This window comes from Tenrec ecaudatus, chromosome 5, assembly GCF_050624435.1.
Source record: "Tenrec ecaudatus isolate mTenEca1 chromosome 5, mTenEca1.hap1, whole genome shotgun sequence".
Lineage (NCBI taxonomy): Eukaryota > Metazoa > Chordata > Mammalia > Afrosoricida > Tenrecidae > Tenrec > Tenrec ecaudatus.
This window is the reverse complement of record NC_134534.1, coordinates 170,686,525-170,758,613: the sequence shown is the minus strand read 5'-3', so window position 1 is coordinate 170,758,613 and position 72,089 is coordinate 170,686,525. Positions and strand designations below refer to the sequence as shown.

Here is a 72,089-nt window from a genome sequence, read left to right as displayed (position 1 = left end):
TAGCTGAATTTCCCAGAAACCAAGTTTACATAAAGTAAAAATGTATAACTTTCCTCCACTTAAAAAAAAAAGACTCACACAAGCGAACGAGTATTCTTTTTTATTTTGTAAGAAAAATAACACCACATCCAACTGCCAGGAAAATTAATTAGCTATTTCATGAGTATATGCTTCCTACAACATATTATTATATTATAATATTAATAATATTATTACTTAAATGTTACTATTTTTTGTATTTAAGTCTTGATAATGGCACAACTAAGGGTCTTGCCATTCTTAATTCACACCAGATCTTGTGCTTGTTTTATGAACCAAATGTGGTTAAGGAACAGTTTTGCTGCTACTCTGGAAAGGGATGAACGAAGAATTCAAATAATTTCACACCAGACACATGGATGAATATGCAAGGAATTCAAATAGCTTCACACCAGAGACAAAATTATTTGAAGCATTCAACAAAAAAAGAAAGATTTTTGTTTACTTGTTTGGGGGTTTTTTGTTGTTGTTGGGGGGGGGGAGGGGAGGGTGGTGAGATGAGATGAGGAGGAAGGCTCCACATATTGTCATTTAGGTTTCAGTAGTTTACGATTCTAACATCTCTAACTGCCAGACCTGGAATCAGACTAATGTTTTTCACTAATTTTTCAACAGAGTCAGTCATTCTTAGATATTCACAGTGGAATTCATGAAATAATTGCAATTTTTTAAACTCTAAAAGACACTTAAACATCATAAAATTCATCATTGGCTATTCGCCTACATGGAACAAGGCAATACCATACTTTAGAACAAAAGAGCCAGCAGTGTTTTCTCTGCAGCTGAGAGTCCATTTATTTTTATTACTACCTGTATTACTGAAAGAATCGCTGATTTGCCTGTCTGGGGATCCGATATATGCAAAGGCACTACCTAGTGATTTATAAAACCATCATCTTTTTTTCTTAATCATTTTGTTGGGGGCTTGTACAACTTTTTTTTAAACCTTCATATATATTTAAATCATTTTATTGGGGGTTCATACAACTCTTATCACAATCCATACATACATCCATCGTGTCAAGCACATTTGTACATTTGTTACCATCATCATTCTCAACACATTTGATTTCTACTTGAGCCCTTGGTATCAGCACCTCATTTTCCCTCCTCCCTCCTCACCCTCTTTCTCCCATGAACCCTTGATAATTTATAAATTATTATTATTTTTTCATGTCTTACACTGTTCGACATCACCTTTCACCCACTTTTCTGTTGTCTGTCCCCCAGAGAGGAGGTCATATGTAGATCACTGTGATCGGTTCCCCTTTCTTCTCCACCTTCCCCTCACCCTCCTGGGATCACTATTCTCGTAATTTGTCCTGAAGGGCTTATCTATCCTGGATTCCCTGTGTTTCCAGTTCTTATCTGTACCAGTGTGCATCCTCTGGTCTAGCCAGATTTGTGAAGTAGAATTAGTATCATGATAAGTGGGGGTTGGGGGAGCATTCAAGAACTAGAGGACAGTTGTGTGTTTCATTGTTGCTATATGCACCCTGACTGTCTCATCTCCTCCCTGTGACACTTCTGTAAGGGAATGTCCATTATCCAATATATATCATTAAAAAATTACAACATTCCCTACATTGGCATTTAGGATAGGATTATGTTTTCAAAGACATCATTACAACTCTTCATGAGAAATGAATTCCTGGTGATGACCCAAAGAACACGGCCCCAAAAGAGTCCCCATGTGAAAAAGTCGACCAGAAAAATTAGGCCCTTAGCTGAGTACCTGGTGCCTAGGGCTGCCCAGCTGTGCGGTGATGCTCTAGAAACCCTATCAGAGAAAGCTTTTCTTCCTCTCGTCTGTAGTCATGGCTTAGGAGCTGATGTTCAAGTTGAGAGCATGAGAGAGAAAGTGCCCTCAAGTTGCTGAGAGAGAAATGAGCAAGGCACACAATGAGTGAGGTTTATACCTATTACACTAGAGCTTAAGTTCAGAGCATTAGAGTTTTGGAGGCTGTGGTTTAAAGTGAGAGCCCTAGTTAGCAGTCACAGAATACTTTGACCTTTGACCAGCAATGTGAAAAGCTTGGCCCTCAGGCAGAGGGATTGAAAGTGGATTACTACCCCTCCCCTAGCCAGGGGCTGCCTGCCCCTCAGGGATGGCTTGGGTGTGCCCTTAATGGAATTTGCTGTACTAGGGTCTGCAGCCATGAGTCATGCATTGATTGTCTTGGTCAAAGGACCCTGTATCAATCTTGGAGATTTTTCTCATCGGGAATAGTGGGCATGTTCCATTGATGGTCCTTATCACACTATTGTTGTCCTACCTGCAACTACAAGGAACGGAACCAGCTGTGATTTGGTTAGTTTCCTTTTGTTTGCTCAAAACCAAATCAAACTCACTACCATCGAATTGATTCTGACTCGTGGCAACCCCATAGGACAGGGGAGAAGTGCTCCTGTGGGTTTCTGAGACTATAAATCTGCATTCTATTCAAGTGTCTCGGTTGCTGTGAATCTTTGCATACCAGGATGACCTCCCGTTGATGTTCTGCTGTACGTGGGTGACTTGTCATTTTCTTTCTCTTGTCTTTGTTATGTGTAAATGTAATAAATGTGTCCCCATAAATTACTTTTGAATTCAGAGACTGTTGTTTGTTTGCTTAAAGCGTTGCTCAGCTATTTATTGATTTAGGGAGTATACACATATTTACCTACATATACTAACATACAACTGGAGACAAACAAAGAAATAGGAGTCACTGAAGACTGTAACTTGAGACTGTAACCTGCCACAAATGTCCAAGGACATCCCCGGCCTTGAACATATCAGGATGTGGACAGCAGATTTGCTTTTATAATGGATAGATTTTTGCAGTTTTGAACCTTAGCAGTAGCATGGGATTGTGTGATGTGAAGTAGGGACTTTCAACCTTTTTATTCCAGCACTCTTAAAGGATATTAAAATGTCTGGTTATAATCACTACAATCTGCATAAAATCTTTTTGGCTGCTTACTGCACCCATGATTAAGTCACAGGCCATCAGCAGTACCTCTTACATGTACTAACTCCAGATTGAACTTTCTTATGTGTGGGTATGTTAAAATATCAAAAACAGTAAAACCCATGAAAACAACTTTTGTGGAATACTTGCAATGTTCCAGACTCTGCCTTATGTAAGTATTTGATACACATCACCTCACTTAATTGTCACAATAGACATATGAATTCAGCTTAAGTTTTTAAATCAATTTCACTGGAGGAGGCCTGAGAGAGTAATGGACTGGCTGCATATTGAGCTACTAACCAAAAGGTCAGTGGTTCAAACACATGAGCTGTTCCTCTGAAAGAAGAGGCTTTCTACACCTGTAATGTCGCAGAAACCAACCAGGGTAATTCTACTCTGTCCTACAGGATCACTTGAGTCAAAATCAACATATATATATGGTTCAGAAGTTACAAAATGAACTCTGGAAAGAGGAATTGCTAATTCATTAGTAGAATTCCTACCTTCCATAAGGAAGACAGACAATTGTTTTATTCCCTCATAAAGAATTTAAGTGCACCTCATGGGTAGCTACTAGCCTGTCTCTCAGCTGAGCCTTGCATTTCACTTTTTCTGATGGTAAAGTTTCCGGGTTCTGTAGACTTTAGAAATAAGACCTGTGTCTGATATGTCATTATTAAATATCTTTTCCCAGCCTGTGGGCTCTCTCATTACTCTCTTGATGAATTCTTTCAATGCACACAAGTGTTTTATCTTTAGTATTTCCCACATGTCTATGTTTTCAAGCATTGAGTTGCAATAGTGAATGATTCAATGGACAAAATATTGAGCCATGCAGGAAGCATAAAAAGAAGATGGAAAGAACACACACAATTACTCTACATACAACCATTTCAAGAGGTAGCATATGGTCACCGACCATTGGTGCTAAAGGAAGAAGTTTAAGCTGCACGTACAGCAATAGTCAAAACATGGCTCTGGGAATTGTTGGAACACTAATTGAAATGTTTCAACAAGCTGATGAAGCACTGGAAGCATCACTTGTCAATGCCAGGAAATTTGGAAGACAGCTGCTTGTCTGGTTCACTATAAAGGACCCATATTTGTACCCATTCCAAAGAAAGAAGACCCGACAGGATGCAGAAATTATTGAGCAATATCATTCGTTTCACATGCAAGTAAAATTTTGCTGAAGATTATTCAACAGCCATACATTGACAGGCAGCTAGAGAAATTCAGAGAGAGTTCTTAAGAGGATATTGAATGTGTAATATTTTGGTGATGTGAAATACATCTTGGCTGACAGCAGAGAATACCAGAAAGATATTTCCTTGTGTTTTATTGACTATGCAAATGCATTTGAATATGGATAGGGTTGAGAAAAATTGAAATCTCAGAATCATTCATTGGTCTTATGCAGAGCCTGAACACCGGCTGTACATGAATCAAGAGGCAGTCACATGAAGAGAACAAGGGAATAATGCATGGTTTAAAATCAAGGAAGCTGCGGTTGTATCCCCTCACCATAAATACTCAATTTGTATCTTGAGAACAAACTGATATGCAGATAAGACAACCTTTCTTGCTCAAAGGGGTAGGACTTCAAGTACTTGCTGATGAAGATCAAGGATTACAGCCTTCAGTGTGGACTACAACTCAATGTAAAGAAAACAAAACTCCTCACAATTGGGCCACTAGGTAAACAGAGAAAAGATTGACATAGTCAAGACTTTTGTCTTACTTGGATCCATCATTGATTCACAAGGAAGCAACAGTCAAGAGATGAATCTGTGCATAAGACCAGTTTACAGTACTGAAAACAAGAATAACACCTGGGCAACCGAGGCGCGTCTCAAGCAGCCCATGGTATTTTCAAGAGCCTTCCCGTCGTGCGAAGGTTGGACACTAAATAAGGAAGGTCAAAGAAGAATGGATGCATTTGGACCGTGCTCCTAGCAAACACGAATGTCAGTGTGAAAAGAACAAACAGATAGGTCTTGGAAGCGGTAGAAGGTGGTCGGTTTGAGTGGGAACTGACCGGGTGGTGTCTGGCAACAAGAACATCTCCCAATGTCACAGCCACACAAAGCTACCACAGCCAAACAAGCTCATGAAGAAGTGTGGAGAAAAGCATTCCCAAATCCACAGAGTCGAATGTTTCTACGAATGCAGTTTGTTTGTTTTTTTCTCATTTATGGTCAATGCCCCTACTGGCTGGCTGCCCTAAGCAGTTTCTTCACTAGAATTAGTTTTGCCTATGTTAAAACTTCATAAAATGAAAGTATGAGTATATTTCATTTGTATTTGCTTTCTTTTACACTGAATGGTGATTCAATTTCAGGGATTTTCTAATAGGTTTTGCTTCATTACAGGTTGTATTTGGGTAATTTTCCCCCAAGATACTTGTTTCCTCACAGTGGAAACTGAAAAATTTAATAAAGTCAAAGTCTACTCATGACTTAAGAAAACAAAAATATTTAACAACTGGAGAGTGAAAAAAATAATACTTTCAATTTAAATTGCTAAAATTTAGCAATTTTTAAAATCAGCAATCATTATACAAATAGGAAAATATTAGAAATGTGCATATAACACTTTAAGCCAGAAATTTTAGCCATATAATATTAACTAGAAAGCATAACTTTCAGATCATAGATTACTTGGTGTTCCTTGCATAAAGTTAAAAGAAAAATTTAAATGTATATTTAAATATATATTTTATTAATTATATTTATATAACATAACAAATATAGTTATAGATTATATACAAATTTGTAATAAATATATTTAAACACATAATTAAATGTATTTAAATTTTGGAAACATACTTTAGAAATATATATGCATGGTATTAAATAATATCAAAATCAAAGCAAGGAAATCATGAACTGAGGATTTAGCATAATTCTCATCTCTGGTGAAAAAGGTAGGAGATCAGGAATGCTTTCATTCCCATTTTACAGTTGGGAAAATAGAGTCACAGTAAGTAAAAGTAATTCGCTGATCAGAATTGGCAAAGCAAGACCACCAAATAAACATCAACTGAAACAGATAAATCCCTACTTTGAAATAAATATAGATATATTAATGGACTATAGGAAGGCTGCACTACGTGAAGCGAAAAGTAATTTTTAAGGAAATCTGGGCTATTCCTTGTTATAGTGTGTTGTTGGGTCTTTTCCAACTCAAACTAATCCTCTAGAGTAGAATTCCCTGTAGAGTTGCGTGGTTTAATCTTCACAGGAAGGAGCCTGGTGGCATAATGATTCAACTGTTGACTGCTAACCAAAAAGTAAGTGGTTCGAACCCACCGGTTGCTCTTTGGTAGAAGAGGTGGCCATCTGCTCCCATCAAGATTGCCGCCTTTAGAACTCTACGGGGAACAGCACAGCGTCATGGACAACAGTAAGGAAGAGGACGAAAACGTGGAGACTTTAGCTCTGTCGCTCATTGACTTCGGATTCCTTATAAGAGACCGCTTCATTGTTGCTGCTGCTGCTGCTGCTGTTAGGTGTCATTGGGTTGGTCGTGACTCCTGGTGACGTGAGGAGAACAGAATGAAACGTGACGCAGTTCTGCACTGTCCTTGTCCCCTTGCTGTGTTTGAGCCCATTGTTGTGGCCACTCCGGCAGTCCATCTTTTTGAGGATCTTCCTTCTTGTGGGAAGAGTCTTCTCATTTTTCTACAGCGACTGGCCCAAAGTATACGAGAGGAAGGCTTGAGTAGATGTCACCTATAAGGCCAGGAGCTTAACACATGTTGAAGCCATACGACTCAAAATTACTTTTATCCGGTTCATTACTTTTCCCTTTGTGCTAATAGAACCGTCTCAGTGGCAAAGTCAGTCGTTAATTATCCGACTACAAGGATAAACCATTTTGTTAAATATAGATAGTTGTGATGAATAATACTACTTGGTGCATTGTCAACCAAGCTATAAGTTCAACAGATACCCAATAATTAATAACAAATAAAAAGGATCCAGACAGCCTTCCTGGTGAACACTAAGCAGCAGATTTGCAAATTTTATATGATTCAAAGCTTCAGTCTCTGCTTTCAAGTCTGATTAAAAGTCATTCTCGAAACTTTCCATCCAGCCTTCACATATTAAAAACTGCATCCAATAGGATCAGGTCTGTCTAGTCCCTGTTAGTCTCTATGGAATACATTTCAAAGTGTGAATAAATGTTTTAAGGGAGAATGTTTAGCTGTAGAATGCACTTACCCTGAAGATAAGTGTGCTTAAAAGCCCTCCCACTACAAAAAGAATCTCGGCACTAACGTAGAAAAGTTAGTTAGGGAGCAATGGCTGAGACAGGGATATGTGCTTTGCTCTAGAAGTGCCCCTCCTAGGCGTTGTTTTTGGAATAAGCAGGGGCGTGTTCCTGAGATCATGTAAGTGTGATTCAAAAAGATGGATGGCCCTTCCCTTAACCAACTGACATTTCCATTTAGGAAAACACATCCTTTTACGTAGTGGTAGAAACATCTACATTGTTTACAAAAGGAGTCTTCACATTTCAGTGGAAGCAGCTATGTCTTATGTCCCTAGACCTTGAGACCACGAACACATGAAGATGACAAGTACGTTCTGTGAGTGGTTAGTCGCAAGTTCTCAGATGGAGGAGGTTAGAATAACACGGCTGGCTTTGTCCTCCTCCCTGTCTTGGGAACAAGCACTCCTGAATGGGGCAGTGGGTAAACACTTGGTTGCTATCACCAAAGGGTTGGTGCTTCAAGCCCACCCGTGGCTCTTCAGGAGAAAGGAATGGCAATCTACGTCCATCAAGTTTTGACAACATGGCAAGACTCTGGGGAAGTTCTACTGTGCACTAGAGGGTCACTGTTCTCAGAATAGACTTTAGCACAATGCCTTCCTTGTTTTGTTTTGTTTTTCCTAGGGTCTTGAGATGGGAGGAGTATCCAGAGTGGAAACTGATTTTAACCAGCTTAAGTAATCTATTAGTTGCAGATCTCACCGGGGGCCGGAACTTTGTCTAATACAAAGATAAAGGAATATTTTGCGTATTAGTCAGAAGTCGTTAAACTGTGTTTTTCCTCTGGCTTACGTTAGCCCTGTTTTTCTGTTTTGTTTTTGTGTGCGTGCGTGCTTCCTTGAGAACGGCCCTCTTCAAAGAGACCTGGACATTTTCTTCTGAAAGAAAACACCAGTGGGAACCACAATGTACTAGTAAAATCAAGACTGGCAAAATGCCTCTTTCTCTAGGGTCAGATAGGACTATTCAGCCGCCTCATATTTCATGTCACCTTTAAAGTCAAGTCTAGAACTAGAAAGGTAAGTGCATTCCCAGAAATAAAACACTCTTATGCCTATGATGATGTAGTGCTGATAGATCTTACTTCAATTTCATATGCTAATGTAAACATGAATCTAGGATTCTCATGAAAGGATTCTCTGGGGCTGATCTTTGGAAAGACCCATTACTTTTGCTGCCAGAATCATCCTCCGCAAAAGTAAAAAAGCATAACTTTCAATTGCCCTTACTTGTAATTAGCAGACGTTGACTCCCACCGTAGCCTCGCTGGGAAATCACACATTTACTAGGTAGGCAGATCTGAGTGAACAGATCCCACTAGTGATAATAGCATGTGCTTATCTGAATTCTGGTATGCAGCTCCAACTTAATGCCTGCTCACATCTAGCATTTGGCAAAGATTTAAGTCAATGCATGCAAACAATTCAGCTGAGTTGAACCGAGGGTAGCTTAAAAATCAAAAGAGAAAGGCCAACAGTGTGGGATATCGGACTAATCATTTAACATTTGTTAAATGATTTAACATTTGGAAAATATCTGCTTCGTGTACAACCCTGCGGTGGCGTGAGACTCGGTAAGATGATGTACATTTGAGTTCTTTGCAATCAATCATTCATGAGACCAATGTCTTATTGTTTAAAGAGAATCTAAGTATTGTACACCATTATGTCTAAGCCACACAAACATAACTACTTCATGTAGAAAGTGTATTATAAAATATCAATTGCAGCAGTTTAAAAAAATTTTTTTAAATGGCATCAAATCATTTGACCCCTCGTGCATTGCAAGGTCAAACTATGTCCTTTTCCTTTGATTCTGGATGAGGGCATGACGACTTCAACCAATAGATTCTGGCGAATGTGATGCTGGCTAGAATAGGTTATGCAGCTCCTCGGTGATTTACGTGAGATGCTGGCTCTAAGGGAAGCTCAACTAAACTCCCTGCCGTCGAGGCCATGCCAACGCATTGCGACCCTGGAGGACAGGGCAGAACTGGCCCTGTGGGTTTCCAAGACTGTAACTCCTAATAGGAGTAGACAGCCTCATCTTTCTCCCAAGGAGCAGCTGATGGTTTCGAATTGCTCCCTTTGCAGTCAGCAGCCTGATGGGCAACCACGACACTATCGAGGCTTCTTGAGGGAAGCTAGCTGGACATAAACAACCCAGCCACTCTGGAGCAGCATTGTGGGGAGATCACATGCAGGTGCTCCAACCTATACTCTAGCGGAGCTCTCAGTCAAGAGGCAGTACCCACTGCCAGCCCAGGGGAGCCTTCAGCACACTGCAACCCAACCCCACCCCACCCCCGCAACATAGCTGGCATAATGCCAGTCCTTGCTTGAGAGATCCTCAGGGGAAACTGAAGGCTTAGGTCTCTCCCCAAATCTTGACCTGCAGAAGCATAAGCAGCAGTTTCTATCATGACACGTCATGAGTAATGGCAGCCGTCACCTTTCAGCCACTTTCCAGAAGAGAATATGAGGGCACAACACGGGCATTTAGTTCTCTTAGATGCTTCCAGATGCCAGGAGGGTGCGTAGGGGTGAGGGTTCGAGTAACATCAACTTCCCATGATCTCTTTGACAGAAAGGTAAAGTTTGAGGGATGGGAGAGTCGAGGTGACAGATGAGGTGCTGTTCCTAGATAGCATCACTGTAAGTCTGGTTTGAATTCTACATCCACATCACGTGTACTATCCGTGTCAATGTGATTTGTTGCAGGGCCGGGTTTTCCTTTTGATCCGTCTAGTACAGTTCGGGGCCACATTCTTTGGAAAGTGTAATAACACTAAGTCATTCAAATCATCTAGTGTGTTAACTGGCAGATGCGCTTGTAACTTTCACAGATGTGAGTTTTTCACCATGTGAAGTGAAGTTGGGTGATTTTTTTTAATTACAGATTCTTTGGACATGCTCCCCCCCCCCCCGTGCATTTGCAGAATAAAGTAAAGGCTTCCATTCATCTATTATGCATGGGATGATTTAATAGCTCCAGAAAATTCTTTATTAAAAATTACCATAGTACATCTTTGTATGCATAAAAATCCTACACAGAAAATGACATCAAGAAATACTCCATAGCTTTAACTTCTACTGTTGAAGTATGGCAGAATTGTCTCACGTTTAGGTGTTACAAAATCAATACTCTGATATTGCTAAGATGCTTACATAAATCTGGGCCCAGGACCAAACTTACTCCTCAGAAAAGGTGATAATGTTTGATACTCAGGGACCAACCAATAGATTCTGATGTGGCATTGAAAGTAGGAAAGACTATTTGCTTCACAAGACATATTTTAAATATTAAAAGGCAAATATGCCACTTTGATAACTAAAGTGTGCTTGCCAGATTCCAGCCCTGGTATTTTTAATCACTTTGTATGGGTGTGAATGCTGGACAATGAATAAGAAAAACCAAAGAATAATCGACGTCTTTGAATGATGGTATTAGTGAAGAATATTTATATCCGTGGACTATCAGAAGAATAAACTAATGTGTCTTGGAAGAACGACTTCCGGGTGCTCTCGAGAGCATTTTGCATGTCCAGTGCTTTGGACAAGTAACCAGGAGAGACCTGGCTCTAGTGAAGGAAATCCTGCTTGGTAAAGAAGAAGAGGGTTCATGAAAAAGAGAAAGAGCCTCAACCAGATGCATTAATGCAGTGACAGCAACAGGGAGGTCACACGTACCCACACTTGTGAGGAAGGCAAGGGAGGGCTTCCTTCAGTCGTTCGTGGGGTTGCTTTCAACCACAACTGGTTCAATGGCAGCTAACAAGAACACTTTCCATTTCAGTAAATTAACTATATGTGCAGTAAATAGGCAAAAGGAAATACACAGGGTAAAGGGAAATTTAGAAGATTACATTCATGCTCTAAAATGCTAAAAATTATCAGAGCTTCCACCAACCTACACACTACCTTTATCTATTACAGAAGACTTCACCCCTTTCGTGTTGCTGTAATTACACAAGATTCCCACCTTCACTGGTCCTCCTGGGCCAGAGAACTCTTATTAATGAACAAGCTCTGGTAACACTCTGTTTTGTGGCAGTGCCTTTTGCTTATCTGTATTTTCTAAATTTTATACATTAAACCTACATTAATATATGCATATTTTAATTAGGTCCTGTCATTTCTTGTGTTCCTAAAACCTTCCATCGCTACATCTATCCAATTCCCTCCTTTCCATACTCTCTAGAATTCATATGAGGTTTGGTCTAGAGGAAAGTTGGCAAGATGCTCTTAAGTGATCAGTGTTTTGTTACTAATGTAGGATATGTCTTATACCTAGTTCATATCTCCTAAGATTTTCTTATCAGTAAAGAATCAGGAACTGGGTGAAAACTAGCAAAAGGTGCCTTGAAAGGTTAAGAAAAATGAATGATAAGCCCCCAATAAAATGATTAAAGAATAATATAATAATAATTGATAATCTATCAAGGAGGCATGGGGGGGAAGGGGGAAATGAGGAGCTGATACCAAGGGCTCAATAGAAAGTAAATGTCTGCACATGAATGAAGGCAACATGTGTACAAACATGCCTGGTGCCATCAATGTATGGATTGTAATAAGAGATGAAAGCATCCCAATAAAATGATAATTTAAAAAATAACAGCAACAAGAATTAAAAATATTTTCAAACAAACAAATAAATAAAATGAATTATAGATTGACCAGCACATTTTTTCTTTCCTCTTGACCAAGTACCTTTTGATTGAACTCTGCCTTTCTTTGAATTCTGTCTTCACTTACATGGATCATACTGTCATGTGTATGCATCTATGACTAAAGATGTGCCTCTAAATTAGGTTTTTGTTTTCAACAACATCAAAAAACATAGCATGTATGAAAATTACTCCAGTGTAATAAAAAAGGTATAAAGGCATGCTTACATTGGACACAGAAGAGAAGTCACAAGAAAAGATCTGGTTTGGTACAATAGTGGACCAGTAGAAATAAGAGAAATCCTCCAGGAATTGACACACTAGGCTCAGCAAGAGACTCACGTAGAAGATGGTGTAGGCCTACGCCATGTTGTCTTTTATGGTCATCCGAAGCTCATCCTCATGCTGTGTCCATTCTACACACAGCAAAGCGTAAAAATTGGAAGCATACTTATAATGTAATACAGAGAGAAGGAGAATAAAGAGCAATGACAATAGCATGTAAAGCTCTGTTTCTCCAAAGAATGATAGCATAAATCAACATAAGCAATAGAAGATAAATTAATTTGCTTATCCTTCTGTGGCAGTTACATAATCTGGTGTCAACTTGTGAAGGGGTGGAGTCTAGCCTGTCAATCAGGTCATCGCGTGATGATCTCATTTGGAGGCGCCACGGAGATAAAGAACATACTGGAGGCCCGATACACACAGACTCTGCTTCATCTTCCTGCTGACAAGACTCATGGAGTTACGCTAGAGTCCTGGAGCTGGAGGAGCCACGTGGAGACCTCTGCCAGTGCTGAGATGCTTCCACTGCCACTGGATCTGCAAGACTTTCTACCCTCTGGCCTGTGATCTTCCTGCATTCGGTGTCATTGCATGTGTTGCATGCTAAAGAGGACTTTATAGATTGATATCAGACATATACTAATATTGGACTTGATCTGGACTGAGCTGGTATGTTTTCTCATATACAATTGCTCTTCTATATAAAACTCTTTCACCTTAGTGTCTGTGAATTTGTTTTTCTAGGCAACCCAGACAACATACCTTCTAAATATCCAAAAATTTAAGAAATGATTATTGAAAATTCCTAAGATAGCTGCCTACTAACTCTGTCCTTTAATAGCATGCAATGACTTACATCTTAGGAACACCAGAAATGCAGGCTAGGCATCAATTTAATTACAGTGGATTGACTGCATTGCTCATCAAATAACCAAACTTAAGGACTGCCCAAGAGACCTACATAACTATCCCAATGTTTGTAGCTCGAAACAACAATTTTTTATTATTTCACAGTTTTTGTGGTTCAAGAATCCAGAACAATATATGTCTGGATCTTTCACAGGTTGCACACAATAAATTGGCCATGTCCCCATCATATGAAGTTTTGAAAGAGATTGGAAAATCCCCTGCTAAACTGGCTCACTCATCTGGCTCTTGGAAAGAAATGTCCTTTTTCACTGGCCTTGCAACCGGAGCCTCTCCCGAGGGCTGCTTGAATATTCTCGCAACCTGCCAGCTAGTTTCCCCCAGAGCAAGTGATTCCCGCAAACCAAAGGAGAGACAGGCAGAGGCCTTTTGCAACCTGGCTTGAGAAGTCACTCATAATCACCCTTGGCACGTTGCGTCATTAAAAGTGAATTACTAAATCATGTCCACACCAAGAGGAAGGAAATTAGGCTTTACTTCCTAAGGGGAGAATGATCAAAGAATTTATGGACATGGTCTAAACCACAACAGAATATTACCCAAACTACAACTCTGTTGCTATTAGTAGGTGCAATGAAGTAAATCTACGGCGCATGCGGACTCTCTGCGGCACAGAATGAACCACTGACTGCTCTTGTGCGATCCTCACAACCATGGCTAGACATGAGCCTACTGCTGCAGGCCCTGGGGCAGTCCATCTTATTGATGATGACTCGTTCTTGACCATGAATTATGTCCTTTACCAGCAATTGGTTTCTCCAGATGACCTCCAAAGTGAGACAAAATCTCCCTATCGCCACTTGAAAAGAGCATTTGGCTGGTCTGGCTCTACAGCAGATTTGTTCATATTTTTGGCAGTGCATGATATATTAATTATTATTTCAGAACGCCACATTATGGCTTGTGTGCGGTACACCTCAATCATCAAAGCAATGTATTGTTTTTAAAAAATTTTAAGAGATCGTTTGCTATAGATTTTCTCAATGTATACTCTGCTTCCTGATTGTTGCTTCCCTAAGTATAGGTGATTGAACTATATAAGATGAGATCCTTGGCAAATTAAATCTCCCCAATGTTTTCTATGGTTTGTATCATGGGGAATGGGGCAAGTCTTAACGCGAGGAGTTTTCTTTTCATGTTCCAGTTAAAAAAGAAAAAGGCAACTCTTTCCCTCCTATTTCTGACTCAGAAGGATGCCTGGTGGACTGTTTCCAAAATCCTCAGCCATTGGAAACCTTGTGGAACATAGTTTTACTTTGACACCCATGATGTGTTGAGGAGCTGGAATTTTCTAGACGGTATCAGGGCTAAACTTCTGACTTCAGAATTGTGTCAGAGCATATTTTTCTTCCAATTAACTCAATGGACAACAGATCTTTCCCTGAGACCTGAACTTTAAGTGTGTTAACTTGAAACTGTTTGAGCCCCAGATATTTTTAAGGGAGTACATGAATTTTAATCTAAACCAGAAACTACGAAACCCAAGAAAATTGGATTGCATAGCCAAGCCTTGATCACAACTGAGTATAATCTTCTCCCGGTAGATTATCTCTGACAAGCTAATGTGGCTGTCCTGGACATTCCAGAGATGCTAAGAAACAGCCCAGAGGAGAATTGAAACCATTTTAGAAAGTTGGATTTATGAGTAAAAGAGTGTAGCCATCGTCAAAAGGAAAAGATCATTCATATTCTCAGTATTATTTTCACTATCCCTTTTCATTATTCTAGAGAGCTAAAAGCACATTGAAAATGAAAAACAAACAAACAGATGAATGGATTATGTGACACCAACCAACTGGCATGTAGAATCCTGTACCAGTAGGAATCGGTTCCTAAGTACATGTAAAGCTTATGTTTTGCTTTGTGGTTGGTTCTTGATGTTTTCTCAACACAGTTTATTCTCTTTGGGCCACCCACCCACATTCAGCATTATTTCCAGTGTGGTTACCTGTGAATTATAAAAGGTAGCAGGAGTTAGATGGGATGGTTTGTTAGTTAGATGTCTTTTAGAGGCCTTGGTTTGGTTCCCCATGATGTCTGGATTGTCCTGTGGTGGATTGTGTGTTTTTGTCAGACGGGAAGCCCTGCCGAGGGGGCGCATATGCTCATCAGGGTCACCCATGATGGGCACGTTTCTGCAGAGCTTGCAGACTGTCTGACCTAGGAAGAAAGGCCTGCTGGTCTACTTCTGAAAATTAGTCAATGAAATCTTATGAATCAAAACAGACTCTGGTCTGAGCCATTGGCTTTGGACACACCCTCAAGAAGTGTCCTGTGCTGGTAGAAGACATCATGCTTGGTGAAGTACAAGTCCAGCAAGAGTGGTGGGACCCTGGGTGTGATGGATGGGCGCAGTACTTGAACAGCGTGCGTATGAGGATGGTGCATGGTCTGAGGATCAGTTGTTGCACATGCAGTTGCCATGGGTGTAGTCAACTGGACAGCAGCTATTTATCCATCTGTTTCGATAGAAGCACTGATCCAAGAAGGATAGAGAGCAGATAATGAAAAGAAAACCAGCTCGGCGCCTCATGAGTGATTCCATAATTGCTCTGGAAGCCATCTAAAATTCTGAATATAATGACTTTATGCAGTGCTCTGCATAATGTGGGTGTGAGAAGAACCGAGGAGGCCAAATAACAAGCAAATACATCATAATTTCTCTGTAAAGGCTGTCCTGGTGAATTTGTTTTTGAGTAATTCAACAAAAGTGATCCCCTTTTATACATAAAAAGGTCTTGCCTTTGGGGTTTTAAGTAGTAGTAAAAATGCTTGCTCTTACATATGTACAATTGTGCTTGACACAGTGAAGATATATATATATGTGTGTGTGTATATATATATATGATAAAACAATTTTAAATGCTTGCTATTTCCTCTATAACTCTCAGACTTGTGGAGGAAATGCCTTTTAATTAATTTCCAGAACCATTTATTACCATGTGCAGCATCGTGGTGACTAAGAATTTGAAGAAGGGTATGCCGTTGAACGGAATCTCAATCGTGTCAGAATCTCAGGAGGGTCTTCTCACATCACATGTACCTTGCAGCTTCTGTTCATTCCTCCTACCCATTCCATATGATCTTGTTGGAAACTGATTGCAATAATGAGAAGTGTTACCAATGGAAATATGAGATGTTGTTGACAAACTGGATGAATAAAATGGCTTGAAATATATCGATCTGAAAATGGTATTTAAAACTCAAGGCAATCCTTTATACAAATGCCACCCAACCGCCACAAAAGAAGTACCTTCTTTAGAACATAGCCCAACTAAAGCTTTGTGTCCTTTGTGACTTTTTTTACTCAATTATTACATCACTGTATTAAACTCAGTTTCTTTCTAAAAGGGGAACTAAATGCAACAATGAATTAACTACACCATGAATTATAATACGAAACACATGTAAATACGTCTGTGTTTATTGCCTTTTATAAAAAAAAATCTAAGCCTGTTATTTACATCTTGAAATTGTTCCAGAAATGCTTGGATTTTTCTTTTTCCCTGTCCCAGAGTTTCAACAACCTTTACTTATGTAAAAATCCTAAGGGCATTTTACAGAGCAGTAGGTCTGATTTTTTTTCCCTCTTCTTCAACTAGAAAAAAAATTGGTAGATTTATACTCCATTTTGCTATCAATGTTATACCCAAGTGAATCTTGTTTTCAACGTACACAAATTCACTCAAAACCAAAATTTACTGCCATTGATCTAATTCTGACTCACAGCGAGTGATTGTAGGAAGACAAAATAGAATTGCCCTCTTGAGAATCTGAGACCGTAAGTCTTCATTGGAACAGAAAGCCTCATATTTCTCCTATGGATTGGTTAGTGGGTTTGAACCACTGACCTTGTGGTTAGCGGTTCAATATATATCCAAACTAAAAACCTACAATTCCTAGAATTTAAAAAATTTTCTTCATTAAAAGGAAAAATATATTTATATAGCTATGTAGATATTTAAATATATATACACACAGCAAGGAAGCAGATGGACTTTAGGTCTCACTTAAGTCTTACCTCAGTATAAGAATGATCTGTTCTAACAATGTGGCATTGTAGGATACTCACCCTCCCTACACAATCGCTGAAGACAAAATGTGTGCATAAGCAAACATAGTGAAGAAAGCTGATGGTGCCTGGCTATTAAAAGATATAGCGTCTGTGGTCTTAAAGGATGGAAGTTAAACAAGCGGCCATCTAGCAAGGAAGTAACAAAGTCCACATGGAAGAAACACACTGGCCTGTGTGATCATGAGCTGTTGACAGGAATAGGTATCAGAAGTTCAAAAACAAGCAACCAAATTGATGTGAAGGAGCATAGGCAAAATGGAGACCCAAAACCACCTGTATGATCATTGAACAGTCTCTCACAGAAGGGCCACACAGAAAGGATGATACACATAATAATCCTCCAGTTGTTTAACATTTCCTCCTCCTACTATTATGATTTCAGTTCTACCTCATTAACCTTGTTAGACTTACATATGGGCATTGGTAAAATTAAGATCATTTGATATATGAAAGCCAACATAGGTAACCACACACAAAAAGTAATGGGAATAAGGGTGTCCTGAGAGTATGAGAAGAGAGGGGAGGAAGGGGCAGAGGGGGAAGCTGATAGTAATGATAACTGTATAACCCCACTGAAAGGAAGCAAACAACAGAATTTTGGGTGAATGGATATATTAGTGTAAGATACAGTAATATATAACAAGGGTTGGGGTGGGGAAGGGAGGGGATAAAGGGGAGAAGATATCAAGGAGGTCAAGAAGGAGAATATTTTGAAACTGATTGCAGTAACAAGTGTACAATTCTGCTTGATGTGACTGGACTATGGAATGTTACAATATCTATAAAAGCTCCCAATAAAATGATTCTAAGAGTTGCTTCATTATAAAATTTGACAAACACAAAGGAATGGTTTTTAATAAGGAAGTTGCATTTCTGAAATCTGTGCATGTTTTAGCCACAACTTAGCTTTCACTAGTGAGTCTACATGCTGCCACTGGCAACACTTAGACTAGGAAGCAGTAGTTTCAGGAGTGGCATCTCATTAGAGACAAGAAGTTCAAGGAGATGATAGTGGAGTCCCAGTAGCTACAGACTCGGACAGAAGTTAACATGAAGAAGATGGGCCAATTGCAGAATGTTAGGGTTTGGTGAGGAATCCCTAAGTAGATGACCTGAGGGACCGCTAGTCACCAGAGTCAGAGGACTTGCGTGTGGGCAAGGGGTGTTGGTTGAGCATAAACTTCCTCAAGATTTCCATAGGGATTTTAGTTGACACTATTCTTGTCCATAATTCCTGTTGCTCCCAGCACGATTGCACTTTGCAGCCTCTCCTAGAGGACAGGTAGAAATTGTTCTTCTAGGTAGTAAGAGTGATTAACTGAGTTTGGGAATGTGTCCCTAATTACTCAAAGTCCACCCCTCTCTCTTCCAGTTGAACCAGTTAAACCAGTTGTCACTGAGTCAGTTCAGACCCAGGTAAGCCAATGTCTGTCAGAGTAGAACTTTGCTCTATAAGGTTTTCCAAATCAAAACCAACCTCACCGCCATTGTGTTGATTTCGACTCATAGTCACTCAATAGGGTTCGTGGTGACTGATTTTTCAGACGTGCATTGCCAGGCCTTTCTTCCTAGGCATTTCTGGGTAGACTCAATCTCCAACTTTGTAGTTAGCGGTCTGATGTGTTCACTATTGAAACCACCCAGGGATTACATCATCCACATAGGCATCCCCAAATGGACACATGTGACTTGTGATATTTCTACCACTGGGACAGCAAAGAGACAATAGCTGGACCCTGCATCAGGAAGCATAACAACGCTACACCTACACATCCAGAGTAGATTTTGTTCTGAAAGGCGTGTACATCACATCCTCAAAGCAACATCCCAGCTCACTGCTATAGCTATATATGTTAGGCTCTGCAAATTACTTTGCCATCTGCAATCTGAACCTGAACACACTAGCACATAAGAGAAAATGCTGTTGTTGCTTTTCCCTTACTGATTAAGGAATAACTCTCTGAAGTAGCCATTCTTGGTAGTTTTGTATTCTGAGTTGACTGAAATCAACGTGTGCCTCTGTTACCACTCATCATTGCTGCTTTTCATACTAAGAGTTGCCGTTTCTAACAACTAGGACTTTTTGCTTGCAGTGTGCTGCTCTTGGCAGTTCCGCCCCAGTGGAGAATCCTTTGGAAATCAGTGAGGCTTCCAAGAGGTGACCGTTAAGTTTTAGGGGCCCGTGGAAGATCCTTCAAGACACCATGCTTTGAAGTCCCTTCCTGGACTCTAACCAGCTACTGACCTGGCTGTCAAGAGTGTCTGCTGACAGAATTGAGATTATGAAACCCACTGAGAGATTGCCATCTTTGAGAACTTCATTTAAGGCTGGGTCAGAGTTCTATCAGGCAGGCCGTGGGATGACTCCTGAGAGACAGACACACAGATGACTCCCCATGAAAAGCAGATCTTTTTTGCAAGGCACTTCCGACACGCTTGTGTTTACATTGTGAAAGCGAAAGCATTTATATTAGGAAGAATTTATTTTTACTCTTGGAGCCAAGTGAGTTATGTAACTAGCTAAAAGGAATGCAGAAGCAATTTGCAAATATGAAATTGCTTTAAGGAGTAAACGAAGGGATGATGCTATTAAGATTATCACCAAAATTCAATTAAAATTTCCCTAGTTTTTAGTTATGAAAAAGAGAACACATCCAGGAGTAAAATGCTAGCCAACTGTTAAATATTAATTAGTGGAAGCAAGGTTTCCTGATTTAGCCCTGAAAGTCAGTAAAGCATTTCAAATAAATGGTATGAAAGTCAATTTTAAAACTACCTGGAGTGGGGGCGAGGGGGGGAAGGGAGTGGAGCAGGGAAGCAAAGCTTGGGAGTTCAAATGCTCTCACTATGCAAGCTTAAGCATTTTTCGATTATGTGCAAAAAGTTTTCCTTGCCTCCCTTCCTGTTGAAATCATTACTTTTACCCATATATGGCTCACAACATATCAACCGTCTTAAAGTGACTGTTGAAATTATTTACTCTGGGCCACCTGGAGCTCATTTTGAAATTCTCGCCCCTCAAAATATCTTCTGGGAAATTCGTAAGTAAAAGTAGACTTGTAATGCACACGTACAAACTATCTAGCCTCCTCTAGCAAAAGCCACACTTGAGTTTACCTAAAAGCTTGGGAGAGACTTTTATTTTTTTTTCCTCCAGCTATCTGTGTGTCCTGGAGAACTCTGAACAAGGTTGCTGATTTCAAAGCCAGGCAATACCTTCGCAGTGACACCAGCTTCCCACTCCTTTGACCTGGGCACTCGCTGTTCCCAGGGCTGAACGTCAGCAGCGGTGCCCAAAGTTCTTCCACCTATGACACCTCGCATTTCCTGTAAGCTCAGCAACCCCGGCCAGGAGAGCTGACTCATGTGGGTAGTCATGCAAACCGCTTCGGTTTCGCAGGCAACAGCTTCAAGACCAATTCCTACAGTAGCTCTGGACTGCAACCATTTCCACATGAGAAGAGCCACATCTCCACCTGTCTGGGGCACCAAGTTGGGTCACCTGGCCATCTTGGGGCACAGCTTCTCTCTGCAAGATAACACCGTGAGCCAGGAGAACATCGTGACCACTGTAAACATAGAGTTTCTCTTGAAGTTTGAGATGTGGCGTCAAGGGTGTATTAAGAAGAGTTGAAAGCGCCTGCTGTCAGTCGTCCATAATTATGTAATCATATGCTGAATACAGTTCATGGAGACACACAGCACAACACATCTAGTTTCTCCAGAGTCACAAAGGAGACTCCCCGCAGTTTAAAAAAAAAAAAAAAACAAGCAAAATGTCAGTCTCATGATGTTCACACTGTTGACATAGTTTGATAAACAAGAAATGTAAATAAAACAGCTTTGTTTTTTCAGTCCTATAACAAGGTAATAGATACCAGCTCCCACAGGGTAGTGAACTTCAGAAAGTGGGCAGTTGATTAAAATAAACCATGAACACATCTGTGATTAGAACCCTCCAAATTGACATTGTAGTTATGCTGCATTTAAAAGCATCTTTAGTAAGTGGAAGAGACTCTTCTCTGACATTCAAAGTACTATATCACTCAGAAAACAGATAAGTCATGGGGGGCAGAGAGCTTCAGAAAGTTCTTGAAAAATTCTAGTACCTCTAATTCCACTTTTCCATGAAACTTGTGAAGTCCTATAAACTTCCTGAAAAAGGAAATCACCCAGATATCTGTGTCTGTGTGTTATGTGTATGTGTGTGCAGACCTGCGTTCCTTAGGGTTTTCAATAGCTGGCTTTTTAGAAGACCTTTCTTCCAGGTCTTTCTTCCAAGGTACTTCTAGGTAGACTCGAACCACCAACAGCAGCTGACCACATCCACTGCTTTTACCATTCACTCACTGCCATGGAGCCAATTCTGATTTCTAGCGACCCTATAGGACATAGCAGAATGGCCTTGGGTTTCTGAGACTGTAACTCTTTCCGGAAGCAGAAAGCCTCTTCTTTCTCCTACGGAGCGGCTGGTGGTTTCAAATGGCTGACCTTATAGATCGCAGCCCAACACATAACCACTATGCTACCAGGCTCCTCAGCAATGCAAGGATATATGTGTGTGTACACATAGAGATATGTGTCTATGCATATGTGTGTGTGTGTGTGTGTGTGTGTCCTTGGTGGCATAGTGGGTTATGTATTTTTAAACTGATGGAGAAATTCCATGATCTCTTAATTCCATTTTCCCAAGACCTTTTGTCCTTGGCACAGTCTTCACACTTTCTCTCTATCCCCAATAATTTATATCATTATTAAGTGTATCTAATTCTCTGTGAATTTATAAATCAAGGAACCCCCACAAGTTTAAACTGAAGCTGTGTCTTTGTTTAAAAATATTTTTAAATTATTGTGAATGGAAGATCTACCCCGCCTCCCCCTCATCTTTGATATTTTCCACTGGTGAGCTCCTTTCACTGAGTAAACTTGGAACAAAGACCATCAACAAGCCACTGGCGGTGAAACTCCGTGTGGGAGCTTGACCCTTTCAGAGTGAGCCAAAGCCACACCAGACGACAGCAAAAGAGAATGACAGCCAGAGTCAACAACACTGGCGCTAAAATAGGAACAGAGTCTATAACCACAACAGCAAGAAATGCTGCTCATCGTTTGGCAGGGTCTTTTATTTTGGTTGTCATTATTGAGTGGAACAGTGGATTCGATGCCCAGAAAGAAGTTGGCTGTCAAACAAACCAGCTCAAAACTGCAAATCTGAAATATTAATAATGGTATCTTTTGGAGAATCATTCTTCTTATGGACTCTCCAAAGAAAACTAAGGCATTAACTCCTTCAGTGACCCTGAAGCATTGGGTACAGACTTTAACACTCTTGGCTGCCAACTGGGAGGCTGGAGTGTACAGTCAGAGAAACCTGTGGGACACAGCTCTACTTTAATGCACAGCAGTGCCAGGAAGAGGGATTGACTCCGTGATCCCCTTTGACAGACAGTAGGGAGCCAGTTATCCGACTAAGCTCTTTTACACATCACCTCCTTTAATCCTCACAATAATTATATGAGATCAGGTTTAGTATTCCCATTCTATAAGTGAGGCCATAGAGGCACAGAGACTTAGACTAGACCAAGGTCACACAGCCAGAAGGCTCTTTACCATACCACATCACTAATCTCGGTAGAGGTGCTGGACACTAGAGAAACAGATATCTAAGATACTCTGTTTCTTGTTTTAAATATTGTACTAGGGGCTTGTACAATGATTATCACAATCCGTACATCCATACATTGTGTCTAAGACACTCTTTCATGGGTCTTGGGATATAATTCAAGACAGACGTTCATCTGAAAATACAAATTGCAACACAAAAGCCAAACACAGAGTATAGACACAGCATGAAGATAAAGGAGATCAATAAAACCTGGAATTACGAGACAAGAGGGCTTCCAGGGCAAAGTCTGTGATCTCCTAATAAGGAAAAGAATAAGGAAGAGCAATGGGAGGGACAATTTACGGAGGCAACAAAGTGAGAGGAAGCGCAAATGGCTGTGTAGCTAGGGAACTTGTAGCCGAGTTTGGCTAGATACTAAAGTTATTATAGAGAAACAGGACAAATTAAGACTTGGGGACTCAACGCACTGCCACCAAGTTGATCTCAATTCATAGTGCTCCTGTAGGACAGAAGAGTACTGCCCCCTTGGGGTTTCCAAGACTGAATCTTTTCAGGAGCAGGCTGCCTCACTTTTCTCATAAGGATCGACTGGTGGGTTTGAACTGCTGACCGTGTGGTTAGCAGCTCAATATGAAGCCCACTGTGCCACGAGGGCTCCAACTAGAAGGCTGACAACTTAAATTCCAATTGGAGAGATTCCGTCAACCCTGAAGCATTTTGAGATCTAGAACCGGGGAATCAAAGCAGCACACAGACATCTATAAAGCTACAGTGTCACTGCATGGAGTTGCTGCAGACTCACAGTGATCCTAGAGGACAGGATCGAACTAGCGCAAGAGAAAGCCTTGTCTTTCTCCTGAGGAGCGGCCGGTGGCTTCCATCATCTTGTTGGGTAGCAGTTCAACACGCAACCACAGTGCCATCGGGGCTCACCTTCAAATCTACTGGCAAGGAGGAAACCCCGGAGCTGGAGAATTGCCTGGAGACCGTTCCACACCCTTAAATTAGTTGTCTGATTAGTTGGAACAAGACACAACCAATTCATTGATCGCCAGCCTACAAATTATTCATAAGCCCTAGCCACTCAGGTGTAGATTTTTGTGTTTATTGTTTGTCACGGGACTCAGGACCTGAGCTGTTTCGAAAGTTCTAAACGTCTATTATTGTTAGGTACCACGGAGCTACCCTCATGGGGACCCCATATTCAAAACTGTGCCCCGTTTTGCTCCATCTTTATGATGCGTTGTCGATCAGATTCTTATGATTCCAGGGCTTTCCACGGGCTGAGTGTTTCAGAAAGAGATACAGGTTGTGTGAAAACCTGTTTAACATCATGGCAGCATGTGAGCCTCTATGCCAGGCGGGGTGGGGTGGGGGACAGGAGTGGCTGCGAATTAGGGGCATTGACTGTGAATTCCACCTGGGTCTAGAGTAGGAGGAGACAAGGCTAGTGGTGTGGGGAGTTAAGCATCAGGATGCTGGGGAAAGATGCGACTGTCTACACTCTTAAAAATGTCCTATCTCAGAAACCCTAAAGAGCGATTTTACTCTGTCCCAGAGGATCCCTATGAGTCAGATCAACTCAAAGACTGTGGGTTTGGGAGGTTGCTTTTTTATTTTTTTCTCCAACAGGAAGGCAAAACAAAATTTTACCAGTGGCCCCTAGTAATGTCTTACCAGTTTTACCAGTTACTGTCAAGTTGATCTCAACTGCTGAGAACCCCAGCACAGGGGAAAGCGACACTCCACAGTGTTTTCAACGGCAGATTTTTTGGAGTCAGGCTTTGTGTTGTGTTTTTTAAGGGAACTTTGGGGGGACTCTAATCTTCAATCTTTTCGTTAACATCTAAGTAATGAACCATTTATACCCACTGGCCCAAGTCCTTTCTGAACAGATTAAAGCCCTAGCGTTTAACATCTCCACATTGAGTCCAGTTGGAAACTGAAGCCATGGCCCCTAACCCTTATCTCCTGAGGGCCCAAGAGGTGCCTGTAGAACTTCAGGCAGAGTTCTAACCTAGATTCCAGCAGTTACAGATCTGCATGCTCTGAAACAGTGTTTATATAACTGGATCCCAAACAGAAGCGTTAACAATACAAGAGGGTTTGTTCTAGGCAGGGGTCTCATGGTGCTTTCGGCTGACTGTGATGGTTTGGTCCAATTCAACTTCCCTCATCTACCACGCTCACACGAGACAACATTTGGGCTGCCAGTAGCTGGAAAACAAGGTCATGCCCATTGTATTCTCTCTTTATAACTGAGAGAAAACATATACTTAGCAATTATGGAACGCCTGTCACCACATTGAACACTTACGTGCAACTTAGAGTTGTACCACATGCAAATAAGTTGTTAGTTATTACAATATAACTATGCCTCTGGATGAATTGTTTAAATCCACTAGAGAGAGCAATATCACAGTGCAATTCATGGTCTAATTCTCTCTTGTAAAGGACAATTGGTCAGTGCCTATAATGCTTCCAAATAGGAAACAAGTTGTTGTTGTTGTTGTGTTTGTTTTAAACTGAGGTAAAATGATGAATAAGTTTTAGTCTAAGGTCCCCTTCAGCCACAGGACATTCCTCTACCCTGTGATACTCTGCTGCTTCATTCTGACTCAGAGGGAAGTGTTACACCTCATGAGTCACCACACTGCTTCCTGCAGGTGAAACCAGGAAGATCCCTGAAATTCCTCTCCATCTAGGGAGAATCTGACCCAAACCACGGCGGGCCCTGAGACATTTCTGAGATAATATTTCAGAAGTGGTCAGACGAGAGACTGAAATTCAGTTCCCCTGCACCCTCTCAGGTGTGTTGTTAGACCTCCGAGTCATCTCTTCCAGGTGATCTGACCCCGGGGCTCCCTCTGGAATCCTTCCGTTGTTTTTGCTTTAGCTATTTGGGGAAAAAATGTAACATCGGGGCTTATAGTCATCTTATCCTGTACACAGAAGGATGATGAATCACGGAGATGAGTCATTTAAAAGTAGCCCCCTGGGATCACTGGGGGAGGGAGCAAATTTTAAATTCAGAGATCATCAAGCACTGGCCGAAGAATGCCAACGCCATGTCACAATTCTAGGAAAGGAATCAGAGACATTTTCAATGGAACAAAGTGCTAAGATCCTTGCCATTCAAGACGATCATTTTGTAGACGTGGGAGCTGAAGTCCAAGAGCAAAGAGTCACTCGGTAGAAAAACCAGCTTGATACAATTGATGGGTGTGGATTGCTAGAAGAGCTGTCAGAGCCCCCAATAAAATAATTTATTTATCTTTAAAAAATGCATCATTTGATTCTCAGCCCCTCTGTTGCCTCCATTCCTCCACTCCAACATACCGCTCAATCTTTTGGGAACCTTCACATATTTGGTGACATGATTAAATTATGAATTCCCTGGACGAAATGACAGCATCGTCTTAGGTTGCCGTTGTTCAGGCTCCATGCATTAGGAATGCATCCGTCCCAGCATAAACAATAAACAAGCAACAGCCGTAACCAAAATTGATCTCTGGAAGGTTCTTTTCTGGTGTTAGGACAATGAGTCTATTTTCCCTAGAACTTTCTGGCAACGTGGACACATCAAGCCACACACACATTGACAAACTGTGCTGCTGAGAGTTTGGCTGATGACATCCCTTGCTATTGTGACAGGAAGTGACTCAGCCTCTGCACCGACAGATCACGTAATTTATTCTGTTGTGTCCGCTCATGCCAAACAAAAGCACCGATCACAAGGCAACGGTGCTTGGTTTCCAAATAACACGACTTTCTTTAGAGAACACCGTAAACCAGAGATGAATGCTTTGACATCAAAGCTTTCTAGGAAGTAAGGACAAACTCCCTCGACGAATGTATTTCCATTGAAATCTTGTCAAATGAATTCCATCAGTATCACAGTAGAAACAAAAGAGTGCTTTGTCCCAATCAAAATATGGTTTCAATATTTTTATGGCATAAGTTCTAGTATTGGACACGCTGAGTTGTAAAACCTTTCACAAAACGTAGTAGGAGTATTGCTGCTGCTAATTAAATGCTTATACTTGGTTAGGTAAGCTTCTTAGCACTTTAAAAATCTACCGGGGTTTTAGACATTCTAATTTCAAATTTTCTCTTCCATATAACCCGGGGGTGGGCTGAAGTTTATCCTCTCTCCTTGATCTTTTCATCTGCATAATACAAATTGATAAGATAAAGACGATATTTTAGGGCAAATGCTTAAACCACTGAAAGAAATGTCCACATGTACCACTAAGACCATATGCCTACTGAATTCTGAGACGCTGTTTCCAGTTAATGGATGATCAGATAACAATGCCTCTGAAATATGCTAAAAATAAAAAGGATTCTTAAATTCTGTAATTAGATTTCCCCGACTTTGCTCAGCATTGCACTCATTAAATTAGTGAGGTTCAGATGAGGTCTATGTCTCGTCCATCATCGGCCTGCCTTCCTTTCTGGGGAATCTCAACTTCATGTAGTCATTACAGGAAACCTTGCCCGTTGTTGAACGCCACTGAGAGCTCATGAAAATTGGGGCCTTGGAGTTTTGTCCGGCGATGCCTTGGGCAGCAGTGTAGACTCATGAGAAAAGGGCCCTGAGGAGGTGACTCTTCCAGGCCCAGAAGCCTCAGCAGGCAGCTCCGGGCTGTGGATGCCACTTGAGCAGATATAACTTCTTCCTTTTTTGAGAAGCCAGGTTGCATTTGCTAAATTAGCTCTAGGATGCTCAGACAGAAAAAAGACGCAGGTTCTGGTATGTTTGGTTTGCTTTTTGGTGTGTGTGTGTGTGTGTGTGTTTGGGGGGGAGAGGTGTCTACCCCTTGCATTCCCCTCCTTAAATCTCAGAATGAATAGTTTCCATCTGTAATTGTTGGTTTTATATTTTTTAAACACTGAACCAAGAAACATAATGTCTCATTATCTCTGAAGTGATTCAGACATTCACTGCATGCTGCTAGGTCGTAACAGCCCAACACTGTTATTATTTTACTTTGTCTGGGGGGAGGGGCTGTGTGGAAAGTTCCCCCTTTTTGCTTTTTCAATTTTGTTTTGCTTTTTCCCCTTTCTTCTACCACCTCTGTATTGCTAGTTATCTCCTGTTTCCACACTTTGCCTAGATCTAATGCAGGTATGAAAAGAGAGGAAGAGAGAGACTCTGGACATTATCCAGGACTGGCAGGTTCAAAAATGAAACGTGGTTTCCAGCCTTCATTGCTGATCTAAAGCAAATTATTTCTGTAAATTGTGAAAAATAGACTTTTCTTTAAAAAAAAACAAACAACCTTGTGATGTTGTGATGCATATGAGCTAAAATCTGTTCAGAAAACCACGGCGCCTGGTATTTCTTCTCCATTACTTTCCTTGAGACATGAAGCACCCTTTTGTTTTTAATTAAAGTTTTGTAAAATGACAGGTTTCATTACCTCGCTTTCGGAGAGTAACATGTTTTCTTGTGCTCTGTCATGTAACATTTTAACTTAAAATATTAACCAAACAGCTATCTGCTCTGCCATCTGGTAAGGGCTGCTTCACTCATCAGAGTGACTTAGGATTTCTCACTACGGAAGCTCCAGTCCTTGTGGTACTGTGTTTTCACTTACTACATTGACAGTCAGGCCTTAGCGTTTTCACGCAATTGTGACAACATGCTATCTTATTTTTAAGTCCTTTTTTTTTCTTCCTGTTTTTATTTTTGCCTGGCCTTTCCGGGACTTAACTCCTAACAGGATGGTACATTTCAACAAGCTGACCTTAGAAGCCAAAGTTATAAATAGCACAACACCAAGAGATGGCTTTTTTTTCCTCTTCCCATTTTTGATGTCTGAGGATAGGTAATTCTAGCCGAACAAGTTTGCAGCCTACTCATTTCCAAAAACCAATCATCAAATCACCCTTGCAACCTGAAATATCTTGTGAATCAGTTAACTGCAATTAAAATATTCGTTCTCAAATAAATCCAAGGATATTCATTTGCTTACAATTTGGCCATAGCCAGCTAAAAATTAACATCCCATGAACTGTTTTGCCGCAATAGCCAGGAAACTCTTGTGTCTGCACATGCCCACTTCCAAGGGTTTCTTTCTGGTGTGGGCAGAGCGGGGGTTGGGGGAGAGTGTGGCTGAGAGGGAGAGCCAACAAAGAAATCAACGAAAACAATCTACATTTGCACCTAACAATTACCGACACAAGTCTTCTAACTCAAGAAAAAGAAAGGAGGAAAAATAAAAAGTCATTACCTTTGAATGAATCCAGACCACAGTGATCTGATGGGACGGGGCAGAACTGCTCCGCAGGGTTGCCAAGCCTGTGAAAGCAGGCAGCCTCCTGGTTCTCCCACAGCGTGATGGGAAGGTTCAGCCTGCTGATCTGTTGGTCAGCACCCCAGTACTTCATCCACTGTGCCACCCGGGCTCCAGCCTTTCTAGTAGCTGAATGCTAAGGATCAAGAATGAGCCCCGCTTGAACTTAATTCTAGCCCCAATCTAAGAACAATTAGTTCTTGTGACATGGCCTTGTTCAGTGATCGCTCTCCTGAAGACATCACTGAAGGAATAGGTGCTATAGCAAAATGTGGTGAAGAAATCAGAGGTTGTCCAGCTGTCGAGAAGAACGGCATCTGAAGTCTTACAGGCTTGTCTTCCAACAAGTGACAATCTAAGCGAGGTGTCCACTGAGTCCACGCGCAAGAAGCGCTCCAGCCTGTGTGATCCAAGCATGTAATAAAATCCAAATGCAAAGGAGGTGATGGTAACACGCTCAAATCGGAACAACAGGCTTACAGAAAACTACTCCCACTTGGAGGCCCCAAATCCATTTTCAGAGCACACCGCATGGATTAAGCCTCCGTTGAATCCCCTCTGACTTAGGCCAGGGATGTGACTAGCTTGCTCTCAATCAAGAGCATTGTAAAGCCAATTAGAGCAGGTGTAATTGGTTTAAAAATAACACCTTATCATTTTATCTTTTTTGACTCATATTTTCTCCTTTCTTATCTATTGAGGTTTTACTATGTGGGGTTTACTCAATATTCTTTGTTTCTTTGTTTCTTGTCTGCATTTTGTGTGCTTTGATGTATAGGAAATCCAGGAGAGCTAGATCAACAGAGACTGTGATTAGAGTGAAAATTGCCTAGGGGCATGGAAGGAGAGAAGGGGGAAGTTAGAAACCTAACAATGAGTCCCAGAAGAAAATATTCTGAGATTGTGTCGATGATTGCAAACGTCTCAATAAGATTGACTGACTAAATTGTATTAGTGAAGGACGAGGGGGTACCCCTCCCGAAAAGCAGAAAAAGCTCCCCTGGGTGGAACTTCCATAGAACACATTTGTCCCGCTAGGCGAGCAGCCAGCAACTCGCTCTAAGATAGAGCATCCAGGGGCATCACCTGAGAAGATTTTCTCGGGTCACAGTGAATTCTTTTTGTAAAAGCAGGTTCTCTGGAGCCTCGCTTGTTTGTGGTGACCGATTTAAGGAAACAGCGTGCAGCTGTGAAATTCTGTTTCCTGCTCAGGAAAACTGCCGCAGAAACTGTAGTGACGGTGAACACAGTTCACAAGGAGAGCATTATGGAAAAACTCAAGTGTACAAGTGGTTTTCTTGTTTCCAAAAAAAGGTGAAATATCGATTGATGAAAAACCTTTTTTGGACGTCCATCAACTTCTCAAACTGATGAAAATGTTGACTCATGATGTATTTGGAGTTCATTCCACTAGACTGTTAATCAGGCTTTCTATTTAGAGGTCCTGAAAAGATTGCCTAACAATGTGTGACCCAAAAGGCCTGACTTGTGGCAGATGGGTTTTGCCACCTTAACAATGTACCTGCTCACAGAGCCATCTCAGTGCACCAGTTTGGGGCAAAACACAGCTCGCCTGCCTTGCTCCACACACCCGATTCACCTGACCTTTCTCCGTTCAACTTCTTTTTGTTTCCGTGAATGAAGAGGGACATGAAAGCACAGTGATTTGAGGACACAGAGGAGGTGAAGAAAAAAATGAAGGAGGTGCTGTCAGCCATCCAAACAGATTGTTTTGGAAAATGTTTCAAAGAATGGAGTCGCAGATTTGATAAATGGGTTAAGTGTAATGGACAGTACTTTGAAGGTGGTATGGGATGTTATTTTGGTAAAAAACAAAGAACCATAGCTTTGAAAAACGTATTTCTGGTTTGGAGGAAGGGGGCCTACCTTCTGGTGTATGAAAATAAAATTATTTTTTTAAATAAACCACCAACGTCATAGTATACATCTTCATGTGATTTATTCAAGATGAGGGCTAGCGAAGAATTATATTTTAAACAACTTATACATCTGAGAAGAGCTTTCAGATACCTTTATGCATAAACACCAACATAGCATTTTCTTCAGGTTTTTAGGGCGCTGTTGTTTTCTTAAATGGCAGGTCACAGCCTAGTCAATGCAATGGTTGTGACTATGTCTCCAGAGACATTGAGCAGTATAGACAGGAATCGAAAACACTAGAGGGTGTCGAATGTAGTAAGGACAACTATGACACCACAAACGTCTGAAGAGCCGGTAAGAGGGGGGTTTCAGAATTCTTTTTTTTTTTTTGGCCTTGATGCTGTTTATTGTTATTTTTAAAGCAATAAAAATAACCCAAAAAGTGTATTTCTAACAATGAGTTCAATTTTTTAAAAAGACATTCTGTTCTGGATGCCATGAAAAAATGTAAGACCTTTTTAAAATTTAGTTTCTTTGCTATTTAGGTTTTCCTTTTTCTTTTTAGGTTTTTATTAATGCATCTTTAAGATCCTTATTTTATCATTGCCATGCTAATATAAACTTAAAAACATTTTGTTTTATTGGAAAAATTTCAAACACATACATATGGCATTTACATTAAACAAACAAACAACCAAAAAAAAGAACAAAGGGTCTAAAAATAAAATGAACTCTCTAGAAGAAAATAAAAGAGCCAATAATAATAGACACGTTTTAGTAAGTCCTTGTAATGCAAGACTGTTTAGAGGACAACGTGTGACTTGGTATATCATCAAATAGATGTGGTAGTGCAAGGAACATAATACAGAAAAAAAATTCTCACTGTACTTTTCTACTTCCATTGCTGTTGCTCCAACTCACCACCAAAGGAGCAAAGCAAGCCGCAAAGGCAGTCTTTTGTTTCACACGTGGAACCTTCTTGAGGCATAAGGCTGAATTTGTCACTATACTCTAAAAATATCATATTTATAGCTGAGTGAGCTTCTGTTGTGAGCTAAGAGTGCATTATTTCATTGAATCCACAACCATCCTGTTAGGTAAATCATATTGTTTCTGACTGAAAATCAGAAGAGTTAAGATATACATCTGGCTGAAATCATAAGCTAGTTAAATGTCACAGGTTCATTTCAAAAACTGTCGTTTGTCTTCAAAAGCTGAGTCCTCCTCCCCACCCCAGTGTTGCTGTTAGGTGCCATTGAGTCAGTTCCGATGCAGAGCGCCCTTTGCACAAGAGAATGAAGCAGCGTCTGGCCCTGTGCATTCCCCACCATTGTTCTCATGTGGGAGGGTATAGCTGCAGCCACTGGCTCAATCCATCTAGTCAATGGCCTTCTTTTACTGGCTCTCTACTTCACCAAGCAGGATGTCCTTTTACAGAGACTGGCCTCTCCTGATAACAGGTCCAATGTACTGGAGGGCAAGTCTCACCATCCTTGCTTCTAAGGAGCATTCTGGCTGTACTTTTTTGAAGACATATCTGCATGTTCTTTTGGCAGTCCGTGGTAGTTTCAATATTTTTCTCCCACAACGTAGTTCAAATGCATTCATTCTTCTTTGGGCTTCCTTATTCAGTGTCCCACTTTCACATGCTTATGAGGTGACTGGAAATACCATGGCTTGGGTCAGGCACATCTTAGTCCTTAAAGTAATACCCTTGCTTTTCAACACTTTTGGAAGAGGTCTTGAGCAGCACATTGACCTAACGCAATGCATCATTTGATCTCTTGGCTGCTGCTTCCATGAGCATTGACTGTGGATTCAAGCAGGATGAAATCCTTAACAGTTCAATCGTTCCTTCCTTTATCAGGATGTTACCTACTGGTCTAGATGTGAGGACTTTTGTTTTGTTTACAAAGAGCGATGATCCAGACTGAAGGCTCCAGCCCTTGATCTTCATCAGTACGTATTTTAAGTGCTCCTCACTTTGAGCAAGCAAATGTGTGTCCTCCGCATGTCACAAGTTGTTAATAAGCCTTCCTCAATCCTGATGCCAGCTATGTTCTTCTTTATATAAGACAGCTTCTCTGGTTGCTTTCTCAGCATACAGAATGAATACGTTCTGGTGAGAGGATAAAACCCAGTATCTTAAAATAAAAATAATAATAATTTTTTAAAAAACATGTATCCTTAGGGAGAAGATGGGTAACTCAGGGTTCAGTGTAGCAATAATGAAACTCACAACCTTCCTCTAGTTCTTAAATACTTCCTCCCCCTCCCCCGCCAACTATCATGATCCCAATTCTACCTTGCAAACCTGGTTAGACCACAGGATGCACAGCAGTACAGTAGGGATCTGGAAACACAGGGAATCTAGGATGGATGAACCCCTCAGGACCAATGGTGAGAGTGGCGATACTGGGAGGGAAGGGGAGGTAGAAAGGGGGAACTGGTCTCGGGAATCTACACGTAACCTCCTCTCTGGGGGTTAGGCAAAGGAAAATGGGTGAAGGGAGACACCGGGCAGTGTAAGATAAGATAAAATAATAATTTATAAATTATTAAGGGTCCATGAGGGAGGGGGGAGCAGGGAGGGAGGGGGAGGGAAAAAAGAAAAATGAGCTGATTCTAGGAACCCAAGCAGAAGGCAAATTTTGAGTATGATGAGGGCAACGAATGTATAAGGGTGCTTTACTCAATTGATGTATGTATGGATTGTGATAAGAGTTGTATGAGCCCCAATAAAATGATTTTTAAAAACCATGCATCCTTTCTTGATTTTAAACCATGCAGTATGCCCTTGTTTTGTTTGAAAGGCTACTTCTTAATCCATGCATAGGTTCAACATGAGTACGGTGAAATGTTCTGAAATTCCCATTCTTCTCAATGCTATCTAGAATTTGTTATGATCCACACAGTTGAATGCCTTTGTGTAGCCAATAAAATGTGTCATCAAGCAGACATCTTCTTGGTGTTCTCTGCTTTCAGACAAGATCCAGCTGACATCAGCAAAGATATCCTTTGTTCCGTATCTTCCTCTGAACCCAACTTGAATTTGGGGCAGCTCCTTGTCCATGGGTTGCTGAAACTGGTGTTGAATGATCTTCAGCAAAATTTGACATGTAAATGATACTCATGATGCTGCTCTATAAGTTCTGCACTCTGTAGGCTCACAATTCTTTGGAATTGATGGGAACATGGATCTCTTTTAGTTGGTTGGCCGGGTTTTCTGTCACCCAAATTTCTTTGAAAACTAGTGATACCAGGTGATATTAAATGATGATGTAGGTGTAATGTCTTGCATTTAAAATTTGTTTGTAGAAGAGTGGTTATTAGAGAGCATTTGTCCTAGGTTCTTGAGTTGGGTATTTCGATGCTTTATAATTACAGAGAATGACAGAAAAAAATTAAGCCCTTTGCTAATTAAATTCTATTTCCAAGGAGTATCTCAGGATACCAAAATCTCTAATCTCAGGCAACAGTTCCCCCAGAGGGTGTCAAACATTTCAAGGAATCTCATGCTTCAGAGATGAAGACTTGAGGCCCAAGAGGTGCCTCTAGATTTCTAAAGCAACTGTGTAAGCCTCCAGTGTGACATGGGCATCGGGTCAGTCATGTGGCTCCAGAAGTGCCAGGGTTTCCTCATTCGTATCCAGGGATTGCAAGGAAGGGCAAGGAAGAACCACTTACTAAGGAAAAACGGCCTTCCCAAGACTCAACCACGCAAATGGCCCAAGTAACACGTTGCTAACAAGTTACACTGAAGGCACTTCGTTTGTGTTTCTCACACTGGGGCTTTAGGACGACATGAAACTGATCCTAGAGAACATGCCCCCAAATGAGGTCATAGGCTCTCTGGAATTCTGGGTCTTTTAAAAGCGCTTCAGTGTGCCTTGGGGTGTTGTAGTTTCTTTATCAGATCAAGGCAGCAGTAAAATGGAGAAGGCTTAATGCCTGTAGAACCATTTAGAGCTGAAAGGACTGTAAAAGTGGTCGAATCTGGCCTGGTCAGTGGCAGATCAGGTTCCTACATCTGATCCAAATATTCTTAATGACACATTGAATTGGAAAACTCTGTCCATACACACATTCAATGTAGGTTCTTTTAATCCAAGAAGTTAAGTGTAAATTGTCATTATGCCCTAAAAGTTTACATTTGAGCAGCCTAAAACAAATGTTCTCTCCTTTTTTTAATGCAATTTATTTACATCCAAAAAGAGTGCCTAACAAAGCCAACAACTCCAGTTGTTGTGAAGCAGGCTCCCACTCAGTACACCCTGTGGTGTTAGAATGGAACTGCCCCACTGGGCTTTCAACAGCTGAGTTTTCACAAGTTCATTACCAGGGCTGTCTTCTAGGGTCCCTTTGTGTAAACCAGGGCTGCCAGCCTTTCCGTTAGCAGTCAAAGCATTCACCCTTGATACCACCCAAAACAACATCACACACGCAAAAACCACATTCACAGCCATGGCGTCAATTCTGATTCGTGGTGTTCCTATACCACTCAGGGACTCCAAGAAGTACTAACGTGATATGAGATCCTCAAATACAGTTAAAAAAAATCAAAGTCAAAAGGAGAGAAAGAGAAACCCGATTGAAACAGGGCCACAATAATTACATTCCACATGCGCTTCCTGCTGGATATCCCTGGGTCTAGCTTGTATCCCCTGGCCTTCTTTGGTCATTCTGCACAAATAGCATGTCACCAGCAAGGGCTCCCTTGACCATCATACCTAAAACAACGACAGTTCCCTCATCCTCCATATTTCCCATCTTCCTTGCCTTCATTCTCTGCCATCAGCACTGATCATCACGTGTGACATGGTTTGCCAGCTTACCGCTGACCTCCACAACCAGAGCCGGGGCTCTATGTGAGAAGGAACTTTGTTTGGGTCACTGGTGTATCCTGTAGGCATAAAATAATATATTAAGGTCTCAAAAAATCCATTGCATTAATGAACAAGAAAGATGTATTTTTCTTTGAGTAATTTGCACTTGGTGTTCTTTGCATAAAAGGAAAGAGTATATTTACGGGTGGAAAGTTATGATCAGATAGATAAGACCGAGTTCTGAGTCATCTGAAGATGCTACTGTTTCTTAGAAATGAGAACGCTACGTGGAAGGAGATAAGATCTTAGTTGAGCTAAGTTGGGCATCTCTTTTTATTCAGTGGAGATTTCTGCTTCAGAGAGAAGCATTACAAAACGTTGGGGCATGTACACCTTCGTGGGACAAGTTCTTAATGCGCTCCTTCTCTGGCTACAGGGAGCTTCTTTAGGGATCCTCTTGAACCGCAAGCATGGTTTCAGGTTCTCAGCTGCATTTATCTTGCTGTAGTACCTTTCTGGTTCTTTCGTTTGTAGTTGTCAAATGGTCAAACAGGAAACAAGGTAGATTATCTATAAGGTTAAAAAAAACCCCAAAACAACAGCATAGTCATGACCATATGTTTTATTAGATCATGTCTGTGGATATTTAAACGTGTTTTTAAATGAAATTCAGTCCTTTGGGTTTAAGCTAACAAAGTACCTCCCCTTCTTCCCATAACTTACTGAAATAAAAACATACAATTATAAGAAAGGCTATAAAAAAGGGAAGGAAATGGGTATTCTCCAGCTTACAAGAGATATCAATAGGGGTCTAGAATACGGACATTAGAGTGCAGTCCGTTGAGACATGTTAGCAGGCAGAGAAATCTCAAGCTTAGAATGCACTGAAAGTGAGTTTCTGAAGTGGCCAGTCGATCAGTCCAGCCAACTCACCCTCAGAGGTCATCCTGTGCTGAGAATGAACACATCCATTGGATAGAAGACGTGAGAAGTGGACTGCAAACAGGGACATCAATTTGAATTCTATCTTTCGAAACCTTACTCCCAACCTCCAAGTTCCACTGCATCCTCCACAAACTCAGCTCTTTACATTCCAACAAAATACCAGACTGTTCTTTCCCAAAGACACTAGAGAAAATGTGCCAGACAACCTTCTGGCAGTGGGCAGATATCAAGCCCAAGGCCAGCTGCCTGTCTATTTACTCTAACTGCTTAACCACTGGACAGAATTCTGGACAGAAGAACTCTATTAAAGAAACTAACCTAGAAGAGTAAAAGGTATTTTTAAAAGCATTGCCACCCAAATATCTCCAAGTCTATGTGTGGATTGCAGAAGTTTGGACGAGAAAAGCCAAGTTCAATATAAAAACAGGATCTGGGAAATAATAGGGTGCTGGTTTAAAATCCCGACAAAATTCATACCAAGAAAGGATCGTATACTGAGATTTTCAATAGAAAGATTATCAGTGGAACGATTAAAGATATTCTGAGTAAAGACTCAGAAAGCTGACCTTGCATATGTTTCATATCTAGTTCCAGGTGGATGTGCCCCAGAAAAACAAAAGCGTGAAGTAAAGAGAGAGGGAGAGAAAAAGTGCGCTCCATAAGGGGCGGGCCACAGTCTGAGATCAACCGTAGTACACACTCACTGCTATTACCGCAGAACATACTCGGCTCGGCTATTTGGAAGCTAGAGAAGTATCCCAACAATCCAGTATGTTCTTCCTTTAATTTCTTCACCATAAAATATGAGATAATTTTGAATCTTACATAATATAATAGGGTAAAATTATATCATACATATAATTTACATATATATATATACATTAGTGTGAGATAGACGATCAATATGACTCTTGTAGTCATCTTCCCTCGTGATGTATGACAATGCCAGACTCTATGCCCGTGGTTACAATCCCATTTTGGAAGTTCTCTGCTATGCTAACTAAGGTGGGTTTAGGTTTCTACCTTACAAGAGGGTGTGCACCAAGTCATGCTCATTGATTCCTTAGGGACACTGTCTGCTGCAAGACAACAACAACGACAAAACAACAATCATACCTAGGAAGCATCCCTCTGTGTATAAGAGTCATCTCAGAAACACAGAGGTCCCAGGACCACCGCCTGAGTCACCAGTGGAGAACAAGCACGAGCTCTGCCTGAAGTGATGGAGACCGAGACCAGAGGCACCAGAGGCTGCAGCCTGGAGACCATGGGGCAAAGCAGAGGATCCAGGCTGAAACCACAGGCCGAGGCAAGGAGACCAGAAGAAAGGATGGAGGAGCAGTACAGATAACTTTGGGATTGTGAGACAGCGGGATAATAGGTTGGCTTTCTGGCCCATTCGACCTGAAAAACTCTGAGTGCTGGCTCAGGAGAGGTATTGCGATGGACAAAAATGATAACCTTACTGTTTACGAATCCCAACTTTCCATAACCCGTTAACTCCCCGAATACAGTCCTGTTTGTGGGTTTTGTCTGTGTGGCGCTCGCAGGGAGCACAGCATAGAAGTAGGGCAGCATGGTGCCATGGTGGTGTCAGAATAGGGTAAAGAAAGACGGAGGGTGGACACAGAGGGTGTCTGACCCTCTTCAACGCTCAGTAGGGAAGCCAGGGGAAGTCAGAGACGGAGGGTCTTAACTGCGTTGACTCGATGAACTAGCATGTACTTCAGACCATGGACAAATTAGGCATCTACTCAGGAGTGCAGATCATATATTTATTTCTTAAGGGAAAACCCTTAGGGAACCAAGTAACATAAGCTATGGTTTATTTATTACCAGAGAGGTAACCTTTACATAAGTTTGTATAAGGGTACAAATACCCACTGCCTTCAGGTTAATTCCGACTCATAGTGACCCTTTACAGGACAGAGTGGAATTGATCTTTAGAGTTCCCGAGACTGCAGTTCATTCTCAGAGTGGATAACCTGGTCCCCCTCCCCTGAGCAGCTGTTGAGCTTGAACTGCCAAACTTGTGGTTAGCTGACCAACGTTTGTCCACACCACCAGGGCTCCCCAAGGGTACAAAAGAAGAGAACAAGTGAAGGAAGTTGCTAATGGATTGAAGACCTAATTTTATTTTCATTTATCAAACGTAGAACATACATTAAAGTTACATTTTTTTTTTTTTTAAACATTTTATTAGGGGCTCATACAACACTTATCACAATCCATACATAGACATACATCAATTGTATAAAGCACATCTGTACATATTTTGCCCTAATCATTTTCTTTTTTTTTTTTTTCTTTTACATTTTATTAGGGACTCCAACAACTCTTACCACAATCCATACATATACATACATCAATTGTACAAAGCACACCCATACACTCCCTGTCCCAATCACTCTCAAGGCATTTGCTCTTCACCTAAGCCCCTTGCATCAGGTCCTCCTTTTTTTTCCCCCCCTCCCTCCCTTTTCCCCCCTCCCACATATGCCCTTGGTAATTTATACCTCGTTATTTTGTCATATCTTGCCCTATTCGGGGTCTCCCTTCCCCCCTTCTCTGCTGTCCCTCTCCCAGGGAAGAGGTCACATGTGGCTCCTTGTAATCAGTTTCCCCTTTCCAACCCACTCACCCTCCACTCTCCCAGCATCGTCCCTCACTCCCTTGGTCCTGGAGGTATCATCCACCCTGGATTCCCTGTATCTCCAACCCTCCTATGTACCAGTGTACAGCCTCTGTCCTATCCAGCCCTGCAAGGTAGAATTCGGATCATGGTAGTTGGGGGGAGGAAGCATCCAGGATCTGGGGGAAAGCTGTGTTCTTCATCGATACTACCTCACACCCTAATTAACCCATCTCCTCTCCTAAGCCCCTCTATGAGGGGATCTCCATTGGCTGACACTTGGGCCTTGGGTCTCCACTCTGCACTTCCCCCTTCATTTAATATAATATATATATACACATACATATATACATATACACATAAATACACATACATACACACACAAAGTTACATTTTTAACCTCCTCACAAATTCCTTACTCATGCATACAGTTCTCCAGGATTTATTTATTTGTTCAATAAGTATTTATTGAGCAGCTTACAGGGTGTAAACGTTATGCTAAATACTTATTATGAAAACAAAACAAAAATAAGAGCACTCTTATCTCCACACCAATAGGCCATAAATACTTATAGCATTAAAAGGAGACATAGACATTATGCTAAAGGAAATATGAAAAGAAATTGCTTATTTAAAGAGTGCACTGTGTAATTTCAGATGTACACTGGTCGAACCCTATCTATACTGTCTCCATCCAACAAAATTGAATTTTCTTGGGAAATTTTTAGTGATTACTAAGTTTTTAGGAGACATTATTGGCAGTTCGTTTTTAAGTAGAGCATTGCAGATAAAAATAAGATGAAAGGTAATCACCAGCAAACACAACTGCAACATTTAATTTACAAGGGCAAACTTTACTCTTACTTGCAATTGCTAACTTTGATTCTTTAATCAACTGCGATTTTTTTTTCATGTTCTCAATTTTTTTAACCAATTTTAATACTCCCTGACAGCTTTGGATATATACCAAAACCATCCATCATTAATCTTTGGCAATCTTCCCTTTCCTTTTCTTTTTTTTTTTAAACCTTCTTTTAGACACTAGCTCTGAATCTTAATTTTTACAGACTGCCTGCTGAGTGGTAGGCAACATCCCTTCCTTTTGGAAATTATTTTAGAATGAGCATCTCCTGACATTTGCAGAGGAAAGAAGGATGATGGAAGACTCCGTTACTGCTCCTTAGGAACCGATGGTCCAATAAAGAAGATAAGGATGCACCGATAGCTCCAACACAAGGCGACAATTCATATCCTGTCAGGCAGGGACTCTGAACGTTTGCCTTCCAAAGACCAAGTCTCAGGATGCTAATTGATTTACGTTTCTGATTCCACATGAGCTATTCACCTTAGCACCCCCAGAGTGGCATTGTGGGCATGGCGACAGAACCCTTGTCCTCTCCCTAAGTAGATCACACACCACTAGGAAGAGAAAAGTATAAATCAATAATTACAATATAGGGGACACAAAGTACTTTCAAAAAGTGGAGAGCCATAACACACAGAGTGGGTGTTTAGGGAAGGCTTCGAGGGGACAATTGTTTTAACTGAGTTTCAAAGGATAAGCAGGAGAAAAGAGAGTGCATAAGACTCAAAGATAGCCGAAGAACAAGGATATCACATCTAAGTGACTAAATAGACCAGGAAGGCAGACAGGAAGCCATGGGATCTCAGATGTGCATATGACAGTCTCTCGCGTGAGTTACAAATCAGTTTCTAGTGCCAACGTCAGATGGAGACCTCTGTCTCCAAGAGCACAATCAATTTATAAGTACCATATATACTCATGTATAAGCCGAGTTCTTCCCGCATATTTTCATGAAGTGTCTGTGGTAAAATTAGGTGCCTTGGCTGATATTTGGATCGGCTTATACTTGAGTATATATGGTACTTTATTGTTGGCCTCATGGTTACCAACATCTCCTGAGAACTCCCAAGAGATTCTGTAGTTCCCAGGCCTTACAACTGGATGAAAACATACATCATTTTTTTCTTTCCAAATCCTGTGGATTTTTCCTCAGACACCATTCTGCAATCTCTTCTGGTTGATCCCCATTGCCTCTATTATGTTATATAGTGTTTGCTGTCAGTTGAATTGGGTTTCCCCCAAAAGATGTGTAAGTTCTAATCTTTAATGACTGTGATTATCTGCAAAAATTCTAACTTTTCGATTTGATTCAATCTAAGACATGATCATACTGGAGGCAGGTAGACCCTAAGACCAGTGACTAGTGTCTTCTCTTTTCCTTTCCTAGTTTTGATGAATTTTTGGCAGTTTTACTGACACATACTTCATGTATCATGTGATTTAATTAGTTCAGTATATTAAAAAGAGTTGTGCAATCGCCACCACAATTTTAAAAGCTTTTCTTCATTCTTATATCATTATTATTACCTCCCCACCCCACCCCCAGGTTCCCCTGATATAGTATCCCTAAGACACTATTAATCTTGTTACTATTTCTATAGATTTACCTATCGTGGATTTCATACAAAGAAAATAATAGCAATAAGATACAAAAAGAAAAAACCCAGCAAAATAAAATGCAGAAAACACTCAAGCAAAAAGAAAGCAGAAAATAACAACAAGTAGAAAAAATTTAAAATGGATACTAGTGTCTCTCTCACAAAAAGGAGAGGGCTATATGGGCACAGAGACACACAGAGAAGGAAGAGAGCCATGTAAATATGGAGGCAGATTTGGGAGAGATGCAGCTACAACCCAAAGAATACCAAGGACAGTCGGCAACCTCCAGATGATGGGTGAGACGAGGAGGGATCCTGCTCCCGAGCCTTCAGAGGCCCCTGCCTCCAGGCTCCCAGCGGGCCGACCTGGGGCAGAGTGGCTTTCTGTTGTTTCAAGTCATCTTGTGTGTGGTATGATGCTATGGGACCACAGGGAAGCCAGCACACAGCTATGTCTCTGATCACAGCTCTTACCGTCCAGAGGCTGCACAGGTTGTGGGTCAGCTCTGGAGCAATTACACTCAGTTCTGCCCTTTATAGGTGAGTGATCTCAAGCAAGTCACTGACCGGCTCTTTACCCCATAAACTGAGGGGAGCTCGAGCATCTACTTCAGAAGGTTGCGATGCTAAATATATACTGCTATCTTCTTTTATTATTAGCTGACCCTTTCTAAAGTGGTTTCCATTTTTAATGTTTTCCGCTTTCTTTTTGATTGAGGTTGCTGTCTAGTTATTGTTGGCCTTCTGTTTGCTTGTTTGCTTCATGTCTGGGTTTGTGATTTTCTGTATATGAAATTTAGGATAAGTGGATTTTTAGAGACAGTCACTGGATTGCCTAGGGGAATTTCAGGGGAGGATGGAGGGAAATGGGGAGCCACCAAAAAATGCAAGGAGAAAATGATGTGACATTTATAGTGTTGATGATTACACAAATCTTAATATGATTGAACAATTAAATTGTATCATCTGTGTGAAGTATATGCCAATAAAACTATTTAAATGAAAAATGAAAAAGAACCCTACCTCATAAATACCCAGGAAGTGCTTTTTTAATGTCATAACTGGAAGCTAACTAAAGCAATTTTATTATTTTCATGTGTATTCAAATTATGTACAAATATGTGCATATATTATTTTGATAACAGTATGGATGGAATTAACTTTTTGATAAAAATATCTAATGTCAGAAAAAAGTTGGAGTACAGTCTCCTTCTAAGCTTCTTTCCACAAGAAGAATGTAGAAATTAAAGTGACCTTACACCTAATGTCTTCTCCAACGGATGAAGACACCAAGATCAAGGAACAATGAATATTTCCCAGGTTCACAGAATTATGTTTTTATATCTGAAATATACCAGGGACTCTGCCCACCTTTACAGCTGTAAAAATGACCAGCTCTGTGCATTGAACAAACAGGTTCTCAGTTTTGAACAAATGAATTGTAGAAGGACAGCGTTTTAGGTATCCGCTCCTGATTGATATGTCCCGAAATTTTATTAAGTTTTTAATAGTGTTAATGCTGAGACATTTACCTCTAATGCTTGATGACTATGAGCTTCAAACAGATTTTTTTAATCCCCAACACTTTTAATCACTAACCATTTTCTAACCTTTTAATATATTCTGTATGGTACAGAAAATATTGAGATGGCAGTCTAGAAAATTATAGGTGGAGTATCTCATTCTGCTACTAACTACTATTGATAATAACAAGTGAGCTTATATACTATTTACTAAGTTTGTTTACCCTAAACTTAGGCCCTTGAAAGACATGCACATTAAATTTCGGGAACTTGTAAACGTGTCCTTTCTGAGAAACAAAGCGTCTGCACAAGTTAAAAGTTCAGAATCGTGGGGTGAGATGTTCATCCTGCATTATGAAGGTGCGTCCTAAATCTATCAAGCATCCTTATAAAAGTGAGGCAGAGGAAGAGTTGACAGAAAAGGAAAAGGCAATGTGACCAGGTAGGCAGAGACTGGAAACCACAGATAGACACCCTGGAGAAGGGCAGGAAATTCCCACCTAACATACCTTCCCAAGATTATTCAAGAAAGTTGGCCTTTCAAGGTGCAAGAAGCACAAACATTGAGAAAGCCCAATCCCCGAAGTTCAAAAGCCCAGGGTCTACCTAAACTATCCCAACCCAAAGCAAACTCTGCCGTCCAGTTGGTTCCGATCCATGGCGACCCTGGGTTGATTAGCATTTGATGTTGAATTACTCTTCGGTGTTTGCACGTTCAGGAACCTATTATTGCTGACAGATGTTTCATCACCCCTACATTCAGTTAGCCAAGCCCCATGTGGAGTGCCAACTCCAGGTGTCCGTGAACCAGTTTCAGAAGTGCTACAGGACCTTAGTGTTACAGCAGGTAAGCATTTGGCTGCCAAGTGAAAGGCCAATCGTTCGAACCCAGATGCTGCTCCCTGAGAGACTGACGTGGTGACCCACTTCTCTAAAGATTACAGACTCGGCAACCCTATGACCTACAGGGCAGTTCTACTTCATCCTTTAGAGCAGCGGGTCTCAACCTGTGGGTCGTGACCCCTTTGGGTGATCCAAGTACCTTTTCACGGGGGTCGCCCGATTCATAACAGTAGCAAAATTATAGAGATGAAGTAGCAACAAAAATAATTTTATAGTTGGGGGGGTCACCCCCACATGAGGAACTGTCCTAAAGGGTCATGGCTTTAGGAAGCTTGAGAACCACTGATTTAGAGACAATTTGTCGGGGGGGGGGGGGTTTCTGCTTTCTGCTCAGAGTTCAGCATTTTCTGCACATAGATGGTGATGAAGGAGGTGGCTGAGGTGGTGATGGAGGTCTGACTTCATGCAGTAGTGGGCTTGTTACTGCCCTGAGGGGTTGCGAATCACATTTTAAGAAGTTCTGTGATAGAACATGGACACAAAAATACAAGGAGCTCTGCTTGGTGGTGGGTTACGCATTGGACTACTAACTAAAGCCAGCAGTTAGAAGTCACAGGTCACTGCTCCCTAGAAAGATGCTCAGTAAAGGTTCGTCTCACAGACTCACAGGGGTCCCTTCTGCTCTGCCCTATCGGGCCACTGTGAGTCCAACAGACTTGATGGAAGTGAGTTTGGTGTAGGAGAGGCTAAGACAACAAATATGACCACAGAATCACAGAAACCTTTATGAAACAAAAATATCAGAAGGTAAGGCTATTGTTTCTCAATATACTCTGTATCTCGATCTAAATGCTTTTAGGGTGGTCCATTCATCTCTCTAATCCTGCCAGGAGAATTCTGCACTTTTCAATAAATGGCAAGGCACCGTAGCAGTATCGTGGGTTATGGTCTGGGCTGCTCACCACAAGGTCAGCAGCTTGAAACCACCACAGGGGAGAAGGCTGAAGGTTTCCCCTCTCTTAAAGATGTAAAGTCTCTCTGGGAACACACAGGGGCAGTTCTACCCTGCTGCTGTGAATCAGGTGGCTGTGAATCAGAATTGACTCAATGGCCCTGAGCTTGACTTTGAATTTTCAATTTACACCAGTCCAAACTGAACTGCCCAACTGTAGCTTTGGCATCCTGGAGAGACTCCGTGGTATTCCTTTGAGAGGTGCTCTGAGTTTGGAGAGCAAAAAGAAGTCTGGAGGAGCACAAACAGGGCTGGAGGACAAATGGTTTCTTAACAAAACTCTCTTCCGTCAGCCTTTGCTTCCCTGGGAGCATGAGCAGGTACATTGTTTTGAGGGAAGAAGAGAAAAAAATCCTTGGAAGAGGGAAAAAACAGCTTTCATGCAATTTTTCTTGGCCTTTTCCTCACCAATGCAGATATTCATTTTCTGAAAAAGTCTCTAATCAGGTCCTATGATTGTCTTGTGCCCTTTGAGAAAATCGATCAAGATGAACCCTTTGGAAGCTTCTACGGTAACTGAACTGAGCTCTCTCGGACTTGAATTCATGTGGCCCAGAAGAGCCTCCCTCTACACACACACACACACACACACACACACACACACACACACACACACTCACACTCACAAGTGTCCTAGTGGTTCATGGATGACGTTGGCTTCTAAAGACGAAGGCAGCAGTTTAAAACCATCATTGGCTCCTCAGGAGAAAGATGCGTTTTCCACCCCAGGCCAGAGTTACAAGTCTGTGAACCGCACACAGCAGTTCCACTCTGTCCTTTAGGGTCGCCAAGAGCTGGCATGGACTCAATGGCAGTAGGTTTGAGTTTCTGAAGATCCCTTTGGAAGGCACTATTTTGATTGGATTTTTTTTTAATTATTGAAAGATTCTTATGGAGACCAGCACAAGGGACCTTTCTGAGAGAACATGCCAGCAGTCATGAACCGGTTGAAGAGCCATGTTTAAACATGTTATTATTTGACTTGTATGAACCAGTACTTTTAGATTTGTTCTCATAGCAGCAGCCGCTGGTAGAGCATGTTAAAATCTGTAGTGCATTTCAAGCAACAATGTTTTCGCTGCCTGATGCCATCCTATCAAAGGGACCCCATGGGGCAGCGTGGAAGTACACTGTTGAGTTCCCTACGTTGTAAGCTTTCCTGAAACAAATCGTCAGGTCTTTTCTCCCTCACAGTGACTGGTGGGACGGAATAACGGACCTTTTGGTTAAGTAGCCAAGTGGCTAAACATTTTGCCAACCGGACTGCTGAAAGTTCCTATACAAAAGCAATATTCAAACCATCTCAACTATCGACTAGATTGAATCAACCCTCATAGCAAAGCTTGGCAAACTGTAGTTGACAGATTGATAGGCTAAATTTGCTCGTTGAATATTTTTATAAATAAAGTTTTATTAGAATTCAGGCATAACCATCTATTTACATTTTGTCTATTGCTAATTTAGTGCTTCTTAGAAGAAATAGAACTTGAATGCTCCATAAAGAGTGGAGAGATGAATTTCAAGGGCAGGCTTTGGGCACGTCTCCAGGAGCGATCCATCCTTAGAAGAGGGCATCATGCTCGATAAAGCACAGGGTCAGGGAAATGCCCAAGGAGACGGATTGACACGGGAGCCACAACAATGAGCTCAAACACATCGGCAATCACGAGGACGCTGTCGGCCCGTCCAACGCTTTTTGTGTTCTACAAGTCCTCCTGAGTAGAAGTCATAGCATTTTATGGTGACAATAGCAGAGCTGAGTAGTTGTAACACAAACATCATGACCCATAAAACCTAATATTATATGGGTTGTTGTTGGTGTGTGGAAATGAAGGACTAAGGGGGAAGGCACAAGTGGCCAGCTCACACACCCAGACCAGATGCCCAAGCCCAGATCAGCACCCCAAGGCCACACCAGCCCCAGATCCCCAAGCCCTGGGGCTTATTTTTTTTTAATTGGTCAAGTCTTCACCCAAACTATTTTTTTTTAATATTTTGGTTATGGTCTATCAATATTTTTACAATGACCTAATATATATTATATATACTTCTTATATATTTATATACATATACACACACATACACATATGTAGGGCTATGTTCTTTTCAGGATAAAATTCTATTAACCTCGATGTTTCTTCTTTTCTTTTTTTATGTTTATTCTTTTCAACACAGTGTCAAATTTAATCAAAATATTAAGAGACAAAAAAGCAAGGTCAAACACCTCTTGTTTAGATGTAATCAATAGGATTGGGCCCAGAGAGATTTAAGATTTTTGGATTATCAGAGAGAAACGTTAAGGTATCTATAGATAAAAAGTTAAAGGATCTGTTGAAAAAATTAAAGAAAAGATGAGTGTTATTCATTGAATTCTTTCCCCTTTTCCCCTCTACAAGGACTGACTGTGCTGTGCATTCTGACCTCCTTGTTATGTTGATGAGGCAGGATAAATTTAAGGTGTGTCAGGAGTTCACCTCTTGGGAGATTGAAAGAGTCAACAAGCTTGTGAGCTTGCAGATAGGGGCAACGATTGATCCACATCACAGGGAGCAAGGAAACAAGCTAAAGAGAAGACTTTCCCTCAGGAGGGGACGCCCATAATGCCTTGGGGGCCCGCAAACCCAATGCAAACCAGCCTACTGCCATCAAGTCATAGTGAGTCAGGATACTGACTCATCAAAAAGGTTGAAACCCTGTCTTGGAGGCCCTACGGAGCCCAATGGAATTGCCCCTGCGGGTTTCAGGGGCTGTAAATGTTTGCAGAGGGCAAAGTCTCACCTTTCCCTCTTCTGACTCCCAGCAGCCCTGTAATGCTGAGCCTCCTCTCCTCACCCCGCAGACTCCACTGCACTACCAGAGTGGGGGGCTCACCTGCCCAGACTCTCCACTGCACCACCAGAGTGGGGGGCTCATCCCCCAGACTACACTACACTACCAGAGTGGGGGCTCACCTCACAGACTCCACTGCACCACTATAGTGGGGGGGCTCAAACCCCCAGAATCCACTGCACCACCAGAGTGGGGGCTCAACCCCCAGACTCCACTGCACCACCAGAGTGGGGGGCTCACCCCACAGACTCCACTGCACCACCACACCGAGTGCCTTTCCTCTGGGGCCAGCACCTTGCATTTGGATTTCCAACCACCTCCCCCAGAAAATAAATGTCTATTTATCGAAGCTATCCCTGAGGGGGCAGGGGGGATTTCTGTGCTACCAGCCCTAGATAAGGAAGACAATGAGGAATTTCATCAGCGGGATCCTGAACAAAGAGAACAGACTGGAAATCCGAGACAATAGCTCCTTGAAAGGAGTCCTTCAGTGGCCTCTTAGCAGACAGGACAGAACCAAAGGAAGAATCAGCGGATGTGAAGATGAGCCCATGGAAATCACGAGAAACAAAGAGGTAGAGGTAACCAAGAGAGGGCGGAGGAGGGGGGGCAGAACGCAGACCCCTAAGAGCTGCACGGCCATATCAATCTTTGAAACACATGAGTAAGAGACGAGAAGGGGCAGATGACAGATTGAAAGAGTTGGTGACTAAGAATTTCCTCCAATTTAATGAAAGACAGTAAAACCAAAGAACCGAGTGTTCAGAAAATTCCATGAATGTTCGACACGTGTCTTTTTCAGCCCTCTGCGCTGATTCATTGCATTTGTGAGGATGGTGGTGTTTCGGTCTCCTGTACATAGAGTTACTATGAGAGTCCACGCAGTGGCACTGACCACCACCAACAACACTCTGTAGATACTACTTACAGGGTCTTGTGATTCGTTTCACCTTAAGACTTGGAAGAAGTAACATATAATCTCTAACTTTTGAGATTGTTTTGGCTCTACTCTTTCCTTAGCATAAATTTCCTATGCACAGAAAAATAACCACGGGCATTCCTATGAAAAACACCTCCTGGTCTTTTACTGTAGAGGTGTGGAGTAAATATATCAGCTTGTCAAGAAGGGACATCTTATAATATTACGTTTTGTAATACATAACCATGGAATGTGTTCTGCGGTAGTCACAGAGCTCCCGAGATCCTCCTGCAAGAGACTCTGCTGCCAGGGAAGCCCGAATGACAGACTTCAGTTTCTGCACTTTTTTTTCCCCCCTGTACCTTTTGACCTGGTATGCGATTCACCCTGAAACTATGCTTCTGCTGGTCTGCTTTCAATCAGTGACTAAGAATGACAGGCACTGGAGTTAGGTCATTTCTGCGCAGTGTGGAGCTTCTTTTAATGGAGAATCTCTTCTCAGAAACTCCTCATGGGTCTGGCTGAGAAATCTCTTAAAGCTACATTACAGTCTGAAGATGCTCTTACTCATGTCTTCTTCTTGTCTTGTTTGGCAGCTGTCAGACCTGAAACCTGACCTATTTGCAAGTCAGTACAAAGGAGGTGATAAATAAAAATGTCCAATTTACATTCGCCTAATACCGATCCTCTAAACATTCCAAAGCCATTTCTTAATGGTGATATTTTAAAGTTAATTGTGTACCCTATTAAGAAACAGACAAAATGACAAGTCCATTAGCTTTCTCCATGAGAGCAATGGCACTCAAAGTACACCACCAAGAAAGGATGCTGGGCTGGCGTTCCACAGGTGGGAGTATTCTCTGCCCACATAACTGGGGCCCCTGTTGGGAATATCCAGTGATGAGATTCTTCTTAAGGGCCACCTCGAATCATCTGGAAGAAAGGGAGGTAAGAATCCCTCAAAGCCAGTATGTCCAAAATCATTACGTTTACAGCTGGCTTCAACAAGTAAACTTTCTTTTAAGTACTGTTTTGCTTCTAAACATAGAAAAAGGGGTCTTCGTGTATTCTATTACAAATAATAAAATCAATTAGGATAGGCTTGAAGTGTGAGACCTGTGATGAAATGGGTTCCATGAAAGGAAACCTGAGTAAGACACAGACACCCCGTGGAGGAGTGTGGACATGAACCGAGGCCAGTCACACGGAAGGATGGGGCATAACCCCTCTGAAGATGGTGGTTAAGTCAACCAAGAGAGTAGACCAACAGGGAAATGCAGAAAACAAGGGCGGTGAATATTGGAGTTCATTATTTTCTCCCCATGAACTGGGAGAGTGAGAATCAGCCTTGGCGAGAGCAAGACTCCCCAGTGTGGTAGACTAGAAAGAAGCTCTTTCGAAGTTCTTGGACCTGACTTTAGACACAACGTGGCCTCCAACCTGCAATCTTTGTGACATATGTGCAAAAAGGGATTTCATCGTTACTCATTTACTAAGACAAACAACAATAGCAGCAGCAAAGAATGTGGGGCCTTCTAAAATAGCATACATTTAAGTGAAACTCTTGAGGTCAATATATCATTGCAGGATGTTACTGTTTGTCACAAAATAGGCACTTGAAAATACCATTTAAAATTTTCAACATACTCTTACTAGTTAGATATTTTTATCTTCCATTTCAAAACCAGTCACTGGTATAGTACAGAGTAACTAGAGTGTGAAGACAGTGTGTTTACACTATGCCCCTCTGAGCGACTACGGTTGTTTGTCAGGTTGTGTGTATCATGCCTACATGTTTCCCTCTGAGGTTAGATGTCACATGAATAATGTCTTTCGTAAGGATCAGCAAAAAGCTGGCTTGTAGGAGGTGGAGGTTAAAGGTATCCCCAAACATCCAACTTTCCCAAACCGCTGTTATCACTCCATCATCTCGAACTTCTTCCTCTTCTGCCTTCAGCACGCTTTCTCCTTGGGTTCAGTAGCTCACTGCTTCTTCTAACCGATCTCAGGAGTGGTAGTTGGGCACAGGGTACCACTCTGGGTCTGGATCAACCCAAAAATGAGAGGAATAGCTCAAGGCACAGATAGATCTCTGACCAAGGTCACTTCTTCCAGTGCTACCGCCAGAGCCTTTGGGATCCCCTTGTCACAGGGTCTGCTGGACATCTTCTGGGACATACGATAAAGCCCTTCTTTGGCAATCTGAGTTGGCCAGCACCACTGCAGCCATCTTGCTCTGGGCTCCTGATTGCTGTTGTCTTCACTCACTAATGCTCTTGCTACTGCTCTGCCACCAAGCTTGCCTGCGAGCTTGGGTCTTTCTTGTTAGCATTCTTCCTTCCCTCCCCTCCCCTTCTCCAAACCACCAGCTCCCCTTGGCAGTGGAATTGCAAATCAAACAGTTTTTGCTTTTTCTTCCAGACACAAGGGTGCTAAGCACCTTATTAACATTAGTAGCAAGCCCTCCAATTCCCTGGGTGGGTCACAAGCATCTCATTTGCATCCACTTACCTGGTTATTTGGTGGGAGTTACAAAGACTAGGGCTAGAAGGGCAATGTTAAGTAATTCAGTTCATCAAAAATGATGAACACGCTCCAATGATAATTTTCATTTGGGTCATCCTCACAGACAATGTATAATAACAGCTATAAAATGATGACCTTTTATAACTTTGACTCACAAAGGTTTCTGCCTAGAATTCTACTCAGTCATAATCATGGTATCGAGTAGATGCCAACTCATAGTGTCCCTATAGGACGGGGTAGAATTGCCCCCTGTGTTTCCAAAACTGCAAAAGACGTTACGGAAGGAGAAAGCCATGTCTTGCTCCTGAGGAGCCGGCTGGTGGTTTTGAACTGCTGACCTCACAGAACACAGGTCAATGCTTAACCAGTATACCACCAGGACTGCCATCAAGCTAATTCCTACGCATAGTGGCCCAATACGGCAGAGTAGAACAGCCCCTGTGGATTTCTGAGACCGTAAACCATAACAGGAGTAGAAAGTCTTGTCTTTCTTCCACGGAGTGACTGCTGGTGTTGACTGCTGAACATGAGATTAGTAACTCAATGTGCAACCGCTACACCGCCCGAACGCCTAAAATATACGCTCATCTTTCAGATTTACTGTAGAAAAACCTCTCAAAATTATTTACATGTGCTATTCCTTTAAACATTTTTAAGGATGTGTAGAAACTGTATCTTGAAATTAAAACAATTGCTGTTTCCCTGAGGGGCAGAACCCACTAGTGAGATCTACATATAAACCCTTCCCAGGGGGATGCACAACAAAAAAGTGGGTGAAGGGAGACAGCGGTCAGTGTAAGACATTGGTGGGGGGAGGAGGAAATATATATATATACATTATCAAAAGTTAATGAGGGAGGGTTGGGGAGGGGGAAGTGAGGAGCTGATATAGAGGGCTCAAGCAGAAAAAAATGTTTTTAAAATGATGATGGCAACATATGTACTAATATGCTTGACACAATGGATGTATGTATGTATCGTGATACGAGCTGTGCCCCCAATAAAATGATTTTTAAAAATCAAGAATTAAAAAAAATTTTAATCAAAAATTTTTAAAAGTATTGTTTTAGAGGGACCTCAAGGTTGTGACTTTTCATGATTGCCAGACCTTATTTCTGAGTGTGGGTGAAAACACAACCTAATAATGGAGTGCTTAATCCTTTTTACCACCTAGAGACACCACAAATGATTGGAATGCAATAACTCAGTTTTCCATCTTGAAAATTAAAAAGCACCATTTTCACGTTCTTGGTATTTTTCTCCAAACTGATTATGGTGTATTTTAGGAGCAATTTATGAAAAATACACATTGAGTTTTGGCTTCAGTCTAATTTGTTTACATGTTCATGGGGAAAGCCTAGTTTTTAACCTTGGTGGGGTATTGAGATTGCTGAGTTACAAGATAAACACGTTTGTCTCAGGAGTATTATCTGCACCGCGATACAATGAACGTTATTTCAGCCAAAGCCCAGATTTCGGAGCCCTGGTGGGGCAATGACTTACTCGTTGAGCTGGTAACTGCAAGATCAATAGTTCGAAGCCATCAGCCACTTCCCAGGAGAAAGATGAGGCTTTCTGTTACCTTGAAGATTTAAGTCTTGGATACCCAGCCACAGAGCATGCTGCTCTACTCTGGTCTATAGGGTCTGACCTGAGTCAGAATGGACTTGTTGGTAATGAATTTGAGAGTAAGAATTCCCAGGTTAGGCGCACCAGACTTAAGAACCATTCTACTTGTCCTTTGATATTATGCAAGTTTGAAATTCATCACAATCACCTTCACTGTTACAATGCTGCCTGAAATCATTGAAAAGGCTGCCGACCAGAAGCACCTGTTCTGACTTCCCCACAAATTTGACTTAAAGATACACTCAGGGAGACTGTTATTGGTAACTGGGGACTGCAATTAGTAGGTAACAAGGAAATGGGCATTTTAAATTATAGGTCAATGGCTTCCAAAGTTCAGCCTGCATTCGGATCACCTGGAGGACTAGTTAAAATACAATTGCTGGATCCTTCCCCGGAGCTTCACATGATGCCAAAGCTGTTCCAGCCAGGGACCCAAGTGTCAGTTGTAGATCGTTGATTTTATTTCTAAGGCAAACTTAATTCCCGCAGAGTCGAAGGGTCCACCCAAGAATTTATTTTAAAGCATACCAGATGGATTGGCAGAGCGAAGAAAACAAAAAGGTCTTAGAGGTCTTTGTGCCTCTTTTGCAACAAATTCCCCAGTCCCTCGTAGCCCTCCCCCGGCCTGGGTATGCAAATGAACTGGGCTTCCATGCACTTCCAGGTTCCTAGAGCCTAAGAATCCCCCGACCTAGGTGTGGGGTTTCAGACTACGTCCAGCCCAGCACCGGTAAACCCCGCGCGTCAGCCGCACACGGTGGAGGGACTTTCAAGGGGAGTAGCTGAGAGGCTTCTCGTGTTCGAATTCAAAGTACAGTCTGTGCGTGATTCAATGCAGTTTTGCAAACTGGTCCCAGGCCGACCATACAGATGGAGGGAAGTCACGGGACTCCCTCCCGCCGCAGCTCAGGATGCCCCCCGACCCCGCTCGCAGCCGGTGGACTCGGCGAAGCTCTGGGCTCGGTGGGCAGGGGTGGGCCCGCGAGCCCGGGACGGGCTGCCCCCCTCGCCCAGCGCTCGGGGCGGCCGGAGCTCGGCAGCCAGGCCGGCCCGTGCAGCTACGCCGCGGCCCCAGTGCGGCCCGCGAGCCCGCGCGGAACGGACGCCGGGGCCTCGGGCGGAGCGCAGGCCCGGCGCCCTTCGCCCACCGAGCGCCCTGCGCAGCCGAGGGGGCGGCCGGCCGGCCGGCCCGGGGAGGTGCTTGCTTCGGGAACTCTCGCTAAGACCGGAGTCGAGTGACCGGGGCTGGGGAAGAGTCGGAGGAAACCAGAGCTAAAGGGCTCGGGGTTCGGGACCCCGGGGGGGGGGCGCGGGGGAGAGGTCTCCCGCATCTCCGGGCGGCCGCCGGCTTCTCCCCGCCGGCCGCGGCTCAGCCACGCTCGCAGCGGCCGCGGCCAGCAGTGAAAGGCAGCTCGGCGGCGCTACCACAAAGTCCGGACTCCTCCAGTAGCTCGGGAGCCCGCGCCTTATATACGTTACTAAAAATAGCCGGCGAGGCCACCGACCAATCAGACGCGGGGAAATTTCGAATTGAGCCAATCGCAGAGGTTGTGATGAAGAGGCTCGGTCACGCCAGGCGGGGCCGCTGTGTATTGCAACGGCCGATTGGTCGAAGCTGACATCATAGGCGCTCAACTTCCAGGATGGGTAGGTGGCGATTGGACTGCTGGTAGGGCCAGCGCCGAGCTAGTCACGTGGGGGGAGGGGAAAAGTGGGGGGAGCTTCGGCCGAAGGAGGAGGAGGAGGGAGGGGGGAGAGGCTGGCAGAAGAGCTTTGAATAGGGAAGTTTTGCAGGGGTTACGTTTGCAGTCAGTTCAGTGTTTGCAAATATTGTGTAGGTTCCTGAGCGAGTCTCTGTGATCCAGGAGAATCCGAATCCGCGGCGTCTAATTGGTGTGCAATTGAGTTTGCATGAAACTTTCACCTCCTCTGCAGGAATTGACTCTTGTGATTTCGGGAGAGAGTTTTACATCTCTCTGACTACAGACCATTACACCTCCCTGTTTTTTACAACAGAATTGACTTTTATTTTCCAACCCGACATGGATGTACTCCCAATGTGCAGCATCTTCCAGGAACTCCAGATTGTGCATGAAACGGGTTACTTCTCAGCTTTACCATCCCTGGAAGAATATTGGCAACAGGTAAATAGGGATTTTAATGTAGCAGGCGCCGAGTTCAGCGGCATGTCCAGTGTCCCCGGCACAGCGAGGGAGGAGTGGATGGAGGAGAAATTAGGAGTGTGTGTGATTGGAGGTGTCTTCTTATTATTTTACTGTTGGAGGGCTTTGGTTTTTTGAAAGGAAGGCCATTCGTTTTTAAATTTAGTTGTCCTGAAGGCACTTGGGAAAGGGCTCCTTGCACCCAGAGGCGCAGTTGTCGTGTCGGGGGAGCGCAGCGGCGATCGGGGTGCCCGGAGCCGCCGGGACTGGCGTGGAAACTCGGGACCTCGCTCTGCGTCCGCTGGGCCCCGCACCGAGCCCCTGGCAGAAGTTTGTGCTGTACCGGGTCCAAACTCCACAGCTAGACCTTGTCATACCAACTGGCATTGACTGCCAGTGGACTTTTCCTTTTTTTCAAAAAGGAATTTTGTTTTTGTTTTGCTATTTGGCCATATACACTTAAAAAAATTTAAATGTTGCCCTAAAAAAACAGATGATCAGCGCTCTCCTAATTTATTTTTTCTCCTATACCATTTCTAAGATCTTTGGAAACCCTAGTATTGGTCTAGATCTACGGTGTTTTTCTTACCTTGTTGACCAGGAAAAAAAAAAAAAGCTGTTTGCCCAACCAGTGACTTGTCAGTCATATGACAATGAGCCAGTCTTAATTGCTTCAAGTCGTAGTTTGTGAAGAACCTCGGGTTTCCGGCATTTTAGTGGAACCGGATTTTTTTTTCTTTTTGACGTTGGAAATTTAAAAAACATTTCCTCACCCTCTCCTACGAGTCGGAATCGACTCATGGCGGTGACTTTTGTTTTGCTTTTTTTAATTTGTAGGGTTGCCAGCCAGCAAAGAGACCCTGACACTTGCCCCATTGTCTTTCAAAAGATAGCAGGAGGGCTTGGTGGCTTCTGTGCCGCTTGCTTTTTGTCACCAAGTGAATGACCAGATCAAATAGGAGTATATGACCGTGGTTTCCAAACCTAGAAAGCTTTTAAGGCAGGTGAAATGCCAAGTGTGGTAATCTTCCCGAGCCTGCTTAATTGTTCACTATCTTCTCCCTGCCTTACTCTTCCCCTCCCCCTCCCATTTTTCCTCCAAGAAGCTGCTCCCCAGTACGTGATTGAAATGGATCTAAGTAGTTTCCTTCAGGCATTTGGGATTTGGGCACAAAGCCAAAGTTGGCTCCTAGTCCCCTTCTGAGGCATTTAAACTCACCAAGAGCTTCCTTCAGGTCCCTGGTGCTGAGGAGATAATGGAGATTTTAAATTAGCAAGATTATTAAAGTTTAACAAGATCTCAATAAATGTGCTTTCATTTCTCTTTGGAGCATCAATAAACTGTATGGCTGTCTCTCCAGAATAGGTTAGGATGCATTTCCACTCAGTTGTCTAATCTGAGGTGTAAAAGAGAAAAGAATTAATCCCCCCTCTGCCTCCCCTTGCTTGCTCCTGCTTGCTCCGGGGAAGGGGATGGGGAGGAAGGGGAAGGGGAAGGGGACGCATCAGCATCACAGGATCAGAGAAGGCACATGGCAGAGACTGAGCTCTTAGGATGAGCCCTGCTTAAAGCCAGGAAGGCGATGGGTCTTGAAAATGATTTGCTTAGACGAACAGAGTTTGGTGTGGACGTTTACATGTGTTGAATTGCCTGTCTGTATGGACAGCCTTATATGGACATGCAGACAGCTAACCGTGGTGGTGGAACTGAGGAAAGAACTCATTTTAATCCTAAAATGTTTCCTACCATTTTTCTTTTCCAGTGGCTAGAAAGTTTGAAATGGTGGGGAGAGGGGATGCTGAACTCGGCAGTTGTAGCTTCTTGAAAGGTTGGTTGCGGGGGGGTTGGGGAGGGGGCCCACATGATATGACACACTGCATGTATATTTGAACTGAGCACTTTTTTGGCCCTTGGTCAGAATTTCAAAAGGAAGTCTCCTTTGGCATTGCGTGAAAGAAAGCGCGTGATGACTCATACAGTTGTATTCTTGGCCAGTAGATAAAGTTCTTGTTCATTGTGGGACTCCCAGCAGGGCCATTTCCCCTCTTGCACCCTTTTACAATAGCATATGGCTCTTCTGGAATGGTTTCTCCGCTCTTGTTTTGAACTTCCCTATTTTTCTCTGAGAAATCATTAAAGTTTGGTGGCGTGCATGGCCCAGCCCTTGGAAATGGCATTCTTTGAAAGCCTCTGAGGGCTACAGATGCACAGAATATGGGTGGTTTATCTGCAACTCCATTGATGTCACTGACTACCAATTGTCAGCTCGCTGCTCCAGTGTGGCTTTGTGCTGTCAGCCCTGTGTTCAGGGCACTCTGTCAGACCACATTGCGTGCCGTGCTGTCTTTCTGTCCTGTGGTGTGACTATATGTCAGCACGTGAAGAGTGAGTGACTTTGACTTTCTTTAATAAAGATGGCTCTTGAGACTGTCAGATAATCGGGTTAAACCTGTTGGGGTGTGTGCGTGAGAGGCTGGCTTTCTTTGTGTGATTTACGGGGGAACTCATTAGAAACGTCAACACTGTTAACTGTAACAAACACTGGCTCAGTGATCATCACTCATTTTGGCCATTAGTCCAATATTTGAAAAGCCAAGAGGCGTTTCTGCTTTTGTGTGTGCATGTGTGTGCGTGTGTGTGTGTGTGTGTTTCCATCTGAATTCTTCCCATAATTCCTAAAGACAGATTTCTTCAAACTTCAAGAAGATAGGCCAGTGTTTAATTTTAATAGGTTGTCTCTGCCGCGGGGATCCTGCGGCGTTCATGTGTTCTTCCATGCCTGCATGTGTTTGCAAATGTGCGATTGCTCCAGTTTTTAGCGGCTGTCACAATCACACCCTCTTCTTGGTTCCTTTTGCACAGACCTGCCTGGAATTGGAACGTTACCTCCAGAGTGAGCCCTGTTATGTGTCAGCGTCGGAAATCAAATTCGACAGCCAGGAAGATCTGTGGACCAAAATCATCCTGGCTCGGGAGAAAAAAGAGGACGCGGAACTGAAGATTTCGTCCAGCCCTCCAGAGGACACGCTAATCAGCCCGAGCCTTAGTTACAATTTAGAGACCAACAGCTTAAATTCGGACGTGAGCAGCGAATCATCTGACAGCTCCGAGGAACTTTCACCCACTACTAAATTTACCTCCGATCCGATAGGTGAAGTTTTAGTCAATTCAGGAAATCTCAGCTCCTCAGTCACGTCCACTCCTCCTTCCTCTCCAGAACTGGGCCGAGAACCCTCTCAACTGTGGAATTGTTTACCTGGGGAACTGCATTCACCGGGTAAAATCCGTAGTGGGACTGTGGGGAAGCCCGGTGACAAGGGCAGTGGTGACGGCTCCCCAGATGGCAGGAGGAGAGTCCACCGGTGTCACTTCAATGGCTGCAGAAAAGTTTACACCAAAAGCTCCCATTTGAAAGCACATCAGCGCACTCATACAGGTCAGTAACGTCCTGTGTCCCAAAGGAGCTGGGGAGCGCTGGGCCTGAACACCCCCATGGGGGCGCTGCCATTGAAGCACACAGCCCCTGGGCAAGAGCCCAGTGCTGGCTGTGAATGATGCCATCCTAGCCGAGCCTAACCAGCATTCACAACCTCACTTCCTCATTCTTGCCACAAAAGACCTGGATCTTTTTGGAAGTACAGAGTAGAATCTTAAAGACTGGACATTTGTGCCGGCTGAATGGTTAACCCTGGCAGATTGAGCAAAACAAGAAGCTAAATCTTACTCTCCATCGGCACTCAACCCTCCGCCCACCCTGGCAATCTTGTTTATTAAGGGTTTATTGTACCCATTCAGCCATTTTCCACAGATAAGCTTATCTTGAGTTGTGGATCCTGCTTTGACTTGAAACTCAAGGGTCACGACAGACAGCCTGGAGCTGAGGTGGTGCTCACTGCATGTGGTGCTCACTGCTGTTGTTGACGTTGGGCATGTGAGGACAGAGCCTGGGTGTAGTTCCTGGTACTCCTCACCCTGTCAGAAGCAGGGTTGGTTGGTTGGCTATTTATTGAGCATATCTCTGCGCAGAGCACTAAGGGCCACGCAGCCTCTGTGTTCTGAACCCACTTAGAAAAGAAAGCTTAATGGATATGACAGCATTGCTAAATTCCGTTTTTAAAGCACCTGGCCACATCTCAGATGATTGGGGAAGCATCACAGAAATTGTGTAGAGATGGGAAGGGCCCAGGAGTCACACCAGTGCCTGCCTCAGGGTCACATTTCTTTGAAACATTTTCAAATAAAATATTCTCGGGCGGTACTTTGGCTGAATTTATTTTTGTACCCTGACCGGGGAGGAAAGTTCTTTTGGTAGTCCGATTGCCAGTTACGAAGTTATTTGAAACTGTGGAGTGGGGTTTCACAGTAACTGGTGACTGCAGTTTTGGAGAAATGTAGAAAGTCCCAGAGGAAACTACAAAGACTCATTCCACGGGGAAGTGAGTAAGAAACAAAATAAGTACTTGAGAGAAACAGTTTCCATGGAGAAAGCAATAAAACCCTGCCCTTGACAAGGTTGTTAGGCCAGGAGGCTGACACATCATCTCAGAAGCATTTCACCAATCTGAGTAATTGTCATGTTCCCTTTGATTGCAATAATAGGGTTTTTGCTGAAGTTGGGGTCCTTCCACTATACTTAAGGATACTGAAACCCGGGTCAGAGAAGAGCTCAAGCTGGTTGGTTGCTGTACCTTGTGAGCTACTGCCTTTGATTGTGGAATGCAGTCTGTCCGCAGACCCTGAGCATGTAAATGAATACATTTGCATACTGCTCCTGGCGCCCTGTTGTGACATCCGCATTCCCTCATCCTGGTTTCAGTGAAGTCAGAGTGAATTTGCCATGTGCTTGCTTCCTAGGAGAAAAGCCTTACAGATGCTCCTGGGAAGGATGCGAGTGGCGTTTTGCAAGAAGTGATGAGCTAACCAGACACTTCAGAAAGCACACCGGTGCCAAGCCTTTTAAATGTTCTCACTGTGACAGGTACGTGGATGACCAGCTCAGCGTTTGTTTGCAGAGGCAAAGTTACAAGCTGCCCACGACCGACCCAGCATCCACTAGGCATCTAGTAACTTGCCCTGGGGGAAGGCGGCCCTGCCCCGACCCCATCTTTGATTAACACTCTTTTGCAAATCTAAAACTTTTCTTAAAAGTCAAATAATACTGACTTTCCACATGAAGGGGGTACTAGCCCACATGTACATGGGAATAAAGTCATCTCATTAGTATGTTTTGAAGCTTGCTTTCATCAGTCATCAGATTTGGAAATCAAGGCTCTCCCAAGAGCACAACTGGACGCTGCTAGTTTAAGACCTCCCCTCATCGGTATTTCATTAGATGAAATGTCCCATCCCCAAAAGGCTTTGTAATGGATCAGAGAAATCCCCCACCCCTGCTACACACACACACACACACACACACACACACACCCATACACCCATACTCACACACACACACCATACTCTTAATACTCTGCCCTTCTGACACACACACACACACACACACATCCTCTTACACACACACACGCACACACCATACTCTTCCCTTCGGACATATACACACACCCCCATCCTCTTCCCTTCCCTCAGAGATCAGGGGTTGGCTGTTGGGGAAGTGAGGGCAGACGTCCTCAAACGAAGTGCATGTTGTTCACTCGACTTCTCCATTTCCTGTCGCAGGTGTTTCTCCAGGTCGGACCATCTGGCCCTTCACATGAAGAGACACCTTTGAAGAGAGCAGAGAGGTGGATCCTATGGGTTAAAAGGCGTCAAGGCTGAGACCCGGCCTGGGAAGGCGGGATGCGTGTTCCAGCCAAAGCATGCCATTTTGCACCCTACCCAGCTGCCTCCAGGACCTCTCCTTGGAAGGTCTTTTGAGGGCTAAAAAGTCATGGAAGAAGCAGCATAGCAACCATGGCGCATGATGTGTGGGTGAACCTGGACTCGTCGCTGGTACCCGACCTGAGTGGCTCCTAAGCCTTTGCCGTGAGCATGTGCACTGAGAATGTTCATGGGTGGGTTGACTGAATGGTGAGGCCAACCTTTTTTCCTTGTGGTAACGGAACCACAAGAGACAGGAAAAAAAGGAGTTTGAATGTTTTGTGTGTAAGGAGTATACCTTGAGATGAGATGACCACCAATCATTTCCTAGGGGGGAGGGTAATCTGCACCTTAGAAAAACAAAAAAAACAAAAACCTACAAAAAAAACCCACAAAAAAACAAAATGAAAAAAAAAAAAGAAAGAAAACTATGGAGGGCGGGGTGGGCAGTCAGGACCCCTGAGTGTTGAGTGGGTGTAGGGAGGGGAGCCCCTCTCCCGTGTGCGAGGAGCTTCCGGTGTCTGGTGCAGCTATTGAACGTGCAATGTGTCTAGTAGCTTGTCTTACTGGCTACAGAGCTCACTTGTAACCCATTGTATAAGCTGTGTATTCACAGATATAACACAATTATAACTTTTCCTTATCATACAAAAATAATGCATGGTTCTGGGGAACTGTATGCTTTTCCATTGTTAAATCAGGACAGCAGTTTTAATTCCAGTTATTGAGCAGCTAAGATACAATTTCTCCAATAGGGTGATTCCTAGCCATCTTGGCCTGGCAATACACAATGTTGTCGTCACCCCCTCTCCTCCCCCCCCCCTTCAATTTTGTACTACTGTCCTTCCAGAAAGGTGTTGTACAGCCAAGAATTATTTTTTACAGGATTGTGAGTTTGACTTACATTTTTGGAGAATTTTGTGATGCCCTGAAGAAACCGGGACACGTGTCAGGGTGTCACAAAGCCAGGGTTGGGAATTGTTGGTCTAATGTTACATTAGGATGAAGAACCTAAAGTGTTTCTCAATTGGGTGGATGGAACCACTAAAGCTTAGAAACTGGTTTTCTCATGCAGCTGTTTCTCTCATTTATGCCTTGAGGACTAATTTCTGGTTTTCTAGCTGTTAATGCACTGTTGACCTTAATCATGGTGCCTTATGCAAGTGACCCCTTTATACGGGGGGGGTCTCATACAGGGGTTTGGGTGATGCATGCTTTATTCAGGCTCTCTTTTCACCTGGCATTGTACTGTATCAATGTATACTACAGAAAAAAAATTTAAAATCTCTTTAAGGTCCTCCTTCACAAAGACAAATAGAGAGGCGAAAACTCCCTTAATATGTCACTATATTTACTGAATATTTTAGATGACTTGACTGTCAGTGTTAAAATGGAGAACACATCATAATGGAAAAATCTGACCAACTCTGTCACCGTGAGACTGTCATGTAGACCTTGCACAACAATTGTATAGATAACACACCTGGCTGTATTTAATATGTAACATTTTCACACATATTAAAAATACAGAAGTATAAAAAACAAAAACAAAACAATGTTAATGTATTTGCTTCAAAGGCACAAGTGTCACATATCTATCTAGCTCTATCTGTTGGTAATACAGAACGTATACTACTTTTTTTTAAAAGTGGGTGGAATTCTTGTGTATGTATATTTGTGTGTATAGTATGTGTATGTGTGTATATATATAAATATATATATAGATAATATATAAATATTTTTTTTAAGGAGAAACTAGAATGTTTAGCTAGAAAATTCCACAGCCTGTGAAAGAAATATTTCAATGGCCATAAAGGAGGTGAATGAAATGAAAAAAACAAAAACATAATCTAATTTTTATAGAAGCTTTACTTTTAATTTATTGATTTGCTAATGATGTTCTTAGCTTTGAATCTGTTCCAGACTGATGACTTCGGTGTTGTCATTCTGGGCAAGTCTGGAGCAGATTACCTTTGGCCATTACAAGACGGCCTGTACAGAGTGCCTGCGTGCTAGCTGGACTCGAGACGCAAGGTTTTCATTTGGAAGCTCAGCCTTATTAGAAGATCTAATTGACGTTGACAGTAAGCTAGTTACAGGGACTCTCTTTTAGAACACTTTTTATGCAGATGAAGCTATTTTTCCCCCCGGTTTTTCAAATGAGTAATTTCCTCAAATTGGCATACTGCGGCATGGGCAGCTGATATTCCACCCAGCTGTTGTCTTGTGGGTGTGGATCTTTTCTTGATATATATATATATATAAAATATATATAAATATGGATATATATATGCACATATCTGTGTGTATATATATACAGACATATATATACATATGAGTCTAGCTGTGCTGGTTTTTTATTTGATCTTCCTGAAAATGAGCAATGATTAAAGCTCACAAGACTGGTTTTTTTAAAATCTGATCCAATGAATATATTTACCTAAATAACTCATTCCATTTTCCTGTGGGGGGAAATGTGCTTTCCTTTTGGCAATTCAAAACCCAGGCCTTTGATTTGCTGGGTTTTGGAAAACTCCTTTTTTGGCCATGCTGTGTGCTTAGCCATAACAATTCCATTGAGCAAGAAGGTAAACAAAAGAAAAAAAAAAAAAGCTTGCACTGGCTTGTCTCACTTACGAAATACCATCAGAGTTGTTGGAATGGGTGGGGCTGGGTGCCATGGGTGTCAGTCCTATAATTTTCATAATAAGCAAGTACATAAAGAAGTACATTCTGTTCAGGTGATAACTGAGCCTCAATCAAGCAGAAACTTTTTGCTTGATATTAAAAAAAAATTTCTATTAGTGAAATCTTTTTTTTTTCCCCTTTCTTTTTGTTTGTTTGGTTTTTTGTTTTTTTTAAAATGCCCTGTTATCTAAAGAATCTTTGTAAGATTTTTGTAAAATTTTGTTTTACAAGATTTTATTTGAAATTGTTTTTTGCAAGATTGTTATATTTCTGTATGAATGTATTTTTTATTGGAATAACATAAAAGAATTCTTATCAGCATCTTGAGTCTGGTGGCTTTTTTGGGGGGCAGGGGTGCTGGTGGTGGCAGTGTTGTCGGGGGAGGGTGAAGCAAATTCTTGCTACATTAATCACTCGGCTTCCCATTTGGGAAATCTCCATTGTGTAACAGTGAACACCATGGGCCTATCTCAAATCTCTCTTCCCCTCAAGCCCAGTCCTGGGATCCAAAGTGAAAGTAGGCACCTGCCATTGGCTCTCAGCAAGATGCATTGAATGCACTTCTCCAAAGATGGACAAAAACAACAGCCAGGCTTTGGGCCACGGGAGGAAAACACTTGCTAGCTGTTATCTTCCTGTCACTCAAACCAGAGAAATATGTCAGAGGTATCCACACAATGAGAAAACTCAAACGCATCCCTTCACTAGTACTCAGAAAGCACGTGTTTCAGCCGCCTTATTCCTGTTCAGCAAGCACAGTAGGGCTTGTTTCCAGCAGCTGGCCGCACACCTTCCTGAAGATAGCAAGGGGTGTGGTGGAGACAATGGAGGAGAGAAGCCAGACGTGGATCCTGTTCCCACGATCTTCCCAAACCCAGTGTGCCTCAGCCTTTACTGGCAAGCCCAGTCAAAGCAGCAAGCAAGAGATCTTTTTTCTTTTTCATCCAAAGATGATTTCATATCGTTCTTGTTTTGTGTTGTTTTCTTTTAAGCTGAGTGAGGCTATAAAATGGAGTGTTTGAAAACAAAGTGAGCCGCTTTTTGGTTTTTAAGAAAACTAATGAGTAGCTTTTTAGATCTTAGCCTGTTTTAATTTCACTGTGTGGATTAGTGGGAATTGGTCCATGTATCCACTAAAAGTCCATTTTCAGTTTATACTCAGTTAAGTAGTGATCTGGTACAAACAATGTGCGCTGTCTAGAAGGAGGGTGTTTGTGGGACAGGAAGAATGCACGTGGGCATGAGGCTTACCAGTGTTCCGAGTTTTCCTGCACAGGGTGCTTCATTCCTTGAAATAACAGTGCGCACAACTGCTCTCCCTGGTAGGATTTGCAGTCATCCCATTTTGCTCACTTTATGGAGCTTTTATTAGTTACTTCTAATTGTACACTCGTGGAGGGATATCTTGAAGGCATTCTGTCTAGCATTAGTATATATGTCCATAGATTTCAGCAATTTGGAAGGTGCGGTGGGGGAAGGTGTGGGAAGCAGATTACATTTTTGCCAGGATTCACGGATACGTTGTGTTCCAAAACACACATCAGGATGACTAATGGCTGAATGGCCCTGACTGCACTGTCTAAATAAAGGGTGGGTAAATGCATGCTTGGCTACTAGTAAGACTTGACCATTTTGTCGTGTGAGGCTTATGCTGACTAGCTAAGTTATGGGCAGATCAGGTTGTTATGAGGACTTATGCCAGGGATAAACTGCACACCAATGCTATGCTATTGAAGTATAAGAAGCTTTCATCTGTGACTCCCATATTTGGAAACCTAGCTGAAAGGAAGGAAATGTTCTAGTCCTAACTAGCTGTGTGATTCTGGACAATCTGCTTAGCTGCACTGGGCCTCAATTTTCTTATTACTAAAATAGTTTGGGCTAAGTCACATGTTTCCAGCATTTTATACAGCACTGGAATTCTGTGGTCTGCGCAGAGTGGACTTAAAATTATATGTTCCCCATCTTCCAAATGTCCCAACTCAGACCCAGAAAGCTTTCTCTGGTGCTCCAGCAGAAAGTCTTGTTGAAGGTAATTTATGCTAACTTAGAATGGAAAACAAAGTTTTCCGCGTGCCCTCTTCCCCCTTTAATTATTGTGAAGTAATTAGGCATTTGGTTCTTCATAGCAAACTAAGTTCTTATTTTGGGTTTTGGTGGTGGCTGGTGGGTTTTTAATAAATTAATTCTTTCAGAAGTGCTTTCAGTCATAGTGGATTGGAGGTCTTCCAAGAGTCCCGAGTTCTACCACTCTCATTCTGTGTGTAATTCAGAAGTGACCTCTGTGTATTCAAAGGACAAAGCAAGCGGCACACTGGGTAAAGTGTCTTGCCTTGATATATCTTAATAACTGTAAAGAAAACAGCTGTGTGACAGTACTATTTTCAAACCTACCTCCTCTCCAAATGGAATTATTCCCTCCATAAATTTGTTGACAATGAGGAGGAGGAGGGTATCTCTTACCTTTTTTGCTTGAGACAAGGATTAATGGAACTATAGAATGTTTTGATAATCTGCAAGAGCTCCCTATAAAATCATTTATGCCCCCCAAAATCCTATAGGCAATATATAAGCATGTTTTATTTCCCACAACACGGCACACAGTGGGTCTGACACCCATTTTGCAGGTGAGGAAACAGACTTCCAGAGGTTAAGTCACTTTGTCAAGGCCGTCCAGTTAGAAAGCTGGCCTGGCACCGCTGCTTGCAGGCTGGCAGCAAAGGCCCTATTTTTAATTACCGCTTTTCACGGCTTTCTATGTAGCTCAGCCTCTCAGGAGAAGTTTCTAATCACCCTGTAAGATTCACCTGAAAGTGACTTTATACATGTATGAAATGAAAAGGGAAAAATATTGTTTTTCTTACAATACAAAAGCACTAAAACTATAAAACGTGCTGTAATCCCGAGGAGACAAAAGTAACCATTTTAAATTGTTTTCAAGATATGAGCCAGATGGCACGTATTTATTTTTAATGTTCAAGAAGATAGAGAAAGCAATTGGGGCTGTGACATCCGGCATTAATTGGCAAGAATCACCTAATGTACATAGTTAAGATACAAAGAGAGGAAAATGAGGCCCATGCATCACGTAAATGAGGCAGGACAACAAAGTGTGTTTAACTAGATTTATTTTATACGCGGTCTTTCTGCTCCACTCTAAGTAATTTTAATGAGAATTCTCAAAACGTCTGTGAATGAGAAGAGACAAAAAAGAAGAAAACAAATCTGGATTCCACATGTCCTGATTGAAGCCAAGCTGGTTTGAGTCGTCACAACAGAATCTTCAAGAAATTATATATGATTGTAGAATGGACATGGTCACTTAATAGTCCCTCCACACTCCTGTGGCTCAAGCTTGCCCTTACTTCCCTTTACATTATCTGTGCAACCCCTCCCCCCCCCAAAAAACAACAACATCTAAAACCAAGTGACACCATCTCTAGAAGTGTTCCTTCCATTTAGAACCCCCTATTCCCTTGGCCAACCCTGCTCCGAACAGTTACTAAGTGTCTTGCAATTCAGATGTCTCGCTGTGGGGAAACTTCTAAGACGGCCTCCTGCCATTTGCTTCAGCTTCGTCCTTTGCAGATTACGAAGCACAATGACCAATGACTTGCGTATACCAACTCAGCCGGTTCTGTTCCCCCTCGGTTTCCTAAGTTTCACCTTACCACACTGGTTGAGCAAGATCTGCTTCCAGATGTGCAAGATCGTTGATGACAAGCACTGACATTATCAATTAACTCACTGTAAAACCAGGCAGCCGTACGTGGCTGTCAGTAATCTAGGGGTATTGGCGAGACGATGAGAAAGTAGTAGCGCACCTGGCTTAGGTAAGGGCGCCATGCCTTGCGCTGTTCCATATCTTCCCTTTCAGACAAGAATTTGAAAAATCCTTCACTATCTTCGCTCATCTCCATTTGAACAATTTACCATCTTCCCTCAAGGAAGCACAAAACGCTGAAGCAAGCCACTCAACCAAGTGACTCATTTTAAGTTAAAAAAAAAAAAAGTGGTACAATTGTCCTTAAGACAGAATTCTCTCTGAATCACTTGGTTCAAATGGATTAAAGAGAACATCAGTGTCAGCTACAGATTTAAAACACCGAACAGTTCGAACTATTTACACACTGCATCTGACTTTAGATATTTATCTCTCAGTATCAGGGAATGGAGGCAAAGTTCAAGGAGCTCCGTAAAGACTTATAGTCCAGGAGGGCAATCCAAAGTCCGGCCTTTCCAAGTTGCTCAGAGCACTGGCCCTCAGATCTGACAAGAGGACAGTCTCTGACTGCGGCCAATGGTGATCCTGCTTGGTGGCTACCTGAAAAGTTGGAGGTGTCCCAGAAGACAAGCTCCTTAGAAAAAAGGTCTGGTTGCCTATTTAAAAAAAAAAACCAGCCACTAAATGTCCATCGAAACATAATTCTCTTCTGACAAAGTGAAGCCACGAGTTAACATCAACTAGACAGCGACGTGTTTTTTAAAAGGAATTTTCAGGACAACTTCCTGAGGCGAGTAGTAAGACATGAGGACGGCTCAACAGGGCATGATGTCCGTCTTTTGGGAATTTTTAACTTGTGACGTCTCCACCTTCAGGCTTCAAGTATGTCAAGAGGAGAGGCCGATGGGAACAGATCCCAGGCACATGCTCTACCTTGCTAGAAAGTTTCATGGTCCGTCATTAATCGGTCATGATCCACCCATGAGCTCACTCTGCATAGGTAGGAGAGCGCTGGCCTTTCAGGATGCGTTCATTCTAATGAGCAAGGAGGGTGACTCCTGGGAGCCCAGGGTTGTGCAAGCCTGCGTGTGGGAAGTAGCGTGCCAAGCAGCTCTTTCTTAAGGCTCCCAGTGTCACCACTTGGGAATTACTTTTCTCTCTCCTTTAAAGAAAGTCCTAATAGCTTATCCGCAGAGCAAACACCTTTTCTATTTCACTCTGGAATCCATGGTGAGCTCTTGTCTAAATGGTACGTTTCCACGGAGAACTTGCAAGTGAAAGATTTCACAAGATCCTGGTTTTTACTTCAGATCTCTGTTTTAGCGCTTTGAGCTTTGTTTTTCTCATTTGGAAAATGGGAAAATGATGACTTTGACCCTTCAGGATTGGTGGACAGGTAGAGGTTGGGCATGGTCTGGGACACAGCAAGCGGTCAGTTGTTGGTAAGTATTATTATTACTATGTGATGGTTATTTTCTTTCTGGACCAGAAAGCTAATTCTTGCTCCAGCTCATGGCTTTATTTCAAAACTGACTTTAAAAAATAACACTAGGAAAATGCACCCATCGTTCATTTCCACAACCTTCTAAGGCCTTCAGTTCAGTGAAACTTGCAATAGTAGGCTGCATTTTTACGCTCGGCAGTTTCCTCTTGCAATACTTGCTGTGCTACCGAAACCGTGAAGGAAGGAAGTTCTGCGCGTCTTTGAGGACAACATTTTCCTGTCAAGCGCCTTGAACATACTGACCAACAGCCGGATTGACCAATGGCCTCAGTGGGTTGAGTTCACTGTGGTTTGACAAACCCAGAGCAGTTCTCCTGAGTGACTGGAAGTCCAGAGTTGGTCCAATTCTTCGGAATCAGGACTGCTGAAATCACCACTAAATAGATGTCTCTCCCTGCTCCTCTACAGCTATTGTGTTATTTCTATATTACTTTCTTTCTGATTAAATGAATTCTATACATGGACTACCTCATCTATCATAAGACATCAGCGTGTGCATTACAAACCAATTTAATCTGGCATCAATTCTGTCCTATCAAAAGTTTTTGGCTTATGTAAGAAGGTTGGTTGTTATATATTTTTTCTTTTAAAATTATTTATTTGTCATTTTCACCGCCCTTTTTCCTCTTTTGCCTAATTCTGATGTTTTCATAATCTTTTAGAAACAGACGAGTTACCATTGAGTTGCTTCTAACTCCTGGCGGCCCCAAGGTGTTTCAGAGTAGAGCTCCACTTTACAGCAATTTCAATGGCTGTGATCACTTGGAAGTGGAGAGTCGGGCATTTCTTACAGGGTCCCTGTGGGTGAACTTGATTCACCACGCTTCTGGGCAGGAGCCACGTGCTTCCTGACATGGTCAAACTTTAGTAACACTCCGGCACTCCTCCTTATCCTTAGAACTGAAATACCATGTATTTGGAGAGTGTTTACTTTTTGGAGGGGTGTGGTGGTGGTTTGTTTGTAAATATTCTCTCTCTTTTTTTTTTTTAACATTTCCCTTCAACAAATAAGCACTCAAGATTGTTCAGATTCCAGGGTCCAGCTGAGTTTATGTAACCAAGTTGACCAATGTGTACGGATGATTACATCCATTTGGTCCCACTGTGGTCCCTTGGACAGCAAGGTAGTCAAGATTACTTTCATTTTGCAGAGCAGGAAACAGACCCAGTCAATTACCTGACACCATCAGAGAGAGACACAGCCAGCAATGTCCCCTCACCCGTATCTTTCCACTGCCGTAATATACTATGCTTAGCACCCTTAACAGCTTCTCAAATGAGATGCAGCCAAAGGGGCAAGTGCCTACATATATAGCAGGAGATACAAATCTACGTAGTCCATCACCTTGAGGTCTTATCTGCTCAGCCTGTCCATAATGGAACACCAGATCATCCCGCGATGATGATCCTGGTCCAACATCCACATTTTGTTCATTCAATGCATACATAGTGAGTCCCTTTAATAGGATAGGCACCGAGTGGGGAACCTCACTGTCCTTTTTTTGGATGGTTGCTCCTGAGAAGCCTAAGATCTAGTCTGCTGTATCATCTCTACCCTTCTCTTCAAATCTCAGCCTAGACCAATTTTCCAGTATCCTGATCTCTCTCAGAAAGACATCCAGATCACTCTTTCCTCGGAGTTTCTGTGCTGTGTGCATGTACTGTTGTGTGAAAAGTCGCTGTCCGGTGACTCCATCCTACTTTTGGCAATGATGATGGTATCATGTTATGCTCCATGACGTCTACTGCTTCTTTAGGATTACATTGGATTGGGAGTCAGTATAGCGACATGTAGGAATTATAACTCAATGTAAAGAAACCCAAATCCTCACAACTGGACCAGTAATTAACTAGTAGTTGAAGAAAGAAAAGATTGAAGTCAAGGATTTTATCTTGTTGAATCCACGATCAATGCTCATAGAAACAGCGGTCAAGAGATAAAAGGACTCATTATTGCACACGACCTCTTTCCAGTGTTGAAATGCAAGTATGTTGCTTGAGAACTAAGATGTGCCTGACCCGAGCCATGGTATTTTCCATCACCTCCTATGCATGTGCACATTGGAATAAGGAAGACTGAAGAACAATCTACACATTCAAATTATTGTGTCGGTGAAGAATATTGAAAATACCATGGACTGCCAAAAAGAATAAGCAAATCTATCTTGGAAAAAGTACGGTCAGAATACAGTCTTAAGGGCCAGGACGCCGAGACTTCATCTCACACATTTTGGACATGTTGTCAGGAGAGACCAGGCCCTGGAGAAGGACGGCAGACTCTATAAAGTAGCAGGGGAGTGAACGTGAGGGGGGCCTTCAACAGGATGGATCAACACAGTGGCTCACACAGAACAGGTTGGATCAACAGTGGGCTCACACGAGAACAATCGCGAGGGTGGCACTGGACCGGGCGATGTTTTCTTCTGCGGTACCCACAGTCCCTGTGGGTCAGAACCAACGCGACAGCACCTAATACCAACCTCGCCAACACTTATTCTGATACAGCTCATACCCTTTACTGTTCACAATTACGCCTACTTGACCGAAATGTCCCCAGTTGACAAGTTTTATAGAATCAGACACATAGTAGTTATCTCGGATTCACGGGAGAGGTCAGGCCACCCGGAAGCTAACCTTGGAAGCTTGCCTGGCAGTTTGCTTCCGACAAGTCATATCCTTGAAATCCCTGTGGAGTAGTTCTAGTCTAGTGTGCCACGCGGGGGTTTACTGTGAATCGAAGATCACTTCATAGCCACTGTCATCAACCACAGCAAGTTTAGTGGCTAGAGGCGGAATGCATTTGGGTTTTCTCTTCAGAGTTAAGAAAATGTTGTAAAACTACTTGTAGCAATGTTTGCGCGACTCTAGAAATATACTAAAAGTCCTTGAGTTCGCGCTCTGGTGGACTGCATGGCATGACAGAGGGAGTCTAGCTCAATAAAGATGCCGCCACTTTATCCCAGTACTAAAGAGCCAACACTGAAAAATGGGTAGGTTTCATGCATACAAT

The 72,089-nt window shown here is 42.4% G+C and overlaps 1 protein-coding gene across 1 annotated transcript; it reads left to right on the top strand.

Annotated features, from left to right (window-relative positions):
• Positions 1 to 54,954: 54,954 nt before the first annotated feature.
• On the top strand, positions 54,955 to 64,172 carry KLF6 (KLF transcription factor 6). The gene is made up of 4 exons (XM_075550273.1): positions 54,955 to 55,330; positions 58,212 to 58,785; positions 60,204 to 60,327; positions 61,023 to 64,172. The coding sequence occupies exons 1-4, from the start codon at positions 55,229 to 55,231 to the stop codon at positions 61,072 to 61,074; spliced, it is 852 nt and encodes a 283-aa protein (XP_075406388.1). The 5' UTR covers positions 54,955 to 55,228; the 3' UTR covers positions 61,075 to 64,172.
• The last annotated feature ends 7,917 nt before the right edge of the window (positions 64,173 to 72,089 follow it).

Bases quoted from the DNA above. Each gene is read 5' to 3' on its own strand.
- KLF6 (XM_075550273.1), top strand. From the start codon at position 55,229: ATGGATGTACTCCCAATGTGCAGCATCTTCCAGGAACTCCAGATTGTG. The intron at 55,331-58,211 runs GTAAATAGGGAT...CCTTTTGCACAG, and splicing joins TGGAAGAATATTGGCAACAG to ACCTGCCTGGAATTGGAACG. The intron at 58,786-60,203 runs GTCAGTAACGTC...CTTGCTTCCTAG, and splicing joins ACATCAGCGCACTCATACAG to GAGAAAAGCCTTACAGATGC.